The 72089-nt window shown below is 38.4% G+C and overlaps 1 protein-coding gene across 1 annotated transcript; it reads right to left on the minus strand.

Moving 5' to 3' along the window:
• Positions 1 to 13493: 13493 nt before the first annotated feature.
• EDA2R (ectodysplasin A2 receptor) lies at positions 13494 to 40835 on the minus strand. Its single transcript, XM_053580081.1, is given in 5 exon segments — positions 13494 to 13870; positions 16671 to 16835; positions 19014 to 19099; positions 19618 to 19811; positions 40728 to 40835. Coding segments are annotated over 5 exon segments (930 nt in total).
• Between the last annotated feature and the right edge of the window lie 31254 nt (positions 40836 to 72089).

A 72089-nucleotide genomic window follows, 5' to 3' on the forward strand; every position in this document is an offset into this window, starting at 1 on the left:
ATATGTGGACATTATTTGCTGTGCTGTCTGTAATCACTAAGCAAAAAGTTTATTTTTCAAATAAACTGGAAAGAGGGAAATAGTTGCTATGGTTTTTTCTTCTTTTAGGTTAATATTTGGATATTATTATGAACTGAATGTATGTGTTCCCTTCCCCAAATTCGGATGTTGAAGCCCTAACCCCTAATGTGACTAAGAGGTGGATCTTTGGGATTAGGTAATGTGGCAGAGCCCTTATCAATGTCTTTACTACAGAGACTCCAAAGAGCTCCCTTGTCCATTCTGTCACATGAGGACACAGCAAGAAAAATGCCATCTATAGACCCAGACTGGGGTCCTTACCAAACACCAGAGCTGCTAATGCCTTGATCTTGGATCCCCCACCTTCCAGAACTGTGAGAAATAAATTTTTATTGTTTATAACAGTTTATGTTAATTTGCTATAGCAGCATGACTATGATAGATATCAAATTATTATTATTTTTTTATAGTTGGGGATTCATTGAGCGTACAATAAGCCAGGTTATATTTATTGCAATTGTTAGGCAAAGTCCCTCTTGCAATCATGTCTTACCCCCATAAAGTGTGACACATACCAAGGCCCCACTCCCCTCCCTCCATCCCTCTTTCTGCTTTTCCTCCCACCCCCATTACCTTAATTGTCATTAATTGTCATCATATCAAAATTGAGTACATAGGATTCATGCTTCTCCATTCTTGTGATGCTTTACTAAGAATAATGTCTTCCACTTCCATCCAGATTAATAAGAAGGATGTAAAGTCTCCATTTTTTTTAATAGCTGAATAGTATTCCATGGTATACATATACCACAGGTTGTTAATCCATTCCTGGGTTGGTGGGCATTTAGGCTGTTTCCACATTTTGGCGATTGTAAATTGAGCTGCAATAAACAGTCTAGTACAAGTGTCCTTACGATAAAAGGATTTTTTCCTTCTGGGTAGATGCCCAGTAATGGGATTGCAGGATCAAATGGGAGGTCTAGCTTGAGTGCTTTGAGGTTTCTCCATACTTCCTTCCAGAAAGGTTGTACTAGTTTGCAGTCCCACCAGCAGTCCATGCCAGCATCTGCAGTTTTGAGATTTTGTGATGTAGGCCATTCTCACTGGGGTTAGATGATATCTCAGTGTTGTTTTGATTTGCATTTCTCTAATATAAAGAGATGATGAACATTTTTTCATGTGTTTGTTAGCCATTCGCCTGTCATCTTTAGAGAAGGTTGTATTCATGTCTCTTGCCCATTGATATATGGGATTGTTGGCTTTTTTCATGTGGATTAATTTGAGTTCTCTATAGATCCTAGTTATCAAGCTTTTGTCTGATTGAAAATATACAAATATCCTTTCCCATTGTGTAGGTTGTCTCTTTGCTTTGGTTATTGTCTCCTTAGCTGTACAGAAGCTTTTCAGTTTAATGAAGTCCCATTTGTTTATTTTTGTTGTTGTTGCAATTGCCATGGCAGTCTTCTTCATGAAATCTTTCCCAAGGCCAATATCTTCCAGTGTTTTTCCTATGCTTTCTTGGAGGATTTTTATTGTTTCATGCCTTAAATTTAAGTCCTTTATTCATCTTGAATCAATTTTTGTGAGTGGGGAAAGGTGTGGGTCCAGTATCAGTCTTTTACATGTACACATCCAGTTCTCCAAACACCATTTATTGAATAGGGAGTCTTTCCCCCAAGGTATGTTCTTGTTTAGTTTATCGAAGATTAGGTGGTTGTAAGATGTTAGTTTCATTTCTTGGTTTTCAATTTGATTCCAAGTGTCTATGTCTCTGTTTTTGTGCTAGTACCATGCTGTCTTGAGCACTATGGCTTTGTAGTACAGACTAAAATCTGGTATGCTGATGCCCCCAGCTTTATTTTTATTAAGAACTGCCTTAGCTATATGGGTTTTTTTCCGGTTCCATACAAAACCCAGAATCATTTTCTCCAAATCTTGAAAGTATGATGTTGGTATTTTGATAGGAATGACATTGAATAGGTAGATTGCTTTGGGAAGTATAGACATTTTAACAATGTTGATTCTTCCCATCCATGAGCATGGTATGTTCTTCCATTTGTTAATATCCTCTGCTATTTCCTTTCTGAGGATTTCATAGTTTTCTTTATAGAGGTCCTTCACCTCCTTTGTTAGTTATATTCCTAGGTATTTCATTTTCTTTGAGACTATGGTGAAGGGAGTTGTGTCCTTAATTAGCTTCTCATCTTGACTGTTATTGGCGTATACAAAGGCTACTGACTTGTGGACATTGATTTTATATCCTGAAACATTACTATATTTTTTGATGACTTCTAGGAGTCTTGTGGTTGAGTCTTTGGGGTTCTCTAAGTATAAGATCATGTGGTCAGCAAAGAGGGAGAGTTTGACCTCCTCTGCTCCCATTTGGATTCCCTTTATTTCCTTCTCTTGCAATTGTATTGGCTAGAAATTCCAGCACCATGTTGAATAGTAAAGGTGACAGAGGACAACCTTGTCTGGTTCCAGTTCTAAGAGGAAAAGCTTTCAGTTTTACTCCATTCAGTAAAATACTAGCTGTGGGTTTGTCATAGATAGCTTCAATCAGTTTAAGAAATGTGCCACCTATGCCTATACTCTTCAGTGTTCTAATTAGAAAAGGATGCTGGATTTTATCAAATACTTTTTCTGCATCTATTGAGAGGATCATGTGATCTTTATTTTTGCCTCTGTTAATATGGTGGATAACGTTTGTGGACTTGTGTATGTTAAACCATCCTTGCATCCCTGGGATGAAGCCTAAATTGATCATGATGAATGACTTTTTTGATGATCAGCTGTAATCTATTGGCTAGGATTTTGTTGAGAATTTTTGCATCTATATTCATGAGTGAGATTGGTCTGAATTTCTCCTTTTTGTTTGGGTCTTTTCCTGGTTTTGGTATCAGGGTAATGTTTGCTTCATAAAATGTGTTGTGGAAGATTCCTTCTTCCTCAATTTTTTGGAATATTTTCTGCAGTACAGGAATAAGGTCTTCCTTGAAGATTTGATAGAATTCTGGTGCGAAGCCATCTGGACCAGCGCATTTTTTGGTTGGAAGATTTTTTATTGTTTCTTTGATCTCAGTGCTTGGAAATGGTCTGTTCAGTAGCTCTATTTCTTCCTGGCTAAGTCTAGAGAGAGAGTGTGATTCCAAATATTGATCCATTTCCTTCACATTGTCAAATTTCTGGGCATAGAGTTTCTGCTAGTATTCAGAGATAATCTCTTGTATCTCTGCGAGATCAGTTGTTATTTCCCCTTTATCATTTCTGATTGAGGTTACTAGAGATTTTAATTTTCTATTTCTCCTTAGTCTGGCCAATGGTTTACCTATTTTATTTATTTTTTCAAAAAACCAACTCCTTGTTTCATTAATTTTCTGAATGATTCTTTTGTTTTCAATTTCTTTGATCTCTGATTTGATTTTGGATATTTCTTTTCTTCTACTGAGTTTAGGCTTCGATTGTACGTCTTTTTCCAATTCCATAAGATGGCTTGTGAGATTGTTGACACGCTCTCTTTCTGTTTTTCGAATGCATGCATCTAAAGCAATGTATTTTCCTCTCAAAACTGCTTTTGCAGTATCCCACAGGTTTTGGTAGCTTGTGTCTTCATTGTTGTTATGCTGAAGGAAGTTAATGATTTCTTGTTTTATTTCTTGCTGCACCCATCTGTTATTGAACAGAAGATTGTTTAATTTCCATGCCTTTGGGTTGAGTTGAGTGTTTTTGTTAGAGTTGAGTTCCACCTTTAGTGCCTTATGGTCTGAGAAGATACAAGGTAAAATTTCAATTCTTTTGATTCTGTTGATATTTGTTTTGTGTCCCAGGATATGATCAATTTTGGAGAATGTTCCATGGGGTGATGAGAATAATGTATATTCTTTATCTTTGGGATGGAGTGTTCTGTATGCGTCTATCAAGCACATTTGTTCTAGGGTCTCATTTAAATCTCTTATATTTTGCTTAATTTCTGTTTAGAGGATCTGTCCAGCTCTGTAAGAGGAATGTTAAAGTCCCCTGTTATGATGGTATTATCTGATATCATATTGCTCAGACTGAGTAAGGTCTGTTTCAGGAATCTGGGAGCATTTAAATTGGGTGCATAAATATTTAGAATTGAAACATCTTCCTGTAGTATTTTTCCCTTGACCAAGATGAAGTGACCATCTTTGTCTTTTTTGACTTTAATTGCTTTAAATCTACATGAATCTGAAAATAATATTGCAACTCCTCTTTTCTTCTGAATGCCATTTTCCTGAAAAATTTGCTTCTAACCCTTGACTCGGAGCTTTAATTTGTCTTTTGAAGCCAGGTGTGTTTCTTGCAGACAGCAAATGGATGGGTTGTGTTTTTTAATCCAGTCAGCCAATCTATGTCTCTTCAGTGGGGAATTCAAGCCATTAACATTTATTGAGATAATTGATAAGTGTGGTAGTATTGTATTCATCTTATTTTGTGAGAGTCCATTGCTTAGTTTTATCTTTTGCATCAGTGTGGAAGTTAGGTTCTGTCCTTTAATTTCTGAGTTCTTACGTTGCTGCTCATCCATTGTGGTGGTCAGTGTGTAGAACAGGTTGAAGTATTTCCTGTAGAGCTGGTCTTGTTGTGGCGAATTTTCTCAATGTTTGTATATCTGCAAATGATTTGATTTCTTCATCAATTTGGAAGCTTATCTTAGCAGGGTACAGAATTCTGGGCTGGAAATTGTTCTGTTTAAGTAGATTAAAGGTAGATGACCATTGTCTTCTTGCTTGGAAAGTTTCATTAGAGAGGTCTGTGGTCACTCTGATGGATTTGCCCCTGTAGGTCAACTGGCGCTTACTCCTGGCAGCTTGCAGAATCTTTTCTTTTGTCTTGACTTTGGACAGGTTCATCACAATGTGTCTTGGAGAAGCTCGGTTAGAGTTGAGGTGACCTGGGGTCCGATATCGCTCTGAAAGCGGTGTGTCAGAATCTTTGGTGATATTTGGGAAATTTTCTTTTATAATATTCTCTAGTATGGCTTCCATTCCTCTGGGGCATTCTTCTTTCCCTTCTGGGATTCCTGTAACTCATATGTTGGAACGCTTCATAAAGTCCCATAATTCTGACAGTGAATGTTCTGCTTTCTCTCTCTTCTTTTGTGCCTCTTTTACTATCTGAGTTATCTCAAGAACTTTGTCTTCTACCTCTGAAATTCTTTCTTCTGGTCTAAACAGTTGCTGATACTTTCCATTGCATCTTTAAGTTCCCTAATTGACTGTTTCATTTCCTTCAGCTCTGCTATATCCTTTTTATATTCTTCATATCGTTCATCTCTTATTTGATTCTGTTTTTTGATTTCCTCTTAGTTGTTTTCCACTTTATTAGCAGTTTTCTTCATTATTTCCATCATTTTTTCATTGTTTTCATCATGTGTATTCTAAATTCCCTTTCTGTCAATCCTAACATTTCTTTACAGGTGGAATCCTCTGCAGTAGTTACCTCATGGTCCCTTGGCGTGGTTGTTCTGGACTGGTTCTTCATGTTGCCTGGTGTATTCTGCTGATTCTTCCTCATGAGTGATTTCTTTTATCTGTTTCCTTGCCCTAATTTTCCTTTCACTTCCTCTTGCTCTTTAAGTTCTCGCAGCTGTGGACTAAGGGTTAGATGAGTCATTTTGGTACCGGACCAGAACGGTGAGAAGGTTGGAGAGCAAAAACGGGATGAAAGAAAGGAGGACCGAGTGAAAAGAAAAAAAAATAGAAAAAGGAGAGGGGATTGGTAAAAGGAATATTGACAAAAAGAAGAGAGGCACAGAAATAGGGAGACAGAGCAATATAGGTGTACAGTAGGGTAATATGACACAACCTTAAAAAAAAAAAACACCTTCTGGGGGTGCCCAGTTGGGTGGTTCCCTTGCGGTCAGCAGCTCTTTGCTAACCTGATCAGATACAGTAACCCACCTCCACCAAGTAGAGAGGAAATACAAAAATGCTATAAATCAAACCAAAACAAGCAAACAGAAAATTTTACGGGATCAAATTGGGTGAAAAACCACATAATAGCAGTAGAAACGGTAGCAAAAATGAAGTTCTAGTTATTAAAAAAGGCAGCAATGGGAAATTATAATTAAACTAGAAAAATTGAGAAAGAAAAAAGATCTGTACGTAACAGGTTGAAATTAAAAAACAAAACAACATCAACAACATTAAAATAAACAAAAAAACAACTGAACCAAAAACAAACAAACAAACAAAAAAAACCCCACCAAAACACAACCAAAAACAAAGCAGTATGTATATATTGTTTTATATTGTCTGGGCAACACGTGGTCTTCTGGGGTATGAGATGTTAATCACAATTCTGAAAGAAATGGAGGCTTCTAATTTCTCAAACCCCAGCAGGTAGACACCCTCAACCTCTCTTCAACCCACTTAAAAGTCACTTTGAACTTGTAAACTTGCTGAGCAGAAGCCTTCCCAGGAAAGTGCTTGTTGCTGCAATCACTGCTGAAGTGGCTATCCACTTACGCAGTGTGCCAAAACCGGTCTCACTCTGCCCCTGAGGGTTAGGGCTGCAAGGCTGCTCAGACCCCACCCTTAGGCTACTCAGTGCTGGGTTACCAGCTCCCACCCGATTCTAGCTCTGCGACCCTGAGGGCGGAGCTTGCCAGGAAGATCACTCACAATGGCTCCCTGTGGCCCACAGCCAAACACTTTTAGCTCCATCTGGCTCAGCGGCTCAGACTGGGGCCCTAGGCAACGGCCAAAGTTCTCCGCATTCCCACTCAGGCTCTCCCCAAGGCAGCTCAACTGAGTGCCAAGTCCAAAGACACCAAAATAGTTCACAGGTAAGGCCTTTCTGGTTTGCAGTCTCCCTGCTACTGAACTTACAGTTGCAGGCGGGTTTAGATGGATTGAACACAAGCGACCACTTGCCGGTTTTCCACTGTTTTAGTTCTCCTCTTGGGGTCCAGAAGTCTCTCGCTGACTCTCTGTGTCCTCTTAGGGGTGATGATAGGCAGATCCCACCAGCCAGAGATGCCTGGAGTCCTATCTCTCCGGACTCATGGTGCCCAGATGCAAGGAAGCTGTTACTCGGCTGCCATCTTGCTCTCCTCCTCTTTATAAATCCAAATTATTTTTATATTAATTTTATTTTCCACTTTTTGGCTAAATGACTTAAAGTCTTATAAAATGATGCTTATGAATACATTTTATATTCCTGTGGGGGGGAAGTACAGTGTTTAAACAAAGATGCACCCACTTTAAAATTAATGCAAAGGAAAAAAAAATTTTTTGAGACAGAGTCTCACTATGTCATTCTTGGTAGAGTGTCGTAGTGTCACAGCTCACAGCAACCTCAAACTCTTGGGCTTAAGTGATTCTCTTGCCTCAGCCTTCCAAGTAGCTGGGACTACAGGTGCCCACCACAGCACCCAGATATTTTTTGTTGCATTTGTCATTGTTGGTTAGCTGGCCCCGGGCCGCGTTTGAACCCGCCAACTTCGATGTATGTGGCTGGCACTTTAACTACTGTGCTACAGATGCTGAGCCAAAGAGGAAATCTTTAAAAAACTGTCCTGGTACAAACACTCAAATACGACATTTGCTGTAGCCATACAGTAATTATAATTAATCCTTCATATTACCTTTACCCAAAATACCTTAAAAAGCAAAGCAAAACAAAAACTTCACTTCCTACTTACTATTTCCAACTCCTATTATTAAATGTCAGAAAGTTGGAACCAAAGCAATTCTGGGCATGGCTTGGGATTGTCACACAATGTTCATGCCATGAGCAAGCACAGTGGAGAAGGCTATGTCACTTTAACACATTAATGTTATTATTACTGTATTACGAGCACTATCTTTCCCACACAGCAGCAGTCTTAGACTAGGGCTTGTGGCACTGCCAGGCACATGGTGACTTTTGAACATATGGAGCCCGTTGAAGCTGAATCATCCTTTGTCTGTGTACTAGTTCTTCCTCTACCAGAAGGTGTAGACATGACTAATTAAAGACAGTGAGATAAGAATGAACTGTGTGTAGGGAAGAGCAGAATTAAGGACCAAAAATGAGAGATTATTCTGAGACATAAATGAAAGGAATTGGAGTTCAGGTTCTGTGTGAGAAACACAGCCTTTATTCCATTCAGGTGCAAGTGAGCTGAGTCTGAGAAAGAAGTCAGCATGTGGGTTAGGGTAGATGGGAATATAAAAGTTTGAAAGGGTAGGGATTGGCATATTCATTCTTCCTGTGCAGGATGTTAATGCACTCATTCCTTCCTGGATGGGACTTTCTATTTGGTGGGTCCCTACATTTGACTCTATCATGCCGGTTTTTTTAGTCTATTACAAGGAGGTGGGGTGATGAGCATGGTATCTCTTTGACTGCTTCCTGCAGATTGAGCGTCAGCATGTGCTGCCTATAAGGAAAAGGGAGGGGATTTAGGGTGGCATTTACAGAAACACTCTTGAGTCACCAGTCTGAACTGGTCTGCATAGGGATAGGATATGAGCAGTTCTTTATTGAGTGACTGCCTGGTCAATGAATCAGAAAATCAGGTGGGGAATTACTGGTTCAAATATAAGAATGATAAAGATCATAATTAGTGGCCCTAAAATAGAAAATAACCAAGGAGGCCAGGAATCAAGTAACAACCAGGGATTATGATTCAAGGTCTGTTTGACTGTTTGATTCATTCTTGGAGTTCTTTCACTTTGCCTGCTATTATTCCTGACTGGTTAACAAAGAAGCAACATTCTTCCCTCTAAGAGACACTGGACCATGTGGTTATGGAGGTGGACCCCAGGAGCATTAATTTGGTAATTCCAATTGGGGTCTTCCTGGAGAATGGCCAGATGACCCTCTGGTGAGGTTTGGTCTGTCCTCTACAGATCTTTGGAGTGAACCTGGGCCTGTGTCCAGATTTGCTCTCTCTCCTCCGAAGTTAGGGTGGAGATGATGATAACATATAAATCATGCCACATCAGATCATATGACTGGGTTAGATGTCTAAGTTCTTGAGAGCATTTTGTGGAATCTTTGGAGAAGGAACCTAGTTTCTGATTTATGTGGGATAGGTCTGAAAGAGAAAAGGGGATATGAACCCTGATGATATCCTGCGTTAATGCAACATCTCAGAGAGGATATAGAGATTGTGGTGGTCTGGAAGTGGAAGGTCCAAAGGTGTATCCAGTATGAGGTGGAGAAATTGGGTCCACCATGTTGCCTTCCCTGCCCGGATCTGCCATGTTTCCTTTCCTGCCACCCAGAAACATTATCTTTTCTCTTTTGCCTATATGCAGCTGAAGGAGGGTGGGGGATGGTAAAGAGGGGGGTGGAATTCTGCGAGTGAGAAGGAGCTTGAGGGCGAATGTGGAAGTGCAGAAGGAGGAGGGCTGTCTGCTGGGTTGAAGGAAGACAATGGAGATTCAAGAGGCTCAGGGAAGGCTGGTTTGGCCTATGCAAGGAAAATTTGAGAGGATTCATGTAGCAGCCCATATAGCCTATGGCTAGGAGGAGTGAGAGTTATTAGAAATACTTGTATAGCTCAATGGAACACCTTAGTGAAAAGGGCATGGAAAGAGGAATTTAGCTCTCCTAACAAGCATGAGAACTCGCAAGATGAGAGCAGTGGTGAATTGGCAGTCTCTACACCTGTGGTGTTGAGAGGCACAAGATCAGTGTTATATTAGGCTGGAGGAGAAGGCAGTTGCAAGCATGTGCATTCTATCATGGACTCCCTTACTCTGACTCTGTCTCCTCTTCTGCCTGCAGAATGCCAGCATGGCATCTCTCTGTTGAAGATTACCAACCTCTGCTAAAGACTAAGATCTATCTTTTCTAAGAAGACTGTTTCTTTCTCTCTCTCTCTCTCTCTCTCTCTCTCTCTCTCTCTCTCTCTCTCTCTCAAATAGATAGCCCTCACACACCTAACATACCTGAGCAAGATAACTTACTGGTCCGCATCCAGAACGTGGTTAAGCCGGGCCAGTCTTGGGCCATGACAAGCAGTGGCAGCGGTGGGCTGTGACAGATTCACAAGATGAACACAAAGAAGGAATGTTTCAGAGGAGGAGGAAGGCCTGGATGTAGAGGATCTCTGACCATTTTCCCAATCATAGAAAGTAATTGTCAAGGTCAGTGAAGATCAAAAGGTCAAAGGTGACATTTCCAGTCCATTGTGAGCCATTGTCTAGTTTTATCATCTGAAAACTGAGTATGATAATACCTGCCTTGCCCACATCAGGGTTTAAGGCAAAAATCCAACAGATGATGCCTGTGAAAGCACATTACAAAATGTAAAGTGGAGTACCCATATATACAGTGGATTTCAGAATTTTTAACTCAGCATAAGTGTACCATATTCCTATTCTTGTTTTTGCAAATTAAGTCACTCAATATTCTGGACTACATAAGCAGCTTTTAAGTAAAGGAGTCGGTTGCTCTACTCACTTGAATACTTTTCCCTTTCAAATCTGACCCATGATTAGAGAGTGGGTATCAACCCAAATAGCCCATTATAAACATAAGGGAAGACTTAAAAACAACTCATGTTTCTCACACCTGAGACCTGAGAATCTCACTTTCCCTGTTCTATCAAAAAGCCATGGGAGAAAGCAGTTTCATTTCAAAGCTAGGAAGTATGGGAAACCAGCAGTTAGGGCTTGAGAGATTAATTGGTTTACTCTAAACTAGAAAAGCACAAAATGGTACCTAAGCTTTCCTAGTGCCAGATGTTAGTGAGAACTTTAGCTCCTCAATTTCCCCTCCCAGACTCCAAGAACTTCACTGTCATTCCAAAAACCAATGCTCTAATCTCTGATTTGGTCCTGGGGATCTAGACACTGAGTTTTTGATCTTTAGAAGAACAGCAACCAGGAAGGAAAATAAGAGGCAAGAGTATAAGGAAAATTAAAATGAAAAAAAAAAAAAAAAACTTAGGAAGGACCATCTTAAAGATGAGAAATACATTGATTTAAATCCTCACTAAAGAAGGGTAGAAAACCATTTGGGTGGAGGAAAACCCTAGCAAATATGCTGGCTCCAGAACTGTTACAGCTGTTACAGAAACCTAATATGCAAGTTAGAGGATCACAGCACCAGACCTCCCCCCAAAAATGTGTGTGTGTGTGTGTGTGTGTGTGTGTTGGGAGAGAGGCAGTGTGAAGGTTTTATTTTTCTCTCTAAAGTGCTAGATATATGTATAAATAGAGTTCTGAGAGGCTTACCTAAACAAAAATGCAGTCAGAAAAACTCTACACTATTTATTGTCATTTCCTCTCTTATTACCTATAATCAAGTTGAGCTAGCAGCATGTCTTCTAGTCCTATGATTAGGGAATCTGGCTGTCCAAGCTACATCAGGGAGTGAGAAATGCTACAAGTCAGTCTTGTGAACATACTAGAAAATCAATTCTCTCAAGGTGTAAGATGGAATATATTTCATCCATAGAATGCTGGATACTACATGCCATTCTCCTGCTGTTGTGGTGGTATGTAAACAAGGCAAGAGAGCCTAGGAGAACAATGGGGTAAGGCTACCAGCAACACAAGAGACCTAGGAATGGAGTAGAGCAAGTTAGAAACCTATGGGTCAATCTCACTAGCTCCCACCTTTCCCTACCCTACAATAGGTGTTAGGTCAATAGTTTAGGATCCAGTAGCAGAAATACATCACCTAGCTAGGAGATGACATTCTACCCTATTCTAGATTGGTAAACTCATTCTTCATGAAAGTTGGTTGAATTCTAAGCTCCACATATTTTAAAGGAATTTAAGTGATGATTTTCAGAAGCCAGATGCTTTATTTAAACCTCTGCAGGGCTATCACCAGGCAGAAGAAGCAGATGAAGTCTGTCTGGCTGAAGGAACAGACCAAGGGCCCCATAGGTGGGTACTACAGATAGAATTTTTTTTTGTTGTTTTTTTTTTGAGACAGAGTCTCATTTCATCACTCTCAGTAGAGTGCTGTGGCATCACTGCTCACAGCAACCTCCAGCTCTTGGGCTTAGGCGATTCTCTTGCCTCAGCCTCCCAAGAAGCAGGGACTACAGGCACCCACCACAACACCTGGCTATTTTGTTGTTGTTGTTGTTGTTGCAGTTTGGCCATGACTGGGCTTGTACTGGCCACCCTTGGTATATGGGACCAGTGCCCTACTCACTGAGCCACAGGCGCTGCCCAAGTTTTTCTGTATATTGGGCTCAACTCTACCAGTCACTGTTGTAATATATATTAGGCAATAGTGAACTCTCTTCCACTATAAGTATGTGAGCAAAGACTACACACACACTTTGGGAGAATATTTAAAAGGAACCAAAGCATGGATTGAAGGCCTTAGGTAGGGGATGGATTAGATAACATTGAAGGTATAAAGTCAGACGGATTTACTACCAGTCTTGGCTTTCAAATGTTGTACATTGTTCACATTTTCTTAGGTAAGATGTCGGAAATGGGGAGTCATTGGAGGACTTTGAAATATACAAATGGGCAGTTAAAGGTAGTTGACTATCTGAAAAGTAGGAATCTACTCACACTCCTACCTCATACTATCTCATGCTACTTAAGCTTCTGAGAAAGTAAAATTGACTATGGAATACTTCCAATTGAGTTGGATAAGCTCTAAAATGGAGCCTCCAAACTTGGCTTCTAGCCTAGTTTTGCCAGAGATTTGCTTTGTGACTTTGAGCAATCATTTTCTCTCTCTGAATTTCAGTTCCTGTCTCTCTAAAATGAGGCTAATATACCCTTATCTGCTAACCAGAAAAGATTATTATGAAGATCAGATGACTGTAGTGGATGTGGAAGGGTTGTATAAATTGTTATTGGGACAGTAAGGGAGTGAAAAGCTAACATGGCTTAAATATCTCTAAAGCATCAGATACCATAAAAGGTGCTTTTGCATGCATCTTTCATTTAACCCTCAGAAGAAATTATGAGATGGGGAGGCATCAGTGGCTCAAAGGAGTAGGGTGTTGGCCCCATATGCTGGAGGTAGCAGATTCAAACTCAGCCTGGCCAAAAACTGCAAAAAAAATAAAATTATGAGATGGGTAGTACTTTCTACTTTTCAGAGATGAATGACTTGAGACTTAGAGAGGTAAAGTGATTTATACAATCTTTAATTAGTTATTAGGGACTGAAAGTAGATTTGAAATATATGGCTGCCAGATGACTAGGCTTATATGATTTTTCTATTGTGCTACACTTCTTGTACATATGAAAGGGGCCTGAGAAAACTTGCAAAAATCCAGAATGGAGACTGGTGTCATGGCAACCTGGCAAATTTCCTGACAATTGCAGACCCAAATGTTTGATGTCTGACTGCCTTAAAGGTTAACACCACCACCGTTGCCCCTTCACCCACTAGTGTTTCTAGCTTGCTGCTTGCTGTTCCTTTATACCTAGCCCTACTGAGCAATTGGACTCCAGAGGGAAATTCCCTGAAAGTAATCCCTAATGTTTGTTTTTTCTGCCCCACCTTTCCAGCTCACCTTAGTAGAGTTAAGGTCTGAGAATTTCAAAGGGCGTATTGAGCTCCAGCTTGTCCCCAGAGCTTTCAGCTGTGTATTTTCCCAATGTCTCAGTTCCAATATAGGAGGCAGAGATGGAAAACTTTTGCAGGTCCAACTCTGTGCATTCAATGAGGTTGTGAACCCAGTGCGAGTTGCTGTCTGAGGCACAAGAGGCCATGGTAAAGGACTATTGTGTGGGGAAGCCACGAGTTGAGCTGCAGTTATCCTCCAGGATGGGGTTAAGTGGTTGATTCTCAAAGATGCTCTCATTCACTGGGGTCTCTGGACTGGTCTCCTGGGCAGGTGGCAGGGGGAAGAGATATTCTTTCTCTGCTGTCTTGTCAGCCTAAAACTGCAGTGAACCTTCTGCAACTCAAAGCAGAAAACCACTGAGTCACTCAAATGTACAGGTCCTTCTCGGCAGGCCACATTGTCCTGAGCACAAGATAGGAGCAAGATCTGAGAGGTGGTGTCCCCCTTCTCATCCCTGAGGAACAGAGCACCTAGCACCAGACTGAGGTGACACAGTTACCAGAGGTAAATGAGGTGACAGTTATATCCAGAGAAAAAGAAATCCTTTGTGGGTAACATAATTTTGACAGCCCTTCCCCTCCCACAAACTTCATCCCCTGGTGTTAAGTCTGTGTATGTTATTCTATATGGCTAAAGAGACTTGTTAGGTGGAATTAAAGTGATGGATCTTAAAAAAGGGAGATAACTATGGATTACTCAGATGGGTTCAATGTAATACTTTGTTCTTGACAGGGACAGTAGTACACGAAGGCAGAAGAAACAAAGTAGAGTATTAGAGAGATGTAGCATGAGAAAAACTCAACTCTCTATTGTTAGTTTTCAAAATAGAATGGAGTCATGAGCCAAAGAATTTGAGTATCATCAAGAAGATGGGAATGGCCTTCAGCTCATAGTTAACAAGGAAATGGGACTTAAGTCCTATAACAGAATGGAACTGAATTCTGCCATTTGCCAGAATGATTAAGAAAACCAATTCTCTGCTCCAGGAAGGAGGGAGCCTCTGGAAAGGAACACAGCCTTGCAAACATCTTGATCTTGGCCTTGTGAGACTCTCTGCAGAGACCTGAGTTTTCTGTACTTCTGAGCTGTGGAAATTGTGAGATAATAAACTTCTAAATGTGTGGTAAGTTTGTTATGGCAATGATAGACAAGAATACTTCCATCATGTATGAGTCTGGTTCAACATCAGGTTCTAAACTGAGAACGTACGTGATGTGTGTTTGTTTGGCATCCCCACTGTGGCTGTAATTTTGTTCTTTATTCAATTTTTTTCCAAAGTTTAAAATGATTTTATATAAAAATCCAGATTTCTGGATTCTCTTGGAAACTTATATTTTGCAACAATAAATATTCCCAAATGGTAACAAAGAGTTATAACTGAATGGTGAAGTCCCCTTTAGACAAGAAATATGTTCTCTATCTTTCCACAATCCCTACTCATTTCTCCTGTACATTACATTTGATATAATTCACACATTAATCTTATCCCACACAGCCCTGGTATGTGTGTAAGTCAGTGACTCTTGATAAACAACTTCCCCAAATGAGAAAATATCTAGCTCTGTTTCCCCTGTGAAGGACAGGAGGAAGCTGCATGCCTTCGTATTCTGAGTTGAGTACCATATTATTACCTTGAGGATAGAGGAGAAACAGAAAAGGGTTTTCTATCTCTCTTCTCCTGAGGAAGGATGAGGGAGACAGACAACTCTCAGATGTTCCTTCATTTTCATCTTCATGGGCCCTGAGGCGGGCCTCACTACCCATATTTCATGCTCATGCCAAGACACTGGGCAACAGCTCTTATCTGAGATACTGACATCCAAAGTCAGAGATAGGATGGTCTGCTATGAGCCACAATGTCCCAGGAGCTCCCAAAGAGTAGGAGAGAGAAGTAGAATTTTAGAAGGATTGTGAACAACAGTGTTCCTTTTGTATCCTGAGCCAATAAAATACTTCATTTATGTTTGCTTAAGCCAGCATTACAGCTAAATATATCATCTGGATTTTTTCAATATCATGTGGCAGGCCCCAGAGACAAACTTACCAAGGAAAGTTCCACTTACAAGAGGAACCTTCCCACACAGATAAGAATTGCTTTGGGCCCAATAACCTGTTGGCTGAAGAGGCATCCCAAGCAACCTTGCATCTAGTAAACTTTATCCTCCTCCTTATTAAGCAACTCTATTTACTAGTTTAAGTTCCTGTTTTGGTGTGTCTGTCTAGCTCTCAGTTTCATTAATAGTACTGAAACTGCACCAAACACCAGTATTCTAGGCTGGTGCTCCTACCCATTGTCTTCTGGTTTTGACCAATCACTATCCAGTCTCCTCCATCTTTGCCCTTAGTAAGCTGTACTTACTGTCCTACAATCTTGGATAATTGCTGAAGTTGTGCTATACACATATCACAATGTTGTTATGACTTTAAATGTTACCCTTCATCTGGAATTTTACATGGCCATCTGGTATGGGCTGTGCCAGATCTCTCTGGGTATCAATACTGTCTGGGGGAGAAAAGTCTAGGTTTCCAACTCTTCTGGACACTGGGATGTTAGTTACCCCCCATTTGGGAAATTATTATACTGACAGACGTTGCCATAGACCTCATTCACTTTTATTGTAGTAATCTCTCAGATACAGCCAGGCCTTCCTCCATTCATGACACGCTCCATAATCTAAACCTACTAGTACAGATATGAAGATTTGGAAACAACCTTAAAAAACAATTAATCCAATACTATCTGTCCTTCTCAAGGTTAGGAAGAAATAGGCCCAATGAGACTAGATAACTTGTTTAGTGATTATACAGTTTAAAGGTAGATTTAGGTGGATTTAGAACCGTGTTCTCCAGATTCCTTTCCCAAGGGATTTCCCACCATGCCAGGCTCCTCTATGAACCTCTAAAATCAAATTAACAAGGGCCCCTATACTCTCAGCATTGGACTGAGTCATTTCTTAAGTACCATTATTTCTATCACTATCCCAGACAGATCCCCAAGCCAACAGAAGACTACCCTTGGGATTTTCCATTATAGTAGATAAGGCATATTAACTTTCAATCTCAGAAAATACCTCTCTTCTTTCAATAAAAACTTGCTCTTGATTCATGTGAAATGTGAAGTAGCCACCCTTACCATGCCGGCAATTTCTGTTGAAGAATTGTTTGCAGCATAGGAAGAAGAGCCCCAGGAAGGCCAGGATAAACACCACTAGCAGACTGCTCACTAGTGCAACAAGTGTGACCTCCTAAGGGGGCACTGTGGGTGAATCTGCCTGCACTAAGCTCAACTGGAAGGCACCTGTGAGACAAACAGTTAGGATATGTCAGTTAGTGTGGGCAGTTAATAATCACCCTGAAACTAGGCTTGAACTTCCTCGGGCTATCAACCCTCTCCCTAGCACCTTCCCCAATTACAGCTGCAACACTAATTTTACTTCTTTGTATAGCAGACAAAATTATAAAGATAGAAGCAGAAAAAAATATATATTCTGGTATGATATAAATTAGAACAATCAATTGAAGATCCATATATCTATCCTATGATCTTTCCATACCACATCTCATTATACAACCTAGAAAAGTAGAAACAAGCTAAAATGTTCATAAGTAGAACATAGGATAAGTTAATCAGGATATGATCCTAAAATATAATTATATAACACTTAAAGGAAAAGATTATTAATTACCAATATAAATAATCCAGAGAATAAAAAAGAAAATTGGAAAAAGATAATATATACCTTGATATCATTTTTATAATTCATTATAAATATATAATAATTGTTTATGTTGCTTATAAGTATGCACATATATCACAAAAGAATACAAGTATTAAAACAGTAGAAAGTATGGCAGAGGCATAGTGCTTACCAGTTATCCAGATGCTCCCCTGAATTATCCTTCTACTCTTTTTTTTTTTTTTTATTGTTGGGGATTCATTGAGGGTACAATAAGCCAGGTTACACTGATTGCAATTGTTAGGTAAAGTCCCTCTTGCAATCATGTCTTGCCCCCATAAAGTGTGACACACACCAAAGCCCCACCCCCCTCCCTCCATCCCTCTTTCTGCTTTTCCTCCCCCCGCATAACCTTAATTGTCATTAATTCTCCTCGTATCAAAACTGAGTACATAGGATTCATGCTTCTCCATTCTTGTGATGCTTTACTAAGAATAATGTCTTCCACTTCCATCCAGGTTAATATGAAGGATGTGAGGGAAAGACTTCATGAAGAAGACTCCCATGGCAATTGCAATATCCTTCTACTCTTGAAGGCCATCATAACACTTCTGGCCAATGGACTATGAGTGGAAATAATGTGTGTCATTTCCAGACTGAATCAGATAAGAGTCAGTTTGTCTCCTTCCTCTCTTCCCCTATACCATTGATTTGGAAGCTACATAATCTAGAAAGAATAATCACATGATTGAGGAAGAACTTTACATAGGGAAAAATAAACTTTTATTATATTAAGTCACTGAGATTTGGGAGTTTATTTGTTACTGTGGCATAGCCTACCAACAGAATACATACAATTTCAGTATAGAGGTGTATCTGTGGAGGTAAGTAAAAAATAGAACTCAGAGAGAATCTACAAGGGAATTTAAATACATCTATGGAGTCCAGTTCTGTTTTCAAAAATCTGAAGCAAATATAGAGGGTGCCAAAATGCATACACATTTTAAGAGATGTTATTTTTGTAGTATTTTTCAAAGTTTAATTGAAGGTACTGTTACTGGTCAAGTGTACCTAGACATAATACATATACCTATTTTACCTGAAATTCCTATAGTCTGGAGGAATGATTAATTTTACTTCCAACAAGATTTCTTAAATTGTGTATACATTTTTTTGGCATGCCTGGTAATATAGAAAGTTAAGATATATTAACTCTGGATGTTGGGTAACTGTGCATTTTACTTTCCACTTACTTGCATTTTAAATATTTCCACATGCTTGAGATATTTCATAATTTAAAAAATATTAATAATTAAATAAGTATGTAGATAGATGGTAGATAGACAAAAATAAAAAAAACAGATAAATGGATGGTGATATGGGCATAGATTATACCCTAGTTCTTCATTCAGCCTTTTATAAGCTTTAAGACCTAGGAATACTTACAAATTTTGTGTAGTAATAATAATACTTCATAAGTGTACACATGTTATAATTTATAAAAGGCATCATAATATCCTTTGTTTCATTAGACCTAGGCAGCCATCCCATGATGTATGAAGAAAAATTATTATCATGAGTCACATATTTTCAAATGAGGGAAATGAGATTCAAGGAGCTTGAATCATTTACAGAGGGTTACACAGATAATATGTTGTGATGCCAGAATTAAGATCTACTCAATTCCCTTGCCACTTTATGGAACGGCATATGAGAGGATAGGAAAAGTCTTTAGTACTCTATTGTGCTGTCGCCTGATGGGTTGAGGATGAAAGGGGAGAATAGAACTGTATACACACACTGAACTTCAGATGTGGGAGTGTGTTTCGTACATGGGATGCACTCTTGGTCCTGCAGGCCTCTAATGCATGTCATTTGGTAGAACCTGTGGTCAGAGCAATTACAAATGGCAGAGTGATCAAATAGACAACAAAGTTGGACTATAGGCAGCTTCCATGTGTCTTGCACTCCTGAAAGTCAGCACTTACCCCTTTATGTGATCTTGCTGCCTCTGTGTCTGATACTGATTCAGAGGCCCAGACACTCAGTCTCTTCCTCTATTCACCATACCCTAAAAGGAAAAGAGGAGCTAATCCCACAAAAGAGGGGAGTATTGCTTTGCTACTAACTGCTTAATAATTGATTTTAAGTCTACCATGATATTTACCTTGAATCTTGGGCCTGGGATAAGAGTACCAGCATCATGAAAAAGTTATTTAGTACTCATTTGTGGATGGCAATGTGTTAGGTGCTTTATAGAGGCATCACGGGAAAATATTTTTTCTCTTTTCTTGGAGTTTAAACTGAATATGATGGAGACAGAATATTTCAAGTAGATTCTGAGAGGTGAGGATGAAAGAGGCTTTCAAAGGCTAGAAAAGGCCTAAAAGAGCTTGACATAACATACAACAGGCTCCCTTGGGCAGACAGTCCCCACAGACAGCATTAGAGGTTGCTGTGCAATTGTCCTTCTGAACATGATTGATGACAGCACAGATGATACAAGTCTGACATCTGTGGTGGCCCCAGCTGCTTTTATACCTGCGAGTAGGGCAGGCTGTACAATATGCATTTCCACCCTCTCCATAACCACAATCCTGGAGAGAGATGGGGATCATCAACATTGCTCTGGAGAAGCTTGAAGACAAGATCAGCTATGGGACAAGTGGACAGGGTATAGAGTAGTATAATACTTTTCAAGCTACAAGTTGCAACCCCATTACTAGGTCATGAAATAAATATAGTTAGTTGCAGCCATCATTGAAAATTGAAATAGAATAAAATAGAATAATGATATCAAATATTAAAGTGCATAGCATGCAGTAAAGCATAAGCTAGGTTCTACTATTACAAAAAGCAAACCTCAAATCTCAGTATTTTAAACAAATAAAAGTTTATTTCTCACACTATTTGCCTACCAGGAGGTTTATGAAGGCTCTGCTCCACATTATCCTGAAAGGGATACCCAGGATGAACAAGGGCTTCATCTTTGTACTATCTTTATTGGAGCTTCTGGGACAAGAGATATTGTAAGTTGTGTACTAGCACTTAAGGATTTCCTCTAGAAATCTAATTTTATTTTTCTCACATGTCGTTGGCCACACATATCAACTGGTCATTACTTACTGCAAAGGATATAATAAAGTGGAATTCTATAGTTCCAGAAGGTGGGGAGCTGAAAATATTTGACAAATACTTATAATCATAATGCACATTAGTATTATTTTGTAAAACACAGATAAAATGTATGTAAGTATGTGTTGGGTTGTGAGGAAAAATTTCTCATTCTAAGACATAGTCAGAAATGTTTGATTGCTAATGGTATACATGATAGATGGGTGATTCAGCTGATGCTCATCTCAGCTCTGGTATTGATTTAGTGTGACTCTGGCCAGTACCACCCCACTACTTTCTGGGCATTAGAGGTCCTAACACCTTACAGATTGAAATAGATGGTCTCTAAAGATTCTTTCAGTTCCGACAACCTAATCTCAATTACAAACAAGGCTCCTGCCTGATACCAGTCATAGCTCTTTCTCAAAGACATAATTCCAGTTGTCAAGGAATATTAGCAATTTTATAGTTGTGACAGAAGCTGCCTAGTGGGTCACAAAACCTACTCTCCATTCCTCCTGGGAACATCACTATCCAACATTTCATAACCCCACCACAGTTAAGTAGGGATACATGCATGATTTCTAGGCAATGGACTATATATAAAAATAATACATGCCATTCCCAGTCCTGGCCCCCAAAACACCTCCTGTGTGCTACTTAGTATTCCTCATATTTTCATTTTTGTGATGTATGTTGTAATGCAAGAAAACCTTGGAGTCCACACAAAAAATAACAGAGGAAATCAGCAAAATGGAAGAATAGGCAGCTTCAAACTCTTATTTTTTCCAGAAACATAAAAAATAAGCAGAAACTGTCAGAATCAATGTCATCAGAACTCTTGAAAATATTCTAAGGTTTACATCAACCAAGAAAATGTTGAATGAAGAAAAAGCCCCACTTGAAAATGACAGGTGATCTTTGTGGTATTTTTACTTGCTCTTGTCACATACCTCACCCCAGATGAGTAGAAGTCCTAAAGTTGTTGAAGTCTTAAAGTGTCATCACTCTGTGTTCCTAGCATGAGGCCCTCATCTCTGGTTCCAAAGTGAGCAAAGCAAAACTTCTTTACAAATTATTCTGTATGTCAGTTCTAATTTATAGGGGAATACCTGAAGGACTGATACAAGGTGTTAATCTATGTTTCCCTCAGTTCAGAATGCAGACTGAAAATGCATTGAGCATTGTTTCAAAATGCTGCAGAGCAACTAACAAAATACAGTTGTATAGAGCAGAAAGACATACAACAGACTGCCTAAATGTGGGAGCAAATGCTAGGGAAGATTCTTTTAGAAATGACATTTGAAGGCATCCATATATATGAAGAGATTTAGACAGGCACATGTATGCACAGAAGAAGACATATGCTCTGAATATACAGAGGGTACAAAAACATGTATACACATTTTCAGGAAGAAAAAATCTATATTAAAATTGTAATGCTAAACATTTACTGATCACAAAAGATGAATATAAGGCATGTTTGTCTTCTGAAATTACAAGAGATACTCAAAGTGGTTACCACTAGCATCTAGATACTTGTGATTATGAACTACTGTTTGAGCAACGTTGACTGAAGTGTCCACTTATACTGCTGCTCATTTAATTGCTTTGTGAAGTACTGCCAGTATAGCCTGTTTTGTCTGGTACACCACATCCATTAACGTTCCCCACAGGCAGAATTCAAGGAGTGTTAAACCAGGACAACATGGTGGAATCTCAACTGCACCTCTTCATCCTATCCATTATCCTGGAAAATCCTCATGGATGCAAGGCCTTATGTCTTGGTGCATATAGTAATTGTAAGATTAAAAGTTTCCATCTTTCTGTTTTAAGAATGTGTCATATGTGTTAACAACTGTCTCATGTGTACCATGTTTGGTAGACTTCTCTGGCAAGTGTGTAAACTCTTCTGACACCATAGGAGAAGCAGCAGGACTTGTTGCTGTATGAGCCCTCTCAGATCTCCTGTTATGGAAATAACATAGTACCATGAGTCTCATACATATCATGAATGTGTGCAACAGTTAGGCATGTTGGAGATTCTGTTGCAGACTCATGCCTCCTCCACTTCTACAATGTTCTTGAATTTCAAATACCACCACTTCAAAATGGTCTTGTGCGAGAGGGGAGGGGCAAGATGGCTGACCGGAGCAAGCCTCTGACAGAAGCTTGCTCATAACATCCAGAAAGTACCCAAGTAAGCTAAAGACTGAAAGCCAAGCTGAGAGAGAAGAGTGATAACTGCGGGTCACCTCTGCTGAGCCAAGCTGCAACTCCAAGAAAGCAAACTTCAGGTACAAAATTCATCCCAAAGGAAAAGTGTCCATCCCCTCCCCCAAGAAAGCTGTTTGTTTGTTTTGTTTCCTTTTTCTCTTTGTTTGTAGGTTTTCTACAGGCGATCAGTGAACTGAGGACCTCTTGTCTCACCCCACGGGTGAGAGCTATAGGAAGTGGGGTTTACTTCCCCAGAGGGACCCTACTGTGACTCTGAACACTCTCTTGCCAGGCAGAAAAATTGAACTAACATTTTCCCTGCCATTCTGAACTTCCAGTTCACCCTTCCCCCTTTACCTGATGAACCAGAAGCCTAACCCCTGAAGAGACTGTGGGAGGAGGCTCATGAGAAGCTCACCCCCCCCACATCTGCCAGAACAAGCACCCCAAACCCCACCCAGCCAGATCCTACTAGAGTCATGCATACTATGCCCTGCTCCCACTGCCCTGCTTGCCTCTGTACCATGCCCTCGCCCAGCCAGAGACTGCTAGAGCCTGGTGTCCCACATCCTGCCCCCAGCGGCCACCCTGCCTCCATGCCATGTCCCTGCCCAGCCAGAGTCATGAGCCAAGCACTCTGCTTGCGAAGTCACCAGGTGCCAGGCACTTCCAGAACCGTGTGCAATGTCCCCTTCCCTGCTGCTGGATCCATGTGCCCCACGCTTCCGGAGATGCTCCTACAGCCAGGATTCCCTGGCTGTGGCAGTCACAGGGAAGCTGTGCAGGGTCACTTCCCACAAAGATCCAGCAACAACAGAGTGATACCACCAGGGTCAAATCTTGGGGAGACACCTCCCAAACTCTGAGGACTGCCAGAGGAAAACAGAACTCACTCTATAGGGATACCGGTGCTGTAGAGCTACAGAAGCAAAGGCACGGTGGCTGAGGGAGAAAAGCATTTGCTGACTTGTTACCCTCAGGATTAGACTGAGGCCCAGTGGAACACTAAACAGTGGCTATTGAGTACCTGAGGCAGGCAGGCCTCATCTCCCCCAACTGGCTGGTAGCAGAGGGTAGTGGCCGATGGCAGGGGTATTGACCTTCCTTTGACTCTGACAGGAGCTAAGCCAAGGCACATCTGCTTGTTAGAGAGAGCATGACCTCAGCCCTGTGGAGTCACCAGTGACTTGGAGTAAAGGAGGAGCAAAGTGGATAAGAGACTCAGCCCCCTGGTCCAGCTCTGCTACTGGGCAGGCCTTTCTGACTCCATAGAGAACCAGAGCAAGCCAAATCTGAGCAGCCAGTAGAACTCTGCCATCTAGTTGCTGGAGACCTTTTGAACTCTCCCACTTGAGAGTTGGTACTAACTGGGTCAATTGGTTTGGAACTCCTAACCTGGGTCAATAACCAAAAAAACTCTCCTGGTTGTGTGGTAAAGGGAAGGGTTGATTTTCCTCTTCCAATTGTTGTCCATGGTGGGCTGGGGTATCTTACTTGCTTGTATTTCTTCACAGCTAAGACTTCACCAGAGTCACTGATCCACTAGGATCAGAAAAGAATCAGCTGAATATAAGACAGAGCCACCTAACCCCACCACACCAAGCAGGTTTCCTCAGCCGCAGAAGGTAATACTGTATGGGTCCTTTGCAAAGCTAAAGGGAAGAAAGCTGCAGTCATCAGTCCCAAATCCTTAACAAAGGGTTGGTTAAGCACAACTCCAGAAACTCCCAATCCAATTTCACCTTACCTGCCCAACTAGTCAATGGTGAAAAACAATCATGAGGTGGAATCAGTGGAAAAATCTCAGGCAACATAAATAATCAGAGTAGATCAACTCCCCCAAAGAATGATATGGCAGATACAGCACAATCCGATTCATAAACAAATGGATGAGGTATCAGAAATCAAGTTCAGAATTTGAATAGCAAATAAGATCAACAGAATGGAGGAAAAGATGGAATTAGAATTTCAAGCAGCAATTCAAAAGATGTCTCAAGAATTGAACAAATTCAAAGACAAAATCACCAGATTTTGAAACATTGAAGCAAGACTTTGCAGCCCTCAACAATCTTAGAAATACAATAGAATCCACCAGTAACAGAATAGAGCAGGCAGAAGAAAGGATCTCTGACATTGAAGACAAAGGTTTTGAATGCTCCCAAATGTTCAAAGAGGAAAAAAGTGGAGAACAAAAACAGATCATTCTCACAGAGACCTCTGGGATAATTTGAAGAGATCTAATAATTGCCTTATAGGAATACCTCAAGGTGATGAGGTTGCTGCAAAGGATACAGATGCTTTACTTGATGAAATAATCAAAGGGAATTTTCCATACATGCCAAGAGATTCTGAAATTCAGATAGCAGACAGTTTCAGAACACCAGCACAACTGAACCCCCGAAAAATTCTCATAGACACATTATAATACACTTTGCCAAAGTTAATATGAAGGAGAAAATTCTGCAAGCTGTAAGACATAAGAAAACCATAATCTACAAGGAGAAGAACATTAGAATGACTGTAGATCTCTCTGCTGAAACCTTTCAAGCTAGAAGAGGGTGGTCATCAACCTTTAATCTCCTTAAACAAAATAACTTTCAACCCAAGATCCTGTATCTGGCTGAACTGAGTTTCATCTATGATGAAGAAATTAAATACTTTAATGACATTCACGTGTTGAAGAAATTTGCCATAACTAAACCATCTCTCCAGGATATCCTCAGACTTATCCTCCATAATGAACAGCACAATCCTCCATCACCAAAGTAAACTTGCTCAGAAACTTTTGATCAAATTTCAACTTCCATAGTGGCAAAAGGATTAAAAATATCCACTGAACTTTTGAAAAACTCGATATCCAAAATACTATCTGCTTATCAATACTCTCAATTATTGTGAATGGCTTAAATTGCCCTCTACGGAGGCACAGATTGGCTGACTGGATGCAAAAACTCAGGCCACACATCTGCTGCATTAAAGAATCTCACCTAACCATGAAAGATAAACTAGACTCAGGGTGAAGGGATGGTCATCTATAATTCATGAAAATGGAAATAAGAAAAAAGCAGGTGTTGCAATTTTATTCACATATACAATAGGCTGTAAACCAACAAAAGTAGGGAAAGATAATAATGGTCATGTCTTATTTGTTAAAGTCCACACTCAACATGATGAGATTTCAATTATCAATATTTATGCACCCAACCGGAATGAGCCTCAATTTATAAGAGAGACTCTAACATATATGAGCAACTTGATTTCCTACAGCACCATAATTGTCAGAGATTTTAACACTCCTTTGGCACTGTTGGATAGATCCTCCAAAAAGAAGCTAAGCAAAGAAATTTTAGACTTAAACTTAAGCATTCAATATTTGCATCTAACAGACATCTACAGAACATTTCATCCTAATAAAATTGAATACACATTCTTCCCATCAGCCAATGGATCATCTTCCAAAATTGATCACATCTTAGGTCACAAGTCTAAACTCAGCAAATTTAAAAGAATAGACATCATTCCTTGTTTTTTCTCAGAATTTCATGGAATAAAAGTTGAACTCAGTAACAATAGGAATTTGCATATGCATACAAAAACATGGCAACTAAATAACATGCTAAATGATAGCTGGGTCATAGATGAGATTAAGAAGGAAATTACCTGGCGGCTCCTGTGGCTCAGTGAGTAGGGCACCGGCCCTGTATGCCGAGGGTGGCAGGTTCAAACCCAGCCCCGGCCAAACTGCAACAACAACAAAAAAAATAGCCGGGCGTTGTGGCGGGTGCCTGTAGTCCCAGTTGCTCGGGAAGCTGAGGCAAGAGAATTGCGTAAGCCCAAGAGTTAGAGGTTGCTGTGAGCCGTGTGACACCATGGCACTCTACCTGAGGGCAGTACAGTGAGACTCTGTCTCTACAGAAAAAAAAAAATAATAATAAAAAAAAATAAAAGAAAAGAAAAAAGAAGGAAATTACCAAATTTTTGGAACAAAACAATAATGAAGACATGAACTATCAGAACCTCTGGCATACCATAAAGGCAGTCCTAAGAGGGAAAATTATAGCATTGCTAGCCTTCCTCAAGAGAACAGAAATAGAGGAAGTCAAAAACTTAATAGGACATCTCAAGCAAATGGAAAATGAAGAACATTCAAACCCTAAACCCAACAGAAGAAAAATAACTAAAATTAGAGCAGAACTAAGAGAAATTGAAAACAAAAGAATCATACAACAGATCAACCAATCAAAGAGTTGGTTTTCTGAAAAGGTCAATAAAATAGATAAACCTTTGGCTAACCTAACCAGAAGTAGAAGAGTAAAATCCCTAATTTCATCAATCAGAAATGATAAAGGCCAAATAAAGGCAGACTCCTCAGAAATTCAACAAATCCTTATCTACATAAAACTCTATTCTCAGAAGTATGAAAATCTGAAGGAAATAGATTAATACTTCGAATTATGCAATCCTCCTAGACTACGCCAAATGAAGTGGAAATGTTGAACAAGCCTCCAACAAGTTCTGAAATAGCATAAATTGTAAGCAATCTCCCCAAAAAGAAAAGCACAGGACCAGGTGGCTTTACAACAGAATTCTAGCAAACCTTTAAAGAGGAACTAGTACTTATACTACTTACCCTTTTCCAAAACAGAGAAGAAGGAATACTTCCCAACACATTCTATGAAGCAAGTATCACCCTGATAGCCAAACCAGGAAAAGACCCAACAAGAAAATAAAATTATAGGCCATTATCTCCAATGAATATTGATGCAAAAATATTCAGTAAGATCCTAGCAAACAGAATCCAACAATACATCAAATAAATTATACATCACAACCAGATGAGTTTCATCCCAGGGAACCAAGGATGATGCAATATACGTAAATCCATAAATATAATACATCACATAAACAAATTAAAAAACAAAGACCATATGATTCTCTCAATTGATGCAGAAAAAGCTTTTGACAATATCTAGCATCCCTTCATGATCAGAACACTTAAGAAAATAGGTATAGAAGGAACATTTCTTAAGTTGATAGAGGCCATCTACAGCAAACCCACAGCCAATATCATATTGAATGGAGTAAAATTGAAAGCATTTCCACTCAGGTCAGGAACCAGGCAAGGATGCCCACTGTCTCCACTGCTTTTTAACATTGTAATGGAAGTCTTAGCCACTGCAATCAGGCAATAGAAGGCAATCAAGGGGATTCAAATAGGACAAGAAGAGCTCAAACTGCCACTCTTCACAGACAATATGATTATATATCTGGAAAACCCCAGGGAATCAACTACAAAACTCCTAGAAGTTATTAGAAAATATAGCAATGTCTCAGGATACAAAGTTAACACACATCTGTAGTATTTATATATACCAATAATAGTCAGGGGGGAAAAATAATAAAGGTCTCTATTCCCTCTACAATAGTGCCAAAGAAGATGCAATATCTGGGAGTATATCTAACTAAGGACGTGAAAGAGCTCTATAAAGAGAACGATGAAACTCTGGGAAATAAATAGCTGAAGATGTTAATAAATGGGAAAATATACCATGCTCATGGCTGGGAAGAATCAACATTGTTAGAATGTCTATACTATTTAAAGCAATCTACAGATTTAATGCAATCCCTATTAAAGCACCTCTGTCACACTTTATAGTCCTGGAAAAATTAGTGCTTCATTTTATATGGAAACAGAAAAAACTTCAAATAGCCAAGACATTACTCAGAAATAAAAACAAATCGTGAGGAATCATGCTTCCAGACTTCAGACTATACTATAAAACGACAGTGATCAAAACAACATGGTACTGGCACAAAAATAGAGAGGTAGATGTATGGAACAGAATTGAAGACCAAGAGGTGAACCCAAACACTTATCATCATTTGATTTTTGATAAGCCTATTAAAAATATAAACTGCGGGAAAGATTCCATATTCAGTAAATGGTGTTGGGTGAATTGGCTGGCGAACTGTAAAAGACTGAAACTGGACCCATACATTTCTCCTCTAACAAAAATTGACTCTCACTGGTTAAAAACTTAAACTTAAGACATGAAACAATACAAATTCTTAAGAGAGAGTGCAGGGCAAATGCTTGGAAAAAAATGGCATGGAAGAATACTTTATGAGAAGGACACCCCAAGCAATTGAAGCAACATCAAACATACATTACTGGGATCTGATCAAATTAAAAAGCTTCTGCACTGCCAAGAAAACAGTAAGTAAAGCAAATAGACAGCTCTCAGAATGGGAAAGCATTTTTGCAAGTTATACTTCTGACAAAGGTCTAATAGCCAGAATCCACAGAGAACTCAAACTTATTATTAAGCAGAAAACAAGTGATCCCATTTCATTGTGGGCAAGAGACATGAACAGAAGCTTCTCTGAAAAAGACAGGTGCATGGCCTATAGACACATGAAAAAATGCTCATCATCTTTAATCATCAGAGAAATGCAAACCAAAACTACTATGAGATACCATCTAATTCCAGTAAGAGTAGCCCACATCACAAAATCCCAAAATGCAGATGTTGGTGTGGATGTGGAGAAAAGGGAACACTTCTGCACTGCTGGTGGGAATGCAAGCTAGTATGTTCCTTTTGGAAGGAAGTTTGGAGAACACTCAGGGATTTAAATATAGACCTGCCATTTGATCCTGTAATACCTCTTCTAGGTATATCCAAGGATCAAAAATCATTTGGCAATAAAGATATTTGCACCAGATTGTTCATTGCAGCTCAATTCATAATTGCCAAGTCATGGAAGAAGCCCAAGTGCCCATCGACCCATGAATGGGTTAATAAATTGTGGTATATGTATACCATGGAATACTATGCTTCATTAAAAAATGGAGACTTTACCTCTTTTATGTTTACATGGATGGAGCTGGAAAATATTCTTCTTAGTAAAGTATCTCAAGAATGGAAAACCAATATATACAATGTACTCAGTACTACTGTAAAACCAATTTATAATCACTCATACTTGCATATGAAAAATGAATCACAACTATAGCCTACGAGAAAGGAGGCAAGGAGAGGGAGTGGGGAAAGAATGGGGGTGGGTTGATAGAGGGAGGGATAGTAGGGAGACTTCACCTATGGAGGATATTGCAAGTACAAGTTGGATCTATCATGTGTAGAACACAAATGTCTTAATGCTGTAATTGGGTAAATGACGTGAAGGCTATGATGATTAGTAGAATGTAAGCACTTCAATTTGTACAAATAATCAATACATTAAATCCCATAATGGCATAAAGATATTTATGATATATGTACACATGACTTAATAAATAAAATAAAAGATAAAAACAATAATTAAAAAATACCTACAAGGGGGGAGTGAGAGGAAGATGGTGGCTGAGTAACATCTTCCTTGCAATTGGGCACTGTGAGTCTGGGGAGACAAGACTCCAGGTATCTCTGGCCAGTGGGATCTGCCTATAATCATCCCTTTGAGGACACAGGGAGTCAGTGAGAGACTTCTGGACCCCAAGAGGAGTACAAAAACAGTGGAAAACTGGCAAGTGGTTGCGTGTGTTGGTTCGGTCTCATACCACTGGCAGCTGTAAGTACAGCAGCAGTGAGACTGCAAACTGGAAAGGCCTTACCTGTGAGCTGTTTTGGTGTTTTTTGGACTTGGCACTCAGTTGAACTGCCTTGGGGAGAGCTTGGGCAGAAGTGTGGAGAACTTTGGGTGTTGTCTAGAACCCCAGACTGAGCCGCTGAGCCAGACGGAGCTAATAGTTTTCTTCTGTGGGCCGCAGGGAGCTATTGTGAGAAAACTGCCTCGGCAAGCTCTGCCCTCATGGTCACAGAGCAAGGACCGGGGAGGAGCTATTAATCTAGTAACTGAGCAGCCTAAAGGTAGGGACTGAGCCGCCTTACAGCCTTAACCCTCAGGGGCAGAGTGAGACCAGTTTTGGCACACTGGGTAAGTGGATAGCCACTTCAGCAGTGATCCCAGTGACAAGCACTTTCCTGGGAAAGCTTCTGCTTATCCCATAAAGTTTAGAAGTTTGAAGTGCCTTTTAAGAGGGCTGAAGAGAGATTTAGAGTCTCCACCCTGTGGGGTTTGAGAAATCAGCAGAGGCCTCCAGTCATATCAGCACTGTGATTAACATCTTATACCCCAGAAGACCACCTGTTGCCCAGACAATATTCAACAAGATATATATACTGCTTTGTTTTGTTTTTCTTTTTGTTTGTTTTTGTTTACTTTTTGTTATTGTTGTTGTTTTGTTTTTTAATTTCAACCTTTTCCCTACAAATTTTTTCTTTACCTTTCTGTCTTTTCTTTCCCCATTTTTCTAGTTTAAATACAATTTAAAATTTCTGCCTTTTTCAATGATTAGAACTTCATTTTGGCTAGCATTTCTACTCCTATTATTTGGTTTTTCAACCAATTTTATCCCGTAAAGTTTTCTGTTTGTTTGTTTTGGTTTGATTTATAGAATTTTTGTCTTTCCTCTGTACTTGGTGGAGGTGGGGTACTGTGTCCTATCAGGTTAGGAAAGAGCTGGTGACCTCAAGGGAACCACTCAACCAGACACCCCCAGGGATTGGGGTTTTTTAAGGTTGTGTCAAAGTACCCTACTGTACATTTATATTGCTCTGTCTCCCTCTTTCAGTGCCTCTCACCCCTATCCTTTCTCTTTTTTCTTTGATTTCATTCTCTTTTTTCTTCTTTCTTTTATCACTTCGTGCTCTTCAAACTTCTCATCCTAATGGTCCTGTACCAAAAGGACCCATCAATACCCTAGTCCACAGGCACAGAAACTTATACAGCAAAAGGAAGTGAAAGGAAAATTAGGGCAAGGAAACAGATAAAAGATATCACCCATGAGGAAGAATCATCAGAAAACTCCTGGCAACATGAAGAACCAGTCCAGAGCAACCCCTCCAAGGGACCATGAGGTAGCTACTACAGAGGATTCCACCTATAAAGAAATGTTAGGTATGACAGAAAGGGAATTTAGAATACACATGATGAAAACAATGAAGGAAATGATAGAAACAATGAAGGAATCTGTTAATAAAGTGGAAAATAAAGAAAAGGAAATAAAAAAACAGAATCAAATAAGAGATGAACAATATGAAGAATATAGAAAAGATATAGCAGAGCTGAAGCAACTGAAGTCATCAATTAGGGAACTTAAGATGCAATAGAAAGTATCAGCAACAAGTTAGACCATGCAGAAGAAAGAATTTTGAAGGTAGAGGACAAAGTTCTTGAGATAACTCAGATAGTTTAAAGAGGCAGAAAAGAAGAGAGAGAATGCAAAACGTTCACTGAACATAATTATGAAACTTTATGAAGCTTTCCAACATATGAGTTATAGGAATCTCAGAAGGGGAAGAAGAATGCCCCAGAGGAATGGAAGCCATACTAAAGAATATTATAAATAAAAATTTCCCAATATCATCAAAGATTCTGACACACTGCTTTCAGAGGGATATTGGACCCTAGGTCACCTCTACTATAACCGAGCTTCTCCAAGACACATTGTGATGAACCTGTTCAAAGTCAAGACAAAAGAAAAGATTCTTCAAGCTGCCAGGAGAAAGCGCCAGTTGACCTACAGGGGCAAATCCATCAGAGTTACTGCAGACTTCTCTACTGAAACTTGCCAAGCAAGAAGACAATGGTTATCTACCTTTAATCTATATGAAAAAAACCAATTTCTAGCCCAGAATTGTATATCATGCTAAGCTAACCCTTAAAATTGATGGATAATTCAAATCATTTATGGATATACAAACACTGAGGAAATTCGCCACAACAAGACCAGCTCTACAGGAAATACTTCAACCTGTTCCACACACTGACCATCACAATGGAGGAGCAGCAAAGTAAGAAAACATAAATTAAAGGACAGAACCTAACTTCCACACTGATGCAAAAGATAAGACTAAGAAATGGACTCTCACAAAATAAGATGAATAGAATACTACCACATTTATCAATTATCTCAATAAATGTTAATGGCTTGAATTCCCCACTGAAGTGACATGGAGTATGTTCCGTGGGCATCTAAGGTCACAAGTCTAACCTCAGTAAATTTAAAAAAATAGAAATTATTCCTTGCATCTTCTTGGACCACCATGGAATAAAAGTTGAACTCAGTAACAACAGGAATCTTCATACTCATACAAAAACATGGAAGTTAAATAACCAAATGCTGAATGATAGCTGGGTCAGAGATGAGATTAAGAAGGAAATTGCCAAATTTTTGGAACAAAACAATAATAAACACACGAATTATCAGAACCTCTGGGATACCGCAAAGGCAGTCCTAAGAGGGAAATTTATAGCACTGCAACACTTCCTCAAGAGAACGGTAAGAGAGGGAGTTAACAACTTAATGGGACATCTCAAGCAACTGGAAAATGAGGAACATTCCAACCCCAAACCCAGTAGAAGAAAAACAAATAACCAAAATAGAGCAAAATTAAATAAAATTGAAAACAAAAGAATTATACAACCGATCAATAAATCAAAAAGTTGGTTTTTTTGAAAAGGATGATAAAATAGATAAAACTTTGGCTAACCTAACCAGGAAAAAAAGAGTAAAATCTCTAGTCTCATCAATCAGAAACGACAAAGACGAAATAACAACAGACTCCTCAGAAATTCAAAAAATCCTTAATAAATATTACACAAAACGTTATTCTCAGAAATATGAAAATCTGAAAGAATGGGTGGCGCCTGTGGCTCAAAGTGGTAGTGTGCCGGTCCCATATGCCGAAGGTGGCAGGTTCAAACCCAGCCCCAGTCAAAACCCACAAAAAAAAAAAAAAAAAAAAAAAAAAAGAAAGAAAATCTGAAAGAAATTGACCAATACTTGGAAGCACATCATCTTCCAAGACTTAGCCAGAATCAAGTGGAAATGTTGAACAGGCCCATATCAAGTTCTGAAATAGCATCAACCATACGCAATCTTGCTAAAAAGAAATGCCCAGAACCAGATGGCTTCATGTCAGAATTCTACCAAACCTTAACACAGGAACTAGTACCTATATTACTCAACCGGTTCCAAAATGTAGAAAAAGAAAAAAGACTACCCAACACGTTCTATGAAGCAAACATCACCTTGATCCCCAAACCAGGAAAAGACCCAACAGGAAAAGAAAATTATAGACCAATATCACTAATGAATATAGATGCAAAAATATTCAACAAGATCCCAACAAACAGAATCCAGCAACACATGAAACAAATTATACATCATGACCAAGTTGGTTTTATCCCAGAGTCTCAAGGCTGGTTCAATATACGTAAATCTAATAAGTATAATTCACCACAAAAACAAATTAAAAAACAAAGACCATATGATTCTCTCAATTGATGCAGAAAAGCTTTGATAATATCTGGAATCCCTTCATGATCAGAACACTTAAGAAAATTGGTATAGAAGCGACATTTCTTAAACTGATAGAGGCCATTTACAGCAAACCCACAGCCAATATCGTATTGAATGGATTAAAGTGAAATCATTTACACTCAGATCAGGAACCAGATAAGGCTGCCCATTGTCTCCACTGCTCTTTAACATTGTAATGGAAGTTTTAGCCATCACAATTAGGGAAGAAAAGGCGATCAAGGGTATCCATATAGGATCAGAAGAGATCAAACCATCACTCTTTGCAGATGATATGATTGTGTATCTGGAAAACACAAGGCAAGGAATTCTACCACAAAACTATTAGAAGTGATCAAGGAATACAGCATCATCTAAGGTTACAAAATCAACATTCATAAATCAGTAGCCTTTATATATGCCAACAATAGTCAAGCTGAAAAAACAGTTCAAAACTCTATTCCATTCACAGTAGTGCCAAAGAAGATGAAATATTTGGGAGTTTATCTAACCAAAGACGTGAAAGATCTCTATAAAGAGAACTATGAAACTCTAAGAAAAGAAATAGCTGAAAATGTTAACAAATGGAAAAACATACCTAATGGCTGGGAAGAATCAATATTGTTAAAATGTCTATATTACACAAAGCAATATATAATTTTATTGCAATCCCTATTAAAGCTCCAGTATCATACTTTAAAGATCTTGAAAAAATAATACTTCGTTTTATATGGAATCAGAAAAAACCTTGAATAGCCAAGACATTACTCAGAAATAAAAACAAAGCAGGAGGAATCACACTACCAGACCTCAGACTATACTATAAATTGATAGTGATCAAAACAGCATGGTACTGGCACAAAAACAGAGAAGTAGATGTCTGGAACAGAACCAAGAGATGAATCCAGCTGCTTATAGTTGTTTGATCTTTGACAAGCCAAATAAAAAAATTCAGTGGGGAGAAGATTCCCTATTAAACACATGGTGCTGGGTGAACTGGCTGACAACATGTAGAAGACTGAAACTGGACCCACACCTTTCACCATTAACTAAGATAGATTCTCACTGGATTAAAGATTTAAACTTAAGACATGAAACTATAAAAATACTAGAAGAGAGTGCAGGGAAAACTCTTGAAGAAATTGATCTGGGCGAGTATTTTATGAGGAGGACACCCCAGGCAATTGAAGCAGCTTCAATAATACACTACTGGGACTTGATCAAACTAAAAAGCTTCTGCACAGCCAAGAACACAGTAATTAAAGAAAGCAAACAGCCCTCAGAATGGGAGAAGATTATGTGTAGGTTATGTCTCCGACAAAGATTTAATAACTAGAATCCACAGAGAACTCAAACATATAAGCAAGAAACGAACAAGTGATCCCATTGCAGGCTGGGCAAGGAACTTGAAGAGAAACTTCTCTGAAAAGACACGCACATGACCTATAGACATAAGAAAAAATGTTCACCATCTTTAATCATCAGAAAAATGCAAATCAAAATTTCTTTGAGTTGTCATCTAACTCCAGTAAGATTAGCCCATATCACAAAATCCCAAGACCAGAAATGTTGATGTGGATGTGGAGAAATGGAAACACTTCTGCACTTCTGATGGGAATGCAAATTAAAATTAATACATTCCTTCTGGAAGGATGTTTGAAGAAAACTTAGAGATCTAAAAATAGATCTGCCATTCAATCCTATAATTCCTCTACTAGGTATATACCCAGAAGACCAAAAATCACATTATAGCAAAGATATTTCTACCAGAATGTTTATTGCAGTCCAATTCATAATTGCTAAGTCATGGAAAAAGCCCAAGTGCCCATTTATCCACGAATAGATTAATAAACTGTGGTATATGTACACCATGGAATATTATGCATCCTTAAAGAAAGATGGAGACTTTACCTATTTCATGTTTCATGGATGGAGCTGGAACATATTCTTCTTAGTAAAATATCTCAAGAATGGAAGAAAAAGTATCCAATGTACTCATCCCTAATATGAGACTAATTTATGGCTTTCACATGAAAGCTATAACCCAGTAATAACCTAAGAATTTGGGGAAGGGGGAGAGGGAGGGGAGGGAGAAGTGAGGATTGGCAGAAGGAGGGTGCTTGGTGGGATTACACCTGCAGTGCATCTTACAAGGGTACATGTGAAAACTATTAAATGTAGAATATAAATGTATTAGCACAATAAATAAGAAAATGCCAAGAAGCTATGTTAACCAGTGTGATGAAAATGTGTCAAATGGTCTATAAAACCAGTGTATGCTGCCCCATGATCACATTAATGTACACAGCTATGATTTAATAAAAAAAAAAAAAGAAGAGACATAAATTGGCTGACTGGATTAAAAAACACAAGCCATACATTTGCTGTCTGCAGGAAACACTCCTGGCTTCAAAAGACAAATTAAAACTCTGAGTCAAGAGTTGTAAGACAATCTTTAGGCAACTGGAATTCAGAAGAAAAGAGTAGTTGCAATCTTATTTTTGGATACATGTGGATTTAAAGCAACTAAAGTCCAAAAAGACAAAGATGGTCACTTTATATTGGTCAAGGGAAAAATACAACAAGAAGACGTTTCGATTCTAAATATTTATGCACCCAATTTGACTGCTCCCAGATTCTTGAAACAGATCTTACTCAGTCTGAGCAACCTGATATCTGAGAATACCATAATAACAGGAGACTTTAACACTCCTCTTGCAGACCTGGACAGATCCTCTAAACAGAAATTAAACAAAGATATAAGAGATTTAAATGAGACCCTAGAACAACTGTGCTTGATAGACGCATATAGAACACTCCACCCCAAAGATAAAGAATATACATTCTTCTCATCACCCCATGGAACATTCTCCAAAATTGATCATATCCTGGGACACAAAACAAACATCAACAGAACAAAAAAAAATTGCAATTTTACCTTGTATCTTCTCAGACTATAAGGCACTAAAGGTGGAACTCAACTCTAACAAAAAATGTTCGACCACACCAAGGCATGGAAATTAAACAACCTTCTGTTGAATGAGAGATGGGTTCTGGAAGAAATAAAACAGGAAATCATTAACTTCATTGAGCATAACAACAATGAAGACACAAGCTACCAAAACCTGTGGGATACTAAAAAGCAGTTTTGAGAGGAAAATTTATTAGTTTAGATGCCTACATTTGAAGAACAGAAAGAGAGTGCATCAACAATCTCTCAAGCCATCTTACGGAATTGGAAAAACAAGAACAATCTAAGCCTAAACCCAGTAGAAGAAAAGAAATACCCAAAATCAAATGAGAGATCAATGAAATTGAAAACAAAAGAATCATTCAGAAAATTAATGAAGCAAGGAGTTGGTTATTTTGAAAAAATAAATAAAGTAGATAAACCTTTGGCCAGACTAATGAGAAATAGAAAAGTAAAATCTCTAGTAACCTCAATCAGAAATGATAAAGGGGAAATAAGAACTGATCCCACAGAGATACAAGAAATCATTTCTGAATACTACCAGAAAGTCTATGCCCAGAAATTTGACAATGTGAAAGAAATGGATCAATATTTGGAATCACATCCTCTCCCTAGACTTAGCCAGAAAGAAATACAGGTCCTGAACAGACCAATTTCAAGCACTGAGATTAAAGAAACAATAAAAAAGCTTCCAATCAAAAAATGCCCTGGTCCAGATGACTGCACACCAGAATTCTATCAAACCTTCAAGGAAGAGCTTATTCCTGTACTGCAGAAATTATTCCAAAAAATTGAGGAGGAAGGAATCTTCCCCAACACGTTGTATGAAGCAAACATCATCCTGATACCAAAACCAGGAAAAGACCCAACTAAAAAGGATAATTTCAGACAAATTTCACTAATGAATATAGATGCAAAAATTCTCAACAAAATCCTAGCTAATATATTACAGCTTATCATCAAAAAAGTCATACATTATGATCAAGTAAGTTTTATCCCAGGGATGCAAGGCTGGTTTAACATACACAAATCCATAAACATTATCCACTGAATTAACAGAGGCAAAAATAAAGATCCTATGATCCTCTCAATAGATGCAGAAAAAGCATTCGATAAAATCCAGCATCCTTTTCTAATTAGAACACTGAAGAGTATAGGCATAGGTGGCACATTTCTGGAACTGTTTGAAGCTGTCTATGATAAACACACAGCTAATATTTTACTGAATGGAGTAAAACTGAAAGCTTTTCCTCTTAGAACTGGAACCAGACAAGGTTGTCCTCTTTCACCTTTAGTATTCAACATAATGCTGGAAGTTCTAGCTAATACAATTCGGCAAGACAAGGAAATAAATGGAATCAAAATGGGAGCAGAGGAGGTCAAACACTCCCTCTTTGTTGACAACATGATCTTATACTTAGAGAATCCTAGAGACTCAACCACAAGACTCTTGGAAGTCATCAAAAAATACAGTAATGTCTCAGAATATAAAATGAATGTCTACAAGTCAATAGCCTTTGTATACGCCGGTAACAGTCAAGATGAGAAGCTAATTAAGGACACAACTCCCTTCTCCATAGATTCACAGAAAATGAAATACCTGGGAATATACCTAATGAAGGAGGTGAAGGACCTCTATAAAGAAAATTATGAAATCCTCAGAAAGGAAATAGCAGAGAATATTAACAAATGGAAGAAGATACCATGCTCATGGATGGGAAGAATCATCAACATTGTTAAAATGTCTATACTTCTCAAAGCAATCTACCTATTCAATGCCATTCGTATTAAAATATCAGCATCGTACTTTCAAGATTAGGAAAAAATGATTCTGCATATTGTATGGAACCAGAAAAAACCTCGTATAGCTAAGGCAGTTTTTAGCAACAGAAATAAAGCTGGGGGCATCACCATACCAGATTTTAGTCTGTACTGCAAAGCCATAGTGTTCAAGACAGCATGGTCCTGGCACAAAAATAGAGACATAGACATTTGGAATTGAATAGAAAACCAGGAAATGAAACTAACATCTTACAGCCACCTAATTTTTGATAAACCAAACAAGAACATACCTTGGGGGAAACAATCCCTATTCAATAAATGGTGATGGGAGAACTGGATATCTGCATGTAAAAGACTGAAACTGGACCCACACCTTCCCCCACTCACAAAAATTGGTTCAAGATGGATAAAGGACTTAAATTTTTAAGGCATGCAACAAAAATCCTGAAAGAAAGCTTAGGAAAAACACTGGAAGATATTGGCCTGGGGAAAGACTTCATGAAGAAGACTGCCATGGCAATTGCAACAACAACAAAAATAAACAAATGGAACTTCATTAAACTGAAAAGCTTCTGTACAGCTAAGGAGACAACAACCAAAGCAAATAGACAATCTACACAATGGGAAAGGATATTTACATATTCTGAATCAGACAAAAGCTTGATAACTAGGATCTATAGAGAATTCACAAGAATGGAGAAGCATGAATCCTATGTACTCAATTTTGATATGAGGACAATTAATGACAATTAAGGTTACGGGGGGAGGAAAAGCAGAAAGAGGGACGGAAGGAGGGGAGTGGGGCCTTGTTGTGTGTCACACTTTATGGGGGCAAGACATGATTGCAAGAGGGACTTTACCTAACAATTGCAATCAGTGTAACCTGGCTTATTGTACCCTCAATGAATCCCCAACAATAATAAAAAAAAATTGCTATATTTTCTTTCAGCCACAATATCATGTCACTCTCCCAAAACCCTCCAAAGAGTTCCTATTGTACTTTAAAAAATGAACATTTCACCTACACCTAAAGCCCCCACATCGTCTAGCCCATACATCCCTCCCTCTCTGACCTCACTGTGGACCACTCTTACTCTCACTCACCATATACCACTTGCAATAACTTCCTCCTTATTCTTCTTTGAACGTGCCATTTTCACCTTTGGACTCTGCACTCTTCCAAGCTGTATTCTCTCCCTCTCCTTAGGGAGGCCTTCCCCAATTTCCTGATGTGAAATAACCACCCAGTCACTCTGTGTCACATTATACCCTAAATTGGTTCTTGTCATATTTTGTATCAAGATTTTCTCATTTATTATTTTTTTTCACGGATTAAAAGATTCAGGAAGGCAAACTTTTTGCCTATTTTGACATACCCATGATACCTACAATTTATGCCTGCCACTTTGCAAGTGTGTTCAGTAAGTAACTGCTAAATGAATGAGGTGTGAGAATTCAGATAGCATCGTCCAGCTGTTTGCTTCCAGCTTTTATTGATCCAGCTACAGCCTAAATTTAACACCATCAAATTCAGAGACCAAAAATGTACTTGAGTAAAGAACAAGTAGATCCAGCCTTGACAACCAGTACTTGGCATAAAGTCTGCCTTGCTGGTTATTTTGCTCTGTCCCTTATTTCTAACTGGGAATTTTATCCCTGGATTCTTCCTTACACAGCTTCATCAGTATCCCAGTCCTTCTAGGACAGAGGCCACAAGTTACCCTTCTTAGTTCTTCTCTGTTTCCCACTCCTAAGACCTGATATCTGGCTTTTGAACCCCAAGTGAGTGGGCCTTGCATTAGTTGACATGTCTCTCTAATGCTGAATAGTCTTCCTGGACCTCTGCATTCCACATCTCCCCCTGAGACACCTTGCTATCTTTTGGAAACTTCCCTTGACCCGTCCCCTGTTAGGCTGATTTCTTGATGAGATCTTCACTACCACTGAATACTCTTTGGATCCCCTGTATTACTTGCTAAACTGAATTAGTCATAGGTGGGGCTGATTCCCCTACTTTTATCCCCTTTTACTTGTTAGGCTCACTTTCAAAATGTATGAAAAGCAAACATACTGATTAGGGGGACTTAGCTTGGAGAGTTCCTATCCAGGACCACACTGTTGGCAGGTCACACAGCATCCCCACTGGTCCCAGTACTCATTTCCTCGGCAATCCATGGTGGGAAGGCTGTGGATATAGAACATAAGAGCCAGGGAACTAGGAGGAAGGGATTTAAAGGTAAGAAATAGCTTTCATATAACTTGGCTTCTGGGTCCTTTAATCTAGTCTTTGGCTGAGTTAGAGGGGCTAAGAAAGCCAACCCCAAATGGTTAATGTTCATATAGTACTGACCATGTGCCAGGAACTCTTCTAAAATGCTTTGCATGTAGTAACTCACTTAATTATCAGACCACCATATCTGGGATTGTTATTAACTTGAATTTATAGATGAAGAAGCTGAGGCACAGAAGCCAAAGAACTGATGAAATTTACAGTAGCTACATCAAGAACTGAACTGGTAAAGGGAATTGTAAAACAAGGAATTGGCTTCTGCCAGGAGGTATAGAATAATCACAATACCTCATATGTGACCAGCTTTTATTAGTTTAGAAACACTTTTATATTTATTGTTATTTGAGCTTTGCAACATCCCTGTAAAATAAGTAGTATAAGGATTATTATTATCTTCATTTTGAGGATTTGAAAGCTGAAACATTGTTTTCTTCTGCCAACAGTGTCTTTTGTACATCTGAGGACCACTGGCTTCTATTGCTTCTATCCTAGGAAGAATGATTGGCAGGATGACCCAGGATGTAGAAATATCTTGACACACTAAGGTATAGAGAAGAATAAAATTACTCAGATAACAGTTCTTGGAAGGCAGATGGCATAAGGAAGTAGCACTAACATCAGTCTGAGAATTGAGAGATGTGGATTCGAATCCTAGCTATAGGGTAGCCAAAAATCATGTCATGCAGATGTAAAAGATTTTCCAGGGAATGGGACTTTCAGCCCTAACACTGGGGAAGTTCCAGAAGACTGAGATAGCTACTTACCCTACCTGGCTTTTCTCCTTTCAACCTATGATATTGGATGAATAACTTTAACTTTTCTGGCCTCAGTTACTTAATCTGAGAAAAAGGGACAGTGTATTCTTCACTTACCTTATATAGTGCTTAGGAGGAATAAATGAGCTAAGGTTTATCACACTGTTCCGAAGGCTCTGCAAAGCTATATATAGTAAGATAGAATTAAGTATGCAGAGAGGTAGTCTTCTGTAAAGAAGAATTTTAATGAAGGAGACTCCAATAATTGAAGAATGGGGCTTGTCCTGCTAAAAGGTAGGGTAAGATTGTTTTACCCACTCATGGTATCATCCAGAGACAAATTTCAAGTGGTTTTTCAAAGTACTTGAAGTTCTCAATGTGCACTTCACAACAGAGAAGAGAGTGTTTATGTGTACCTTGAGAGTCTTCTTGATACAGGCATCTAAAATTTCCACGGCAGCTGCTTCTGGCCTTTGAGGCTCTGAAACCAATCCTATTTCATTTGGTTTCCATATCCTTAATGACATAATAAACATTATGTGGCATGAACCCTATCATTTCCCTCTAACAATGGCTTTGAAAGCTCTGTCTAGGCATGGTAAGCTTATTGCCAAATATTCCTATCAGGACTTAGGGAATAAACAGAGGGCTATTTCTCTCTCTCTCTCTCTTTTTTATTTTTTTTTTTTTGGTCATACTGCTTATACAAAGTATACAAATTAAATTATCTTTCATTTGAAGCTTAACAAATTGCATTTATTAAAAGGACCAAAATCACAAACTCTAAACTATTCTGAAAAAGTCAGTACATATGGGGCAAAACTTCCCAATAAGGGTTAAACGTCATTATCCAGGAACAAAGTCAGATCTAATATCAAATCTTTCCCTGTTTTCAGCAATGACCTATAGTAGATGTAATAGCTTTTTTTATTTTAAGAGACAATAAGGGAAAATAATTAGGTTTTAAGAAAATCAGAGCCACTCTAAGGTGTCCCATACTGCAAATGATAATTTTCTCAAGTTTTACATAGGATGTGGCTGAATACTCCAAACTATTGGTTAAGTTGGCAGATCTATAAATTTCCCTGGAGACCACTTCATGTTCGGTTTCCTGAACTATGGTTAACCAATCTAGCCACCTAGATTATTTCTCTTTCAAATAATGACTTTTCAAACAATTAATCTCATATTAAGAAAAGAGCAAAAGCCTAAGTTAGGGGCATATAGACTTGGGGTGGAATCTCAACTCCATAACTTACTAGTTGTGTCTTTAAATAAATGATTTTACCTTTCTCAGCATTATTTTCTTCATCTGTAAAATGTATATTTTCAATAATACCTACCTTATATAGGTATGAGGATTTGGGAAATTAATTCAGAGGATCAAATGTGATAATACATGTCAAAGAACCTAGTATAGGGCTTAATACATATGAGGCACTTGGTAATTACTAGCTTTCTTTCCAATTCCTCTCTGGTTTAGGAGGATCCTTTCCCCACTCTTCTTCAGAAGAGTTGAGATAGTACTAATGAGGGCACACTTGTCACTCTTTGGATTTATTGGGGAAGGAAAGCGAAAGGCACTTAAGCTTCATAATTGACTCGCCCCAGCTAGAGTATGAAGTCCATATTTAAGACTTGGTGTCATTATATTTCCTCATAAACTGCAGCCACTAGTGACTTGAAGCTTAAGGACAGGATTTCCCACAAAACCCTCAGTATCTAAGCCACCTTGGCTAAAAGGAATATTGTTTTCATTTGTTGACTGTTCTTCAAGGTATTTTTGTGTAGGATAAACTCAGTTGAAAAAGGTTTGGAAACTTTTGTGAGACAATTGCCTTTGAAATGGAAGCACAAAATAAATAAAATCATATTTACAAATAAGTTAGGATATTATTAAGTACTTTACTGAATAGCAGATTAGTTTCCACAGAATAATAACTTTCACCTCCACAACCTCAGGTAAGACGATTTTTTTGCCTTAATTCTGATATGGGATTGTGTTTGCTTTTTATCTCTACATTAGTAAAGGGATAGGGAGAAGAAGCAAGTGGTCAGGTACCCCTTTTCTCCATACTCTGGAACATTAGCATATGATGGAGTTCTGCTTCTGCCAAAGCCCTCCACTCATACAATTGTAGTGTTTTCAGGAAACACCCTAAAGTACTGCCTCTAACTTGCCCAACTTTCCTCATGAATATCTACCCTGTGTAAGTAACTCCTAGGAGTAGTTTGGGTGTCAGATAAGGTAATAGAGAAATGTTCTAAAAACTCATGTGGGTCACATGCTGGGCTTTTTTGTTTGTTTGTTTTTTGATTACAGCACAACATATATGAAGGAGGTAGCAGAAAGATTAAGTGAATTGTTGCATTTTTACATGGGTGTACATATGTGTTCACCCACGTAATCATCACCCAAAGTAAGAACCTTTTCACTACCTCAACAGGTTTCTATCACAGCAATTAGTAATCATCACAATGATTAGTTTTACCTCGCCATTAACTTTATATAAATTGAAATCATACAAGATGCATTCTTTTTTTTTTTCTGGATCAGTACAATGTCTGTTTAATACAACATCTGTGATATTTGTCCATTACATTATACATGGAAACACTTGTTCATTACCATTGCTGTGTATACCTCCCATTGTATGGATATACCACAATTTATGTTTTTTTCTTGATGGACAATGGGCTTTTTTTAGTTTCAGGTCATTATAAATAAAGTTGCTATACTATGGCCAGTTGATTTTCAAAGATGCCAAGATAATTCAGTGGAAAAAAGGGTATTTTTTTTCAAAAAATGATGTTGATGCACCTAGATATCCACATGAAAATAATTAAATTAGACCTCCACCTCACATTATATATAAAATTAACTCAAGATAATCTAAAGCCATAAATGTAAGAATTAAAACTATAAAACATATAAAATTTTTTAAGAGAAACCATAAAAGTCGTATAATTTTTGATTTTCTTCTTAAAAATATGTGTAAATCTTTGTGACATTACATTAAGTAATCATTTCTTAAATGCAATACAAAAAGTCCAAGGAACTAAGGACGAAAAAAAGATAAATGGCAATAAAATTTCAAAATTAAAATAAAAAACTCTTTGCTTCAAAAGACACTATCTAGGAGGCAGAGCAAGATGGCGGACGAGTAACAGCTGCCTTGCATCTGGGCACCGTGAGTCTGGGGAGATAGTACTCCAGGCATCTCTGGCTGGTGGGATCTGCCTATCACCACCCCTGTGAGGATACAGGGAGTCAGCAAGAGACTTCTGGACCCCAAGAGGAGGACTAAAACAGTGGAAAAATGGCAAGTGGTCGCGTGTGTTCAATCCGTCTAAACCCGCCCGCAACTTCCACAGGCACGAGAACTTAAAGAGCAAGAGGAAGTGAAAGGAAAATTAGGGCAAGGAAACAGATAAAAGAAATCACTCATGAGAAAGAATCAGCAGAAAACTCCAGGCAACATGAAGAACCAGTCCAGAACAACCCCGCCAAGGGACCATGAGGTAGCTACTGCAGATGATTCCACCTATAAAGAAATGTTAGGAATGACAGAGAGGGAATTTAGAATACACATGTTGAAAACAATGAAAGAAATGATGGAAACAATGAAGGAAACTGTTAATAAAGTGGAAAATAACCAAAAGGAAATCCAAAAACAGAATCATAAGAGATGAACGATATGAAGAATATAAAAAGGATATAGCAGAGCTGAAGGAACTGAAACAGTCAATTAGGGAACTTAAAAATGCAATGGAAAGTATCAGCAACCGTTTAGACCATGCAGAAGAAAGAATTTCAGAGGTAGAAGACAAAGTTCTTGAGATAACTCAGATAGTAAAAGAGGCAGAAAAGAAGAGAGAGAAAGCAGATCATTCACTGTCAGAATTATGGGACTTTATGAAGTGTTCCAACATACGAGTTATAGGAATTCCCGAAGGGGAAGAAGAATGCCCCAGAAGAATGGAAGCCATACTAGAGAATATTATAAAAGAAAATTTCCCAAATATCACCAAAGATTCTGACACACTGCTTTCAGAGGGATATTGGACCCCAGGTTGCCTCAACTCTAACCGAGCTTCTCCAAGACACATTGTGATGAACCTGTCCAAAGTCAAGACAAAAGAAAAGATTCTGCAAGCTGCCAGGAGTCAGCGTCAGTTGACCTACAGGGGCAAATCAATCAGACTGACCACAGACTTCTCTAATGAAACTTTCCAAGCAAGAAGAAAATGGTCATCTACCTTTAATCTACTTAAACAGAACAATTTCCAGCCCAGAATTCTGTACCCCGCTAAGCTAAGCTTAAAAATTGACGGAGAAATCAAATCATTTACGGATATACAAACATTGAGGAAATTCGCCACAACAAGACCAGCTCTACAGAAAATACATCAACCTGTTCTGCACACTGACCACCACAATGGATCAGCAGCAAAGTAAGAACTCAGAAATTAAAGGACAGAACCTAACCTCCACACTGATGCAAAAGATAAAACTAAGCAATGGACTCTCACAAAATAAGACGAATAGAATACTACCACACTTATCAATTATCTCCATAAATGTTAGTGGCTTGAATTCTCCACTGAAGAGACATAGATTGGCTGACTGGATTAAAAAACACAAGCCATCCATTTGCCGTCTGCAAGAAACACACCTGGCTTCAAAAGACATATTAAAGCTCCGAGTCAAGGGTTGGAAGACAATTTTTCAGGCAAATGGAATTGAGAAGAAAAGAGGAGTTGCAATCTTATTTTCAGACACATGTGGATTTAAAGCAACCAAAGTCAAAAAAGACAAGGATGGTGACTTTATATTGGTCAAGGGAAAAATACAACAAGAAGACATTTCAATTCTAAATATTTATGCACCCAATTTAAATGCTCCCAGATTCTTGAAGCAGACCTTACTCAGTCTGAGCAATATGATATCTGATAATACCATAATAAAAGGGGACTTTAACACTCCTCTTACAGAGCTGGACAGATCCTCTAAACAGAAATTAAACAAAGATATAAGAGATTTAAATGAGAGTGTAGAACAACTGTTCTTGATAGACGCATACAGAACACTCCACCCCAAAATTAAAGAATATACATTCTTCTCATCACCCCATGGAACATTCTCCAAAATTGATCATATCCTGGGACACAAAACAAATATCAACAGAATCAAAAGAATTGAAATGTTACCTTGTATCTTCTCAGACCATAAGGCACTAAAGGTGGAACTCAACTCTAACAAAAATGCTCGACCCCACCCAAAGGCATGGAAATTAAACAATCTTCTCTTGAATAACAGATGGCTGCAGGAAAAAATAAAACAGGAAATCCTTAACTTCCTTGAGCATAACAACAAAAAAGACACAAGCTACCAAAACCTGTGGGATACTGCAAAAGCAGTTTTGTGAGGAAAATTCATCGCTTTAGATGCCTACATTTGAAAAACAGAAAGAGAGCGCATCAACAATCTCACAATTGATCTTATGGAATTGGAAAAAGAAGAACAATCTAAGCCTAAACTCAGTAGAAGAAAAGAAATATCCAAAATCAAATCAGAGATCAATGAAATTGAAAACAAAAGAATCATTCAGAAAATTAATGAAACAAGGAGATTTTGTTTGAAAAAATAAATAAAATAGATAAACCATTGGCCAGACTAACGAGGAATAGAAAAGTAAAACATCTAGTAACCTCAATCAGAAATGATAAAGGGGAAATAACAACTGATCCCACAGAGATACAAGAGATCATCTCTGAATACTACCAGAAACTCTATGCCCAGAAATTTGACAATGTGAAGGAAATGGATAAATATTTGGAATCATACCCTCTCCCTAGACTCAGCCAGGAAGAAATAGAGCTCCTGAACATACCAATGTCAAGCACTGAGATCAAAGAAACAATAAAAAAATCTTCCAACCAAAAAATGCCCTGGTCCACATGGCTTCACTGCAGAATTCTATCAAACCTTCAAGGAAGAGCTTATTCCTGTACTGCAGAAATTATTCTAAAAAACTGAGGAAGAAGGAATCTTCCCTAACACATTCTATGAAGCAACCATCACCCTGATACCAAAACCAGGAAAAGACCCAAACAAAAAGGAGAATTTCAAACCAATCTCACTCAGGAATATAGATGCAAAAATTCTCAACAAAATCCTAGCCAATAGATTACAGCTTATCATCAAAAAAGTCATTCATCATGATCAAGTAGGCTTCATCCCAGGGATGCAAGGCTGGTTTAACATACGCAAGTCCATAAACATTATCCGCCATATTAACAGAGGCAAAAATAAAGATCACATGATCCTCTCAATAGATGCAGAGAAAGCATTTGATAAAATCCAGCATCCTTTTCTAATTAGAATACTGAAGAGTATTGGCATAGGTGGCAAATTTCTAAAACTGATTCGAGGTATCTATGACAAACCAACAGCCAATATTTTACTGAATGGAGTAAAACTGAAAGCTTTCCTCTTAGAACTGGAACCAGACAAGGTTGTCCTCTGTCACCTTTACTATTCAACATAGTGCTGGAAGTTCTAGCCAATACAATTAGGCAAGACAAGGAAATAAAGGGAATCCAAATGGGAGCAGAGGAGGGCAAACTCTCCTTCTTTGCGGACGACATTATCTTATACTTAGAGAACCCCAAAGACTCAACCACAAGACTCCTAGAAGTCATCAAAAAATACAGTAATGTTTCAGGATATAAAATCAATGTCCACAAGTCAGTAGCCTTTGTATACACCTATAACAGTCAAGATGAGAAGCTAATTAAGGACACAACTCCCTTCACCATAGTTTCAAAGAAAATGAAATACCTAGGAATATACCTAACGAAGGAGGTGAAGGACCTCTATAAAGAAAACTATGAAATCCTCAGAAAGGAAATAGCAGAGGATATTAACAAATGGAAGAATGGAGAAGGGAGCACTTTTACACTGCTGGTGGGATTGCAAACTAGTACAACCTTTCTGGAAGGAAGTATGGAGAAACCTCATAGCACTCAAGCTAGACCTCCCATTTGATCCTGCAATCCCATTACTGGGCATTTACCCAGAAGGAAAAAAGTCCTTTTATCATAAGGACACTTGTACTAGACTGTTTATTGCAGCTCAATTTACAATCGCCAAAATGTGGAAACAGCCTAAATGCCCACCAACCCAGGAATGGATTAACAAGCTGTGGTATATGTATACCATGGAATACTATTCAGCCATTAAAAAAAAAATGGAGACTTTACATCCTTCGTATTCACCTGAATGGAAGTGGAAGACATTCTTAGTAAAGCATCACCAGAATGGAGAAGCATGAATCCTGTGTACTCAATTTTGATATTAGGACAATTAATGACAATTAAGGTTATGGGGGGGGAAGCAGAAAGAGGGACGGAGGGAAGGGGGTTGGGCCTTGGTGTGTGTCACACTTTATGGGGGCAAGACATGATTGCAAGAGGGACTTTACCTAACAATTGCAATCAGTGTAACCTGGCTTATTGTACCCTCAATGAATCCCCAACAATAAAAAAAAAACCAATGGCTCAAAGTTTACGTAACAAATTTTAGCTTTCTTTAGGGCTAAGTTCTGTGGCTTGAGATATGAGTTTTCTATTTGGTTTGATGTCTATGAAAATGCAAATTTGGAGTTCCTTAGCAACAATTATTTAGGACAAATGAAACAAGTAATCAAGAGGTTAATAATCTAAAATGGGAGAGAAAAACCATTTGAAAACTGGCAAGTGAAAAATCTTATAATTCTATAAGATCTGTTTCTATGTCTGTTTGTCTATGTGCCTTCATGTATCATGTAGAAAACCTTAAATCTGATATTTTATTACCAAAATATATCAAAGGGTCTCTAATTAACGGCTTAAAAAATAAGCAGTTAGATATTTTAATCATGACAATAAAAGCTAAAATAACAAAAAAAAGACACTATCTAGAAAATGGACAGAACTCTCATAATGTGGGATAAAAATTGCAAATCATGTATTTGATAAGAATCTTGCACTTTGAGTATATACAGAACTGTTACAACTCAAAAATAAAAAGAAAAAATAGCCCAATTTAAAATGGGTAAAGTATTTGAATAGATATTATGCCAAGAAGATAATATGAATTGCCAAGAATCACATGAAAAGATGATCAGTCTCATTAGCAAAAGAGAATAGAAATGAAAAACGCAATAAAATACCACTTTACACCCACTAGGTTAGCTATATAAAAATACAGGCAATCAAGTTTGTCAAGGATGTGAAAAGTTGGAAGTCTTGTATATTGGTAGTGGAAATGTAAAATGGTGCATCCCCTTTGTGAAACAGTCTGGAAGTTCCTGAAAATGTTAAATGTACAGTTACCACATAACCCAGCAACTTTATTCCTAGTTATTATACCCAAGAGAATGGAAAATTCACGTCCACACAAAACTTGTAGATAAATGATTTTAGCATGTGATTCCTAAAAGCCAAAAATGGCGGTGGGAGGAAGCAAATGTCCATCAATTGGTGAGTGTATAAACAAGATGTAGTGTCTGCATACAATGAAATATTATTCTTCCAGATAAAAGAATGAAGTACTTAACATGTTAGATAACACAAATGTACTTTGTAAACATTACGCTAAGTGAAAAGAATCCAGACACAAAAGAAGAGATATTGTATGTGGGAATCAAATCTGTAGTACAGTACAGTTTCAGCCAGACTTTTCTGGAGGGTTTCTTTACCAGAGTCCAAGTTCCTCAACCCCCTCGAGGCTAGCAATAGCCTATAGGTCTACACAGGATGTCTGGCACCCAGCAGGCTCAGGGCTAGGATTCTGGGCGTCCTGTTGACCACAGTCCAGGATCCGTGTGTCCCTCACCTTTTTCCTGGCCCAAGATGGCCCTATTGCTGCCTGGTGGCTGAGAATAGAATGCCTAGCAACCAAAAATTACTATCACATGAGTCTTGCCCAGACTCAGGGCAGGACTAGATAGAAATCACTGAAGCAAGTTAAGCAAGTTTATCCTCAATTTGTAAAGTTTAAGTTGTAATCACATGGTGTGCCTGCAGGATTTTCCTTTCTTTCGTCTCCCTTCTTCTGATTGTTAATGATTACCTGAGGCACTTTGCTTTGAATAACTCAAATTAAGTTTATGCATTATACTGTCAACATGATTTATGATTTTTTAATGAATAAAGAGATCTATGGGAGAATGGCACAGTGCTGCACTTGCTGGCTGAACTTGAGATATTTTTGGCTTAGAGTATGCCTCTCACAGGCTCAACTGTGGTATTTCACCTAAGATAACTGAATCTGAGTTTTTTCTTACATCAACTGCCTTCAGTGCAGATTCTGGCAAAGGTTATGGGGGCCCAGGTCCCATAATTGTATGATCCCATTTACATAAAATGCCTAGAATAGGCAATCCATACAGACAGAAAGTAGACTTACTGGTTGCCAGGGGATGGAGGGAAGGAAAAATGAGAAGATGAGAAGGGACTGCTTAATGAATATGAGTTTCTTTCTGGGTGAAGGAAATGGTCTGGAATTGAGTGGTATTGTTCATATAACTTCATGAATAAACTAAACAAAAAGTGAATTATACAGTTTAAAAGGGTGAATTTCTTGGTATGTGAATTTTATCTCATTTTTTAAAAAATAAAGATGGTTCTAAAGCCTTTTCTAAAATACTGTGAACTACCTAATATGATTTCAATAGATATTAGCTAAGTTAGCTCACAAATAACACATATTTAAACCTGGTAAAGGTATGGCTCAGTGCCTGTAGCTCAGCGGTTAGAGTGCCAGCCACATACACTGGAGCTGGTGGGCTCAAATCCAGCCTAGGCCTGCCAAACAACAATGACAACTAAACCAAAAAATAGCTGGGCATTGGGGCAGGTGCCTGTAGTCTCAGCTATTTGGGAGTCTGAGGCAAGAGAATGGCTTAAGCCCAAGAGGTTGCTGTGAGCTGTGACACCACAGTACTTTACCCAGGGAGACAGCTTGAGACTGTCTCAAAAAAAAAAAAAACTGGTAAAGGTATGTTATAAACCTCCAACTGTAATTTGTTTCACCTAACTTTTCACCCAAACCTATCCAGCAAGTGAATATATTATATGGTTTAACCAGGGGGGCTGGCAAGTGGTAAATGACTAGAGTGTCTCCTTATTTGTCTTGTCTCTGTCATGTAATTGCTCTTACCATCAATTCTTCAGTCTTTATTTCTCCCCAAATAACCTAGAAATGTTAGAGTACATTCAGACAGAGAAGAAGAGAAGCAACAAGTCTGACATTAATAGTAATCCACACATTAGCTCACTGTGCCCTGAATACTTGATGTTGGCTAAGTTTCTTCTGGGTATGAGGTAGTTCAGGCTGATGGGGGTTCAGATGCCTCTGGCCACAGTTTATGGCTGCTGATCTCCCCAATTTGCACACAAGCCTGTGGAGTGAAACATGCTCTCACTCTCTAGTATGAGTAGGCAAGACAGGATGACAAGTCTAAATTAAGAACTAAGGACTTCAGGGTATTTGCTTTGCATGGGCAGTGCAGGTGTCTGATTAAAAAGGGTGTAAGACAGCAGCTGGTCCATGCCCTGACCATTCCATTCCTCTAAGGGTATGCACCCACGTTTCAAGGTACTGACAAAAATTCAATCAGCTGCTTTTAAGCCTAGCGTCAACAACACTCCTTTCTTTGAAATGCAAGTTTCTAATCTGTATAATGACCTCAGCATTTCCAAATGTTGTATTTATGATCTAGATGTTACTTTGTCATTTGGTACAGATCTCAGCCTTCCCTTTTCTGACCCAACCCAGGGCCACTCCTATTCCAGCTTTCTCTTGCCCATAACCTCATTCCAAACTATCAAACACCATATCTTCCTTTTGCCCTACTATTGGCAAATTTTACCTTTCCTATTTTAGCTCAGTATGGTGAACGGTCCTAGGCCCAGCCTGGCACCATATGCATATCCCTTCCAAATACTGCATATCCCTTCCCATTTATACCACGAGGAAGTTGGTTTGGCCCATCTCTTAGACCAATGGTTCTCAGTCTTGGCTGAACCTCAGAGGATACAAAAAATACTGATATTTTGGTGCTGCACCTGAGATTGTATTGTAATTAGTTAGCCGTGTGTTCTAAGCACATAGAATTTTTACAGCTCACCATGTGATTCTCATGTGCAGCCAATGTTGAAAATCACTGTTCTAAGGGCTCTTTGTGCTCTGACCTTGTGTGTTTCATCTGAATACAAGGTATAATCTGGAAAAACATTTTTCTATCCCTCCCACATTGAAAGAGAATCTAATAAGAAAGTAACCTAGGGTCTACCCAATCCCACCCCCCAGGAAGAATAAGAGATAAAGGGGCTGATGATGGGGTGGTTATTTTAAAACATATTAGATAATGTCATTTCCAGCTTCAAAATTTATCAATAGCTCCCTCTTTCACTCATAATAAAACTTACATCCTACATAGTTTGGGACATAACCCCATAGAGGAATGGGTGGGTACAAACAAAAAAATGTGCACAGTGATATATGGTATATAATAAAGCGTGCATATGTAAAAACAGAAGAAACTTAAGTCCTTATAATAGCCATAGGACCTTAGATGATTTTTTTTTTAACACAACGTCTTCCATTATCTCTTATTCACTTCACTCTAGCCATGTCAGACTGCTTGCTTATACTCAGACTAACCAGAAATGTTCCCATCTGAAGGGCTTCACAAATGCTGTTCCCTCAAGATTTTCTTTCCACAGATGTTCATCCCCAGAAATCCACATGACTACCTTCATTATTTCCTCAGGTCTTTATTTTTGTATCATCTTCTTAGTAAGGCTTCCCTGATTACTCTTTCAAAATTGCATTTTCCCTCCATACTGCCTATCTCCCTTTCTTTTTTATTCTTCTCCATAGCACTTGTAACTGTCTGATATATCATATACAGTTACTTGTTTACTTCTTTATTACCTGTTACTTCCCTAATGAAATGTAAGCACTGTGGGACCATGGTGCCTGTTGTGTTCATTAATTTATTCCTAGTGCTTAGAATAGACCCTGAAATATTGTAGGCACTAAATAAATATGTATTGGATGAATGAATGGTAAATATAACTTACAGAATGATAGTAACAATCTTTTGGCTTCTTATAATCAAAGTTTGTAAATGGATTTACATCAATTAGCTCAGTAAATTCTCAATAACCCAGGAACATGAATTATTATTATTTTTTAAATTGAGGCCCAGAGAGAAAGGATTCCACTAAGTTTATTCTCTAGAGAAAGAAGCAAAGCCAGGTTTTGAAGGAAATTTAGGACTCATGAATCTGGAATGTTTTCTAAGGCAGTATCTTGTGTTAAAATAGGCAATGGAGATCCTCGAAGCCTTCACTGAAAATTAATTTTTCTTTAGTAATATTTAAGTGGGAATAAAGGACTTTTATGAACCTTAACTTAATGGTACTTTAAATAATGGTTTGATAGGGTTACTGTTAAAGCCTTAGGAAACAAGGAGCAGGACAAAGCTGGTTACAATAAGAATAGCGAGGAAAGGATTGTAGGAGATAGAAATCTTACAAAGTAAAGGCCCAGAAAAAGGCACAAGTCAAAGGATTTCTGATAGGTACTGCCTGGGAAACTGGGAGGCTACTGGGACAATGAAGATGTAAAAGGGGTGTTGTTTGGTAAGAAAAAAGACAATGTACTATGATTTAAATTATTTTAAGAATGGAGATTTGGAGAGGAAAAAGGAACAACATTTTTCAGTGTTCATGAAAAGCAGGCAGTTAAAATATGTTGAACATAGGTTGGAGTTTGAGATGAGTCAAATGCAAGAAAAATAAATAGAAAAGCAATTTTTGCTCATCTGAATCATCTTGGGCACTTAAAAATATCTATGCCCTAGACCAATGGTTCTCAACTTTCCTAATGCCATGGCCATTTAATACAAATCCTGTGGGTCACGACCCACAGGTTGAGAACTGCTGCCATAGACTAATTACTTAAAAACCTCTGAGTGAGGTGATACCTACTGAACTAGATAAATCATAGCAGAGGCTTAAATGTGAAAAGAATATGAAGAAGAAAACATTGAGGGACACCCATACATGAAGCTGGAAGAACAGCTAGCAGAAACTAAGAAGGGGAACCCAGGTAGGAAAGAATAGAACTTGGGTAGGGTAGTATAGGAAAATATTTTAAGAAGTAAGGAGTGAGCAATAGTGTAAGCTGTTAATATAGGGAGGTGGAGAAGGGTCGGGGCGGGGGATACATTATTTTTATTTTATTTCATGGGCATGTGATTAATATAATTATCTTTTTATGTTAAGCATTTTAGAATATATGCCTTAAATAGGAATAACACAGAGAACATAGGTGACTACTATATTTTTAAGGTGCTTCTGTATCCAGTCCAAAATGACTAAAGAATTTTAGCTGTTAATGATAGCAGCATCTAGTCCAGTAATGTCAAGATAATCATATCAACAGAAAAGAACAAAGGAAGCTGTGTAAAACTGAAGAAGCACCACCTATTTACACTGTCATTTATGTCCTGTATTATAGTGCACAATGCAAGAGGTAATGCCCCAGCTAGGGTAGAAAAAGAAAAATAAAAGTCTTATCAAAGGCTTTTGTCACTGTACAAATAGAATTAATAACCAGTTGAACTGGGTCACTTCCACTGAGCCAAAAGCAAATGCTAACCATATGAGTAAAATTATTTCTCCTTCAAGTTATTTGTGTGCATGCACACACACAACAAACAAAGCAGAAACTCAAAAAACAAATACAATTTAGAAGACTATAAATTGAGTAGTAGAAAAAGCTAAATATAGAAATATTTGGTTAGTGTCTGGAAATTGCTAATAAATAATTGTTAAAGACAGGGAGAAAAAAGTACTGTGTAGTCAAGAATAGAAATATAATTTACAAAAGAAAGGGGATTAAATTAAGACCAGCAAACTTTGGACTGATTTTGAGGGAAAATAATCCATTAAATGTTTGTTGAAATTTAATGGGGCAGAGATAAGATGGCTGACTGAAACCAGCTTTCCATAGAGGCTCCCATCCAGAAGGAGAGTTAAAGGACAGAAATTTAGCAAGTATCCTGGTGTATTTGAGCTGCACCAAGACAGAAGGTTGAAGAACGCACATCAACCCCTCTGAGGCGAGCTGTGACCACAAGGATACAAACAAAAGGTACAACATCCATCACCAAGTGGATGGGAGTCCCCTCCCCCATGAGAACGGCTCAGAGTGCCCCACAAACAAACAAGCAAAGTTCAAAGGTCCTCCCACTACACTCCATGGGAGAGACCATCAAAAAACTGGCCCTACCTCCCCTACTAGGTGCCACGACGTTCTCCTGCCAGGCATAAAACTGTATATATTCTCTACCTGCAAATCTGAGCTCCCAGCACTCCCCTCCACTCTCACTCTGAGGTCTGGAGGCCTGTCCCCCAGGAGTCCAGATTGTTGGGTGATTTCTCGAGGGGTGTGGACAGTGCCTAAACTGCAGCTGTTCAGTGTGGACTCTGGGGCACGGGAGTGAGGAGAGGACGGTCAGCTGAGAGAGAACCACACCGGAGCAGCAGTGCCCTGAGGTTCAGCGAAGCAGCCATCTTTTAGCAATAATATGGCTCATTCCTGGATATTCTGAAGCCACACCCCTGTCTCCCTGGGCAACCAGAGGAGACCGGGCATCTACTCAGGTGGCAACCACCACGGAATAGATCTGGGACGGAAATGCAGGCTCCGTGAGTAAAGGGTTTGCCTGAGCCAGTATCGACCTGGGTGGAGCGCAGGGAATAGAAATGCACATGCAGGCCCGGGAAGTTCCCAGGGCAGGGCTGATACACAGGACCGCTTTACTGAGCCTAAGACACACCCAGCCCTCAGGGGATTGTCAGCCTATAGTCAAAGGAAGGCAGTAGGCTAGAACTGACAAGTAACCAAATGCAAACCTGCAGGAGTGAAGACAGGGCCTGAGGCGCAGGCTCTGGGAACTCAAAACAGCTTCTCTTCTGCAGGGGAACGTAGCAGGGACAGAACGTAACATCATTCTTTTTTGTGAGTAACATCAATCAGGGGTGGGGCTGGAACTGAGTGAACATCCCCCAGCCTCCATCAATCCCCCAAGGTTGTCAGGCCTCACCTCCCCCTTCTAGATAGAGGCAGAGCACAGTGGCCTGGCTGAGCAGAAATAGATTTCCTTGTGATTCAGGCAGGTTCAAACCCCTGGAGTATCAGTTCCCTACAGGCAACTGGGTCAACCAATTGCGAGGCTATCAGTGACTGGGTGTGACAGAGGTGCAAGGTGGAGAAGGAGGCATCAACCTTCCAAGACTGATCTATTTGCTGGGTGGCTCCTCCTGACTCCACGCAGCACTGGAGCAAGTCATATTAGAATAGTCACCAGAACCCTGTGATCCATTGCCAGAGACGTTTTAAACTCTCCTACCTGAGACAGGTGTTGACTGAGACAATTGATTTTGACCTTTTGAACTGAGCCAATCATCCGAGGACTACTCTGCTGAGACTTCAACCCAGAGCAACTGTTTCACTAGGGTTGAACAGAAACCAGCTACAAACAAGACAGAACCACTTAGCCCCACCACACCAAACAGGTACCCAGTTTCTCAGGCCATATCACTGTATGGGTCCTCAAAAAGCTCCAGAAGAAAAATCAAACAGTGTAAAACAATCATGGGGCAGAATCAGCAGAAAAACTCTGGTAACATGAATGACCAGAATAGATCAACCCCCCCAAGGAAAGATATGGCAGATGTAAATGAAGATCCCATTCATAAACAGCTGGCGGAGATGTCAGAAATCAAATTCAGAATTTGCATTGCAAACAAGATTAATAAAATGGAGGAAAATTTGGAATTAGAAATTCGAGCAGAAATTCGAAAGTCGGAATTAGAAAGTCAGAGGAGAAATTCAAAAGTTGTCCCAAGAATTTAAAGACAAAACCACCAAAGATTTTAACACACTGAAGCAAGAATTTGCAGCCCTAAAAGATCTGAAAAATACAGTAGAATCCCTCAGTTACAAAGTGGAGCAAGCAGAAGAAAGGATTTCTGACATTGAAGACAAAGCCTTTGAACACTCCCAAACTCTCAAAGAGGAAGAGAAATGGAGAGCAAAAACGGATCATTCTCTCAGAGAGCTCTGGGATAATTTGAAGAAGACTAATATACGCCTCATTGGAATCCCGGAAAGTGATGACATGGCCTCAAAAGGCACACAGGCCCTTCTCCATGAAATTATGAAAGAGAATTTTCCAGACATGCCAAAAGATTCTGAAATTTAGATAGCAGACACTTTCAGAACCCCAGTACGACTAAATCCCAATAAGACATCCCCCAGGCATATCATAATTAACTTCACTAAAGTTAATATGAAGGAGAAAATTCTCCACCTTGAAAAAAGATGGAGACTTTACCTCTTTCATGTTTACATGGATGGAGCTGGAACATATTCTTCTCAGTAAAGTGTCTCAAGAATGGAAGAAAAAATATCCAATGTATTCACCCCTACTATGAAACTAACTTAGGACCTTCACATGAAAGCTATAACCAAGTTACAACCTAAGAACAGAAGGAAGGGGGAAAGGGTGGGGAGGGAGGGGGGAGATGGGTAGAGGGAGGGGGATTGAAAGGATCACACCTGTGGTGCATCTTACAAGGGTACATGTGAGGCATGGCAAATGTGGAATGTAAATGTCTTGGCAAAGTAACTAAGAAAATGCCAGGAGGGCTATGTCAACTAGTGAGATGAAAATGTGTCAAATATTCTATGAACCAAGTGTATGGTGCCCCATGATCATATTAATGTACACAGCTATTATTTAATAAAAAACAAACAAACAAACAAACAAAAAAAGGGCAGAATATTAGAATGACTGCAGATCTTTGTGCTGAAACTTTCAAAGCCAGAAGAGGGTAGTCATCGACTTTTAACCTCCTAAAGCAAAATAACTTTCAACCCTGGATCCTGTATCCAGCTAAACTGAGTTTCATTTATGATGGAGAAATTAAATACTTTAATGACATTCATATGTTGAAGAAATTTGCCATAACCAAACCAGCTCTTCAGGATATTCTCAGACCTATCCTCAATAATGATCAGCCCAATTCTGTACCAGAAAAGTAAACTCACTCAGAAACTTTTGATCAAACTCCAAATTCCACAATGGCAAAAGGATTAAAAATGTCCACTGGACTTTTGAAAAACTCAATACAGAAAATTTTACAAGACTTATCAATATTCTCCATTAATGTGAATGGCTTAAACTGTCCTCTAAAGAGGCATAGGTTAGCTAACTGGATACAAAAACTCAGGACAGATATTTGTTGCATACAAGAGTTACATCTTACTTTAAAAGACAAATATAGACTCAAGGTGAAATGATGGTCATCCATATTTCAGGCAAATGGTAATCAGAAAAAAGAAGGTGTTGCAATTTTATTTACAGATACAATGGGCTTTAAACCAACAAAACTAAGGAAGGATGAGAATGGTCACTTCATATTTGTTAAGGGTAATACTCAATATGATGAGATTTCAATTATTAATATCTATGCACCCAACCAGAATGCACCTCAATTTATAAGAGAAACTCTAACAGACATGAGCAACTTGATTTCCTCCAGCTCCATAACAGTGGGAGATTTCAACACTCCTTTGGCAGTGTTGGATCGATCCTCCAATAAGAAGCTGAGCAAAGAAATTTTAGATTTAAACGTAACCACCCAACATTTGGATTTAGCAGACATCTACAGAACATTTCATCCCAACAAAACTGAATACACATACTTCTCATCAGCCCATGGAATTTACTCCAAAATCAATAGCATCTTGGGTCACAAGTCTAACCTCAGTAAATTTAAAGGAATACAAATTATTCCTTGCATCTTCTCGGACGACAATGGAATAAAAGTTGAACTCAGTAACAATAGGAATCTGCATACTCATACAAAACATGGAAGTTAAATAACCATATGCTAAATGATAGCTGGGTCAGAGATGAGATTAAGAAGGAAATTGCCAAATTTTTGGAACAAAACAACAATAAACACGAATTATCAGAACCTCTGGGATACTGCAAAGGCAGTCCTAAGAGAGAAATTTATAGCATTGCAAGCCTTCCTCAAGAGAACAGAAAGAGAGGAAGTTAACAACTTAATGTGACATCTCACTCAACTGGAAAAGGAAGAACATTCCAACCCCAAACCAAGTAGAAGAAAAGAAATAACAAAAAATAGAGCAGAATTAAATGAATTTGAAAACAAAAGAATTATGCAACAGACCAATAAATCAAAAAGTTGGTTTTTTTAAAAGGTCAATAAAATAGATAAACTTTTGGCTAACGTAATCTGGAAAAAAAGAGTAAAATCTCTAATCTCCTCAATCAGAAACAACTAAGATGAAATAACAATAGTCTCCTCAGAAATTAAAAAAATCCTTAATGATTATTACAAGAAACTTTATTCTCAGAAATATGAAAATCTGAAGGAAATTGACCACTACGTGGAAGCACGTCACCTCCAAGACTTAGCCAGAATCAAGTGGAAATGTTTAACGGGCCCATATCAAGTTGTGAAATAGCATCAACCATGCAAAACCTCACTAAGAAGAAAAGCCCGGAACCAGGTTGTCACTCAAAATTCTACCAATTTTTTAAAAAGGAATTATAACCTATATTACTCAACCTGTTCCAAAATGTAGACAAAGAAGGAAGAATAACCAACACATTCTACGAAGCAAACATCACCCTGATCGCCAAACCAGGAAAAGACACAACAAGAAAAGAAAATTATAGACCAATATCACTAATGAATATAGATGCAAAAATATTCAACAAGATCCTAACAAACAGAATCCAGCAACACATCAAACAAATTATACATCATGACCAAATCGGTTTTATCCCAGGGTCTCAAGGTTCGTTCAATATCCATAAATCTATAAGCATAATTCAGCACATAAACAAATTAAAAAACAAAGACCATATGATTCTCTCAATTGATGAAGAAAAAGCTTTTGATAATATACAGCATCCCTTTATAATCAGAACACTTAAGAATATTGGTATAGAAGGGACATTTCTGAAACTGATAGAGGCCATCTACAGCAAACCCACAGTCAATATCATATTTAATGGAGTTAAATTGAAATCATTTTCACTCAGATCTGGAACCAGACAGGGCTGCCCATTGTCTCCACTGCTCTTTAACATTGTAATGGATGTTTTAGCCAGTGCAATTAGGGAAGAAAAGACGATCAAGGGTATCCATATAGGGTCAGAAGAGATCAAACTTTCACTCTTCACAGATGATATGATTGTATATCTGGAAAACACCAGGGTTTCTACTACAAAACTATTATAAGTGATCAAGGAATACAGCAGCATCTCAGGTTACAAAATCAACATTCATAAATCGGAAGCCTTTACATATACCAACAATAGTCAAGCTGAAAAAACAGTTCAAAACTCTATTCCATTCACAGTAGTGCCAAAGAAGATGAAATATTTGAAAGTTTATCTAACAAAGGATGTGAAAGATCTCTATGAAGAGAACTATGAAACTCTAAGAAAAGAAATAGCTGAAAATGTTAACAAATGGAAAAACATACCATGCTCATGGCTGGGAAGAATGAACATTGTTAAAATGTCCATACTACCCAAAGTAATATATAATTTTAATGCAATCCCTATTAAAGTTCCACTGTCAAACTTTAAAGATGTTGAAAGAACAATACTTCGTTTTATATGGAATCAGAAACAACCTCGAATAGCCAAGACATTACTCAGAAATAAAAACAAAGCAGGAGGAATCACATTACCAGACCTCAGACTATACTACAAATTGATAGTGATCAAAACAGCATGGTACTGGCACAAAAACAGAGAGTTAGATGTCTGGAACAGCATAGAGAACCAAGAGATGAATCCAGCTGCTTACCATTATTTAATCTTTGACAAACCAATTAAAAACATTCAGTGGGGAAAAGATTCCCTATTTAACAAATGGTGCTGGGTGAACTGGCTGGCAACCTGCAGAAGACTCAAACTGGACCCACACCTTTCACCATTAACTAAGATAGATTCTCACTGGATTAAAGATTTAAACTTAAGACATGAAACTATAAAAATACTAGAAGAGAGTGCAGGGTAAACCCTTGAAGAAATCGGTCTGGGCAAATATTTTAGGAGGAGGACCCCCCGGGCAATTGAAGCAGCTTCAAAAATACACTACTGGGACCTGATCAAACTAAAAAGCTTCCTCACAGCCAAGAACACAGTAAGTAAACAATTAAATTGACCTCAGAATGGGAAAAGATATTTGCAGGTTGTGTCTCTGACAAAGGTTTAAAAACCAGAATCCATGGAGAACTCAAAAGTATAAGCAAGAAAAGAACAAGTGATCCCATCGCAGGCTGGGCAAGGGATTTGAAGAGAAACTTCTCTGAAGAAGACAGGTGTACAGCCTACAGACATATGAAAAAATGCCCATCATCTTTAATCATCAGAGAAATGCAAATCAAAAGTATTTTGAGATATCATCTAACTCCAGTAAGATTAGTCTATATCACAAAATCCCAAGAGCAGAGATATTGGCGTGGATGTGGAGAAAAGGGAATACTTCTACACTGCTGGTGGGAATGCAAATTAATACATTCCTTTTGGCAAGATGTTTGGAGAACACTTAGAGATCTAATAATAGACCTTCCATTCAATACTATAATTCCTCTAATTGGCATATACCCAGAAGACTAAAAATCACATCATAACAAAGATATTTGTACCAGAATGTTTATTGCAGCCCAATTCACAGTTGCTAAGTCATGGAAAAAGCCCAAGTGCCCATCGATCCACGAATGGATTAAAAATTGTGGTATATGTACACCATGGAATAGTATGCATCCTTAAAGAAAGATGGAGACTTTACCTCTTTCATGTTTACATGGATGGAGCTAGAACATATTCTTCTTAGTAAAGTATCTCAAGAATGGAAGAAAAAGTATCCAATGTACTCAGCCCTACTATCAAACTGATCTATGGCTTTCACATGAAAGCTATAACCCAGTAATAACCCAAGAATATAGGTAAGGGGGAGAGGGAGGGGAGGGAGGGCTGAGGTAGGCATAGGGAGGGTGATTGGTGGGATTACACCTGCGGTGCATCTTTCAAGGGTATATGTGAAACTTAGTAAATGTAGAATGTAAATGTCTTAGCACAATAGCTAAGAAAATGCCAGGAAGGCTATGTTAACCAGTGTGATGAAAATGTGTCAAGCAGTCTATAAACTTAAGTTTGGTGTATGGTGTATGGTGTGTGGTGCCCCATGATCGCATTAATTTACACAGCTATGATTTAATAAAAAAAAAAATCATTGTTGAACAATCTTCCCAAGTGTGAGCCGCTATCCTGGCCGATCTTCAAGGGAAAAATGTGGTAATGTATGTTAGAGTACTATGGAAACTCCAGATTGTGCTACACATATGCTAGGGTTGCTATGATTGCTTTTACTATTCCACCCAGAGCTGGGAAACAAAGGGCACTGGAGACAAGCCACAGACCATGTCAACATGGAGCCAGTATCTGAAGCCTCTGCTTTTCTCTGCTGTCATCCTAGCCAAAGTGTGTTATTTATTTGTGTACCAACCACTACAAAATATCATGAAATTATGGTATCATCAAAAATTAATTATCTCACAAGCAGTATTATAACTAGAGGTATGCTGGCTTCACAAAAAGCTTTGTCTGAGTTGTCCTATCTGGGAATTGAATTTCTGGCACGATTTTTTTACAGGGCTGGGAACGGGATAAAACTCAAGCAAGTGATCTAATTTTTGTTCTATAAATATTTCCTGGTCTTGCTTCCATTTCTCTCAACACTGTCCAATTTATCAAGCCATCTGAAATAGCTGTCTGAAGATGTCAATAAAAATGGACCCTTTTTTCCCATAACAATCCAGATTCTATCAGTATTCCATCCCTTCCTCATAGGCCAGGGAATAAAATAGTCTAAAGGAGCAGGGATACAAACCAGTGGGCATTTGGGAGCACAACCCAGGGCTATATCCTTACAAAAGGACTGAGAAAATCAGTCCATTGAATGAGGCCTGTGTGTGCAAGATGAAATACTGCTGCCAAAGTATTCCTTGCCTTCTTTTTGAGGATGTTCAAGAAAAGGAAGAAAGGTGAAAGGAGGGAAGGTGAAACTGATAATAAGAAGCCTGTGATGTCATATGTAATATACACTCTGTGAGACCATTTGCAGACTCGGACTATCTTAGAGTGAAAAGGGAGTTTAAAACTCACCTTAGTCTCAGCTTCCTGTTGCCCAGTAGAGAAATACTATCCAGATTTAATAACAGTACTTCTGTAATCACAATACAGCACATTCCATTATGGCTTATTTTCTTCTCTTTTGCAACTGGTTAAACCTTTATCAGACAATTGGACACATACAGTCATAGGATCCCAAAAGGATTCTTCAAGACAAAATAACCCCATTCCCTAATGACCCAGATGAGGAAAATGAAGCTCCGAGAAGGAATAAATCTTTTCTAAGATCATATAGTTGTTCAGTGGCAGAGCTTGAACTAGAATCCAAGTCCCCATATTCAGGGCTCAATGGTTTGTCTATTTTCTATATAGAACTTATTACTCAGTGAATATATTACCAGCCCTACAGATTCTTTTCCTCCTAACTCCCAAAGCCCAAATTGGCTCATTTTACCTTCACCAGGAATAATTCCAAAGAGTGGGCTTAGTCACAGAGAGATGGCTAAAGGAAGGAAAATAGTGTTGCCCACTCTTTCTGGTTTATCCACAATGGTGACTAACAAGGTTCTTGAAGTTATGATATTTATTTTATTGCTTGATTTCACCATATAAAGCACATTACCTCCTTTACTTTTGAAAATCTAATGATGTCTTTGGAGTACATGGGGCATATCATAACTGTCATCACCCCAGAATGGGAAGGATAAATCTCTCGTCACTCAAAAACCACTTGACAAGAATCTTCTATGCTAGGCATTCTGTTAGAACTTAGTGGCAAGAAGTAAAATCAATGATCTAGTGGGCAAAACAGAAAATCTATAGAGTTAGCTCTATTCCAAGACATGCTATAGCCTTCCTTACATCTCCTATTTGACAGAATAATAATAGTTATTCCATTTTCTTCCATTTTATAGACTGATGGTGAAACTGACCGACATCCTTCCTGTTCAGCTTCTAGAGGAAAATACATGGATAAAGCCAATCTCTACAAAGAAATCAGGTAAAAACAGTTCCCGCTTCAAAATCACGTTTTGAGAAATGGATCTAAAAGATACCTCACTTACTGCAGGAGAAATTCAAGTGCAGCAGGTCAAGAAGGCAATCTAAGGCCAGGCATGGTGGCTGGTGGCTCACATCTGTAATGCAGTTTGGGAGATCAAGGTGGGAGTATCACTTGAGGCCAAGAGTTTGAGGCAATCCTAAGCAACACAGCAAGACTCCATATCTACAAAAAATAAAATTAATCTGGGCATGATGGCATACACCTCTAGTTCCAGCTATATGGGAGGCTAATGCAGGTGAATTACTTGAACCCAGGAGTGAAAGGTTGCAGTGAGCTATGATAACACCAGTGCACTTCTGCTTGGGAAACAGAGTGAGATCTTGTTTCTCTACCCTAAAAAAAAAAAAGGATCCATCCTCCTCTTGTCTCCTTCCCTAATGCCCAGAGGTGGCCTAATTTCCCAGTCATCACCCTCAACCCAAAAAGTTGTGGAAAATGAAAAAAACCTCACTGATCTTTGAGTAAAAAATAAATCTAGTCTTCAATTCTGGTTCAGACATTACTTACTAAACAATCTCTGGCAAGCTTCATTTTCTCTGGCCTGCTTGCCACCGGTACAATTAAAACAAGAAGATCTGCACATAGGTAATAGGTTTGAAAATGCTTAGTGGGTAAATGATAAAGAAATAATAATTTAGAAAGAAATGTGTCACATTTATCTATTCTGTTACTTTTGTAGCGTTCCTCATAACTATGAAGACAACCTCATCACCCCAATGTATATAGTTCAAAACCTCAGAGTCAATTTGACTCGACACCCTGCCATATAAGGAATGGTAGAAGTAGATGAATTGTTTGACCTGGGAACAAAAGATACAGAGGGATCTGGTCTCTGGTCTTCTGATCTCTGAAGGACTATCATGGAAACAAAAGACTAGATTGTTCTAGGTAGCCCAAGGAAGAATGACTAGGACATCTGGGTGCAAATTGCAGGGAAATTAAATTCAGTTTAACAGAAGGAAGAACTTTTAACAGTCGAGGCTTTCCCTGAAGTAAATAAACTCTCTCAGTGAACAGCAAGAAGCCTCCCTCTAGAAATGTTCAGGCAGAGACTAGCAAGGATGTTGTTAAGGTCAAGTCAATTGAGGTAAAATACAATTGTGATTCATAAATTCCTACTAAGTGTCAGACAGCATGCCAGATAATTTACAAGGATTATCTCTTTTAATACTCTCAACAACACTGTAAGTACTCTTCTCCATCTTTTTTTAGTGTAGGAAATTGAGGATCAAAGTTCAATATCTTTTACTGGGCATACTACGGGTACTATAGGTGGGTAGGAGGAACATTTATTTGCTGCATCAAACTGGTTGGCACTACATGCAGTAGTACCTCAATCTTTGTGTAAAAACATATACCCTATCCCCCACACATATTTCTGAATATCCTGTGAAAATACGGACCCTAGTTGGGAATTTCAGGTGCCTAATGTGTTTAAGATCACAAACAACAGATAATTAGCAGACCCAGGACTTGAAACAGCATTGTTTAACTCAAAATGCAATATACTTTCTTTTTTTTTTTTTTTTTTTTTTTTTTCAATTTATATAATTTTGAATTTATTAAAGAAAAGTTTAGAAAAACAAAGAGAAATTACTTTATTGAAAATTAGTAAAGATTTATGATCACACCACAGTAACATAAGGGCTTTCATATTTTGCATTTTACTTTCCACACCAATACATATTTTAATCTTTTTATAACCACAGTACACATAGGCTAATGGTGAATTTCATTTTGATAGAACATGTATGTATGTCATTTTAAAGAATAACATATACAAATTATTCTTTTGTTCCAAGGTAACCTTAAGAGTCTTTGAATGAGAATCATTTTGCTGTCCTCTGAATCTGCTTGTTTCTGGTATTAAGAATTATAGAACCCACTAGGCTTCTTCCCCTCTTTATGGGAAACATATGGGTGGTATAGGAAACATATTTCTCCTTATAGTGAATGTTACTGGGTATGGTGCTTCATAAATCACAGCTATTATTATTTTCATAATTGTTGAATTTTTAAAATATATTTTGTTTTTTTCTGATTATAAAATTAACATGAACTATTTTTTTAAACATTATAATACTGAAAAAACTTGTGTGAATATTTAGCAAACATTTAACTGAATCATATCAATTTTAAAATATATTGGGATAAGTGGATGAATATAAAATAGTCACTGTATATCCTTAATTTTGTTAAATGAGTCCCAATCATTTTGTGTCCAATTTGAAGATAATTTTTTAGTATGCATCCTATGTTCTCTATACATTAGAAATTTCTAACATATAAACAAGTTTGTTTCTCTTTTAACTATTAATAAATTTCTTTTTTTTTTTTTTTTTTCTTTTTTTTTTTTTTTATTAAATCATAAGTGTATACAATGATATGATTATGGGGCGTCATACACTCACTTCATAAACCATTTGGTACATTTTTATCCCAGTGGTTAACATAGCCTTTCCGGCGTTATCTCAGTTACTGTGCCAAAACATTTATATTCTACATTTACCAAGTTTCGCAAATACCCCTGTAATATGCACCACAGGTGTGATCCCACCGATTCCCCTCCCTCTACCCACCCCCCCCTTTCCCACTTCCCCCTATTGTTAAGTTGTAGTTGGGTTATAGCTTTCATGTGAGAGTCCCAAATTAGTTTCATAGTAGGGCTGTGTACATTGGATATTTTTTCTTCCATTCTTGGGATACTTTACTAAGAAGAATATGTTCCAGCTCCATCCATGTAAACATGAAAGAGGTAAAGTCTCCATCTTTCTTTAAGGCTGCATAGTATTCCATGGTATACATATACCACAATTTATTAATCCATTCGTGGATCGATGGGCACTTCGGCTTTTTCCATGACTTAGCAATTATGAATTGGGCTGCAATAAACATTCTGGTACAAATATCTTTGTTATGTTGTGATTTTTGGTCTTCTGGGTATATGCCCAGCAGAGGAATTACAGGATTGAATGGCAGATCTATTTTTAGATCTCTGAGTGTTCTCCATATATCCCTCCAAAAGGAATGTATTAATTTGCATTCCCACCAGCAGTGCAGAAGTGTTCCCTTTTCTCCGCATCCACGCCAACATCTCTGGTCTTGAGATTTTGTGATATAGGCTAGTCTCATTGGAGTTAGATGATATCTCAAAGTAGTTTTGATTTGCATTTCTCTGATGATTAAAGATGATGAGCATTTTTTCATATGTCTGAAGGCCGTGCGCCTGTCTTCTTCAGAGAAGTTTCTCTTCAAATCCCTTGCCCAGCCTGCGATGGGATCCCTTGTTTTTTTCTTGCTGATGCGTTTGAGTTCTCTGTGGATTCTGGTTATTAAACCTTTGTCAGAGTTATACCCTGCAAATATTTTCTCCCATTCTGAGGGCTGTCTGCTTGCTCTGCTTACTGTGTTCTTAGCTGTGCAGAAGCTTTTTAGTTTGATCAAGTCCCAGTAGTGTATTTTTGAAGCTGCTTCAATTGCCCGGGGGGTTCTCCTCATGAAATACTCACCCAGACCAATTTCTTCAAGGGTTTTCCCTGCATTCTCCTCTAGTATTTTTATAGTTTCATGTCTTAAGTTTAAATCTTTAATCCAATGAGAGTCTATCTTAGTTAATGGTGAAAGGTGTGGGTCTAATTTCAGTCTTCTGCAGGTTGCCAGCCAGTTCACCCAGCACCATTTGTTAAATAGGGAATCTTTTCCCCACTGAATGTTTTTAATTGGCTTGTCAAAAATCAAATAGCGGTAAGTAGCTGGATTCATCTCTTGGTTCTCTATTCTATTCCAGATATCTACTTCTCTGTTTTTGTGCCAATACCATGCTGTTTTGATCACTATCGATTTGTAGTAAAGTCTGAGGTCTGGTAGTGTGATTCCTCCTGTTTTGTTTTTATTTCTGAGTAATGTCTTGGCTATTCGAGGTTTTTTCTGATTCCATATAAAACGAAGTAATGTTTTTTCAAGATCTTTAAAATATGACAGTGGAGCTTTAATAGGGAGTGCGTTGAAAGTATATATTGCTTTGGGTAGTATGGACATTTTGATAATGTTGATTCTTCCTAGCCATGAGCATGGTATGTTTTTCCATTTGTTAACATTTTCAGCTATTTCTTTTCTTAGAGTTTCATAGTTCTCTTTATAGAGATCTTTCACGTCTTTTGTTAGGTAAATTCCCAAATATTTCATCTTCTTTGGCACTACTGTGAATGGGATAGAGTCCTTAACTGCTTTTTCAATTTGACTGTTGTTGGTGTATATAAAGGCTACCGATTTATGAATGTTGATTTTGTAACCTGAGACGCTGCTGTATTCCTTGATCACTTCTAGGAGTTTTGTAGTAGAGTCCCTAGTGTTTTCCAGATACACAATCATATCATCTGCGAAGAGCGAGAGTTTGATCTCTTCTGACCCTATATGGATACCCTTGATTGCCTTTTCTTCCCTAATTGCGGTGGCTAAAACTTCCATTACAATGTTGAAAAGCAATGGAGACAATGGGCAGCCTTGTCTGGTTCCTGATCTGAGTGGAAATGATTCCAATTTAACTCCATTCAATATGATATTGGCTGTGGGTTTGCTGTAGATAGCCTCTATCAGTTTAAGAAAAGTCCCTTCTAGACCAATTTTCTTGAGTGTTCTGATCATGAAGGGATGCTGGATATTATCAAAAGCTTTTTCTGCATCAATTGAGAGAATCATATGGTCTTTGTTTTTTAATTTGTTTATGTGCTGAATTACATTTATAGATTTACGTATATTGAACCAGCCTTGAGACCCTGGGATAAAACCAACTTGGTCATGATGAATAATTTGTTTGATGTGTTGCTGGATTCTGTCTGTTAGGATCTTGTTGAATATTTTTGCATCTATATTCATTAGTGATATTGGTCTATAATTTTCTTTTCTTGTTGGGTCTTTTCCTGGTTTGGGGATCAGGGTGATATTTGCTTCATAGAACGTGTTGGGTAGTCTTCCTTCTTTTTCTACATTTTGGAACAGGTTGAGTAATATAGGTACTAATTCCTCTTTAAAGGTTTGGTAGAATTCTGACGTGAAACCATCTGGTCCCGGGCTTTTCTTTTTAGGGAGGTTTTGTATAGTTGATGCTATTTCTGAACTTGTTATGGGTCTGTTCAACATTTCCACTTGATTCTGGTTAAGTCTTGGAAGGTGGCGTGCTTCCAAGTATCGGTCTATTTCCTTCAGATTTTCATATTTCTGAGAATAAAGTTTCTTGTAATATTCATTAAGGATTTTTTGGATTTCTGATGAGTCTGTGGTTATTTTGTCTTTGTTGTTTCTGATTGATGATATTAGAGATTTTACTCTTTTTTTCCTGATTAGGTTGGCCAGAGGTTTATCTATTTTATTGACCTTTTCAAAAAACCAGCTTTTTGATTTATTGATCTGTTGTATTATTCTTTTGTTTTCAATTTCATTTAATTCTGCTCTAATTTTGGTTATTTCTTTTCTTCTACTGGGTTTGGGGTTGGAATGTTCTTCCTTTTCCAGTTGCGTGAGATGTCCCATTAAGTTGTTAACTTCCTCTCTTTCCGTTCTCTTGAGGAAGGCTTGCAGTGCTATAAATTTCCCTCTTAGAACTGCCTTTGCAGTGTCCCAGAGGTTCTGATAGCTTGTGTCTTCATTGTCATTTTGTTCCAAAAAATTGGTGATTTCTTTCTTAATCTCATCTCTGACCCAGCTATCATTCAGCATAAGGTTATTTAACTTCCATGTTTTTGTATGGGTATGCAGATTCCTGTTGTTACTCAATTCAAGTTTTATTCCATGATGGTCCGAGAAGATGCATGGAATAATTTCTATTCCTTTAAATTTACTGAGGTTAGACTTGTGACCTAAAATGTGATCAATTTTGGAGTAAGTTCCGTGGGCTGATGAGAAGTATGTGTATTCAGTTTTGTTGGGATGAAATGTTCTGTAGATGTCTGCTAAATCTAAATACTGGATGGTTAGGTTTAAATCTAAGATTTCTTTGCTCAGCTTCTTTCTGGAGGATCGATCCAACACTGCCAAGGGAGTGTTGAAATCTCCAACGATTATGGAGCTGGAGGAAATCAAGTTACTCATGTCTGTTAGAGTTTCTCTTATAAATTGAGGTGCATTCTGGTTGGGTGCATAGATATTAATAATTGAGATCTCGTCATATTGAGTATTACCCTTAACAAATATGAAGTGACCATTCTTGTCCTTCCTTACTTTTGATGGTTTAAAGCCTACTGTATCTGCAAATAAAATTGCAACACCTGCTTTTTTCTGATTACCATTTGCCTGAAATATGGATGACCATCCTTTCACCCTGAGTCTGTATTTGTCTTTTAAGTTGAGATGTGACTCTTGTATGCAACAAATATCTGGCTTAAGTTTTTGTATCCAGTCAGCTAACCTATGCCTCTTTAGAGGACAGTTTAAGCCATTCACATTGATGGAGAGTAAGGATAAGTCTGGTGGAATTTTGGGTATCGAGTTTTTCAAAGGTCCAGTGGACATTTTTAATCCTTTCGCCAGTGTGGAAGTTGGAGTTTGATCCGAAGTTTCTGAGTGAGTTTACTTTTGTGGTATAGGATTGGGTTGGTCATTGTGGAGGCTAGGTCTGAGAACATCCTGAAGAGCTGGTTTACTTATGGCAAATTTTTTCAACATATGAATGTCATTGAAGTATTTAATTTCTCCATCATAGATGAAACTCAGTTTAGCTGGATACAAGATCCTGGGTTGAAAGTTTTTTTGCTTTAGGAGATTAAAAGTTGATGACCAGCCTCTTCTTGCTTGAAAAGTTTCAGCAGAGAGATCTGCAGTTATTCTAATATTCTTACCTTTGTACGTTATAGTTTTCTTTCGCCGGGCTGCTTTGAGAATCTTCTCTTTCATGTTTACTTTAGTGAAGCTAATTATGATATGTCTGGGAGATGGCTTTTTGGGGTTGAATCGTGCTGGGGTTCTGAAGCTGTCTGCTATCTGAATTTCAGATTCTCTAGGCATGTCTGG

Source organism: Nycticebus coucang, chromosome X, assembly GCF_027406575.1.
Source record: "Nycticebus coucang isolate mNycCou1 chromosome X, mNycCou1.pri, whole genome shotgun sequence".
Taxonomy (NCBI): Eukaryota; Metazoa; Chordata; class Mammalia; order Primates; family Lorisidae; genus Nycticebus; species Nycticebus coucang.